The following is a 72089-nucleotide window of genomic DNA, read 5'->3' on the forward strand; positions in this document are numbered from 1 at the left end:
GCGCACAGAGTTTTGGAAAAGTTTTTTTCTGTATCTCGCAGAATTAACTTATTGAAAAATAGTAAATGAATATCAAATTTTGGCCTAATAAAATGTTTTTTCTTACTCGAAAGAAGAGTTTCTTGTTTTAATTAACTTTATGGCCTAACATATGAACCAAAGTTTGAACAATATATGGTACATACATATATGTACCTGTGTGTGTGAATAACTGATATTCCCATATAACACATACTATAATGTTATAACCTAGGTTATAACATTATAGTATACCTATTTGGCGCCCTCATGGCGCGTAAACAGTGATGTTTACGGAAAAAATGCTTCAAACAAAAGTTGTTTATATTTTTATAAGGAAAATTTTAACATATTTACATTTACAAACTTTTGTTCTATCTCAAACGATTTACCAATGTGTATCTCTAACGGCTTATCAATACACAAGACCCAAATAACCTGCGTTGCTCATTTACCAACTCAATTTCACTTTTTACGTCCTGAACACGGTATACAAATTTCAGCTTGATATTTCTTTTCGTTTTTAAGACAAACGAGAACGTTTTCAGTTATCCGTCTGCTCGTCTGTTCGAAAATTCAATACTACATGTTTTATTTCTGTCGCTCAAATTACCAAATTTGTTTTGATAATTTACGTTACCGATACGTAATTTAATGAGCTTCTTATGACATCAACTATTATGATTAAGAATGGACCAACGATTTTCTGGGAATTCGCCCAGTTTTGGATACAGAAAATTTTTTAGAAAAAAATTCTGATTACGAATACTTGTTTACTTGAAATTATAGGAGGATGCAGATTGACTAAAAGGCATGTGTAAGATATAATCCACATAAGGAATTATATTGTCTATGATTTTATACAAAATAGAATGGACACTAAAACGTTACATCATTTTTTCAACGTGAATTCTTACACGAGCAACTTCATAAATCTCTTCTATTTATTGCTGGATAAACTCTTTTATTATTTTTAGAAATGGTGGCATGACTATGTCACAATTTTTTGCCCACTTCCATTAATTGTAATTGTTGATTTTATCTCTGAGATTCCCTTTTCCACTAAAAATACATCGCCTTTGTCTAATTTTTCTATTATAAACCAAATTAAATTATTTAATTATGAGTTACTTTTCCACCCACCAGCTACTTTAGCTTTAAAACATACGAATCCACTGGGGATGATTACAATCAGTACGTTCGCTGTAAAAGCTTTTTTTTATAATGCGAATAACAATAAACGCGATTGTCTACAGAAGCCGGAACTTCGATTATAAATTCGGTTCAATCCTATAATCTCTAGCCTGGCTAACAATATTTGGACATTGTTGCATGAACAACATCTCTCCCTGACCCAAAATATTAAATTTGCTATTGCTATTTGCTTTGTCTAATTCTTCTAAAATAAAATAAAAAAAACTCGTGACATAGTTATTCTGTGAACACTAAATTTCACACTTTTACTTTAGAACAATGAAAATTGAAAATTATTGAAAGTTGCACCAGCTAAATCAATCATCTTTGTCTTCGGTTTCAGTTGAATGATTGAAAAAAATTTTGTTAGGAATGCCACATTCCTTGTCGCTATATTTCTTTCTACGTTTTATAATTTTGCTGTTTTTAATTTATGAATGGAAAAATGTGTAATCACAAACATCGAAACTCGGTTGACGAATTTTTTCCTGTAATCATGTCAGCAAATGCTACGGGTCACGCTTATTGAGATTTCGGGTCCATTGCAAAAATTCTTTAAGTTAGATAAGGTAAGGCACTCAATGTTCGATGGGAAAACGTAATTTCGCTTCAAATTGCGATTTCGAAAATCGGACCCATTACAATAACTTCCTACATTGGGCAATTAATAAATACGGCTATTCAAATACTACATTAAAATAGCAAAACGCCATGTAAAGCTGCCTTTTTGGTATATTATTTGGACCCCTTAGGGTAGTGTGAAACTATATTTACCAAAGAACAAAAAGTTTTGCTCCAAACTTTTTTTCGCCTGTAAAACGTAGTTCAAACTCCCGCAAGGGGTTCTGATAAGTAACATACCAAAACAGCAGCTTTACATCCCGTTTTGCGATCTTAGTATTTTTTTACAAAACTTTACTGGCGTAAGAAATATTTAAATTAATAAAGATTTAAAAACGATTATCAATTCTTGAAAGTAATATAAAACTACCTCATATATTTTTATATTTTCAATTTACATTTGATTCAAACTAGTTTTTCTTTATTAATGAAATTATACTATATTTTTCTATTTAAGGTCATCTTATTCAGATATTAAAATATAAATCGTTGGCTACATCGGTTCAGTGATCAGAAAAAAATTTTTACTTCAAAATGACTTGGTAGATAGGTATCTGCTAAGCTATTTAGATAATAAATGTAAAAGTATATAAAAATTGTACATTGCATAACCTTCTTGCATACATATGCATGCATCAAATAACAAAATTTCTAGTTTTTAATAATTATAGAAAAAAATTGATGTGATTATTGAAAGGGAAATTACTTTATTATTATTTATATTTAAAAAAAAACATAAATTATTAGTTGTAGTCCGATATTACTTTATACGCATACGAGTATTGTAAGTAAAACAGTAAATTTTTATAAATTCCAAGGTAAACCTGACCACGCTTCGCTGTGGAACAATCTCATAATGTAAAAATTAGGGAAATAATCTTATATATTTAAACGAGCAATTCTTGTATATATATTTTTACGATCTTGGAAATGGCTCCAACGATTTTCATGAAAATGAGTATGTAGGGGTTTTTTGGGGCGATAAGTCGATCCAACAAGGTTTCATTTTAAAAAAACGTCGTTTTATTCGTTTTTTCATGAAAAACTGAAACCGGCAATGCAAATTATAACTCTTCTTGACATCTATTGGTGTATATCGTAGTTAATGAAATACAATGCAAATTATAACTCTTCCTGACATCTATTGGTGTATCGTAGTTAATGATTCAAATTGGTATTTGTGTGGAGACATTTAAAACGGTCTTCTATTAGTGATAAAATTTGTGTCTTTTTAAGAATACCGAGCTCGGTCATCCAGATATTGTGAATATAAAATAGGGAAAAAGTGTATTAATATTTTTTTTCTCGATAATTTATACTACGTCGGCGAACATAATATACTCCAATCATTTTAGAGTTTCATCTCGGAATCTAATGAAATAAGATGAATTTTTGTAAAAACCATTATTTTAATAGTGAAAATGTTGTCTCAAAAGTCACATATGGCCATGTGTTGAACCGTTGAACCGTTTTTTTAAATAGAGGGCAAAAGATGATGCTCTCAGCTTAACGTACTTCAGTGCTGGGTCACTATTTATATATATATATAATGTATTAAATAATTATTAGTATTTACTATTTAGTGAATAATTCAGTAAAAATACTGCAAAATAGACAAGGTCAATCGTGAATCCGATTATGCTATTTTTTTACTTAATTATTCATTAAATACTACTTCAATAATTATTTATTACCTTATATTTATAAATATTGACGCTGCACTAAGGTACGTATAGCTAAATACTCTTTCTTCTGCGCCATTTATTTCAAAAACGGTCAAACGTATAAAAAAAACTAAAAATTTGTAGAGAATTTTATCCTCTACAACTTTTATAATAAATGTTAATACGATTGAAGGCAAAGAAAATGAAGTAATTATTCTAAAAAAAACTAATTTTCGCGCCTTTGACCCTGAATATCAACGGGCGTGACCATACGTGACTTTGGAGACAACATTTGTGCTATCAAAATAAACGTTTGTACAAAAATTCAGCTTATTTCGTTAGATTCCGAGGTTGACCATTTTCTTTTTGGCTAAGATGATCGGGTCAGTTTTTGGAATGAAGGGAAACCCGGTATTAGGCCCGTTATTAGCTGGAAATTATTAAATTCGATGATATTATTATTTATGACTTTTATCCAAATCTCAGAAAACGCATGCAATTTTGCGTTTCCGTGGGAACTTCGAAATAAAAAGTATATAAAAACACTTAAATAAAAAGAAAACGTCTAAGAAGTTCAACTCAAATCATCGAGTAGTTTCCGAGTTTTGTGGATACAAACATACGGATGCTCAACTTTTATATAAAGATTATGTGTCCCAAGAGAAGGTTATAACACGGTAATATTTGTTTTTAAAGTTGAAATTGCCCAGCGAGGCGGGTGGATAACTACTAGTATTTATATATTTTTTTTAAAAGTAGTTAGAGGAGATACATATTTCACACCCTTCCTACACAAAGTTTTACTACATCTCGTTTAACTTTTACAGATATCGATAGGTTTGTTTACAAGTGTGGATCAATTTTTGATATTTCACGAAGCTGGTTCTTGTTTTATAAGTGACCATATTCCAATTTTGCCTCAATGTGTTGATTACGGTAACGATTGTACCGCAGTCGAACAGCAGAGCTGCTATTAACATCACTTTGCTCATGTTTGACTTTATTTGCAGTTGGCGGCATGGTTCAACTTAATCCGACAGGAGATAGATTTTCTACTTCATTTTAGTGATATGAGCCCACCTTTCAACAATGTTGATGTGATTGATTAAATCCTCAAACTTGCCATTCTCTTTCACAAATGATAGACAATAATTCAGACGTTCTACTTTATTTTTCTCTTTTACAAGTGGTTTCAAGAAATGGAAATGTCTCCTAATTTTACCAATTTTTAGCAACCTCCATATCGAGGTACGCGGAATTTCAATTGCAAATGATAAGGACCTCAGTGTAACCCTTTTCTTTTATAATCAACTACTTGAACATTGTCACAATTAGACTCAAAACTACTGAACCAATTTTGATGAAATTTTTACAACTTCAAATAATAACAACAAATTAAACAAGCTTTTGTTTTTCTTCGCGAAAGCGTTGATAGTGTCATCGATATTCAGATGAGTAGAAGAGCTAGCCCGAGTAATCTTTCTTGTACCATTGAGGCACACAACCAAGATTTTCCCCCGCGAAGTGTGGAAAACAATCTCTCTGCGGTAGCTATGCTGGTGGGAAGAGTTTGTAAGGATATTTTTATATTAAGGTACAAATTTTGGTCGCATACTTCAAGGAGATGAGCTACCGACTCTGGTATGGCGGAATTGTTTTCACATTCAGTTTTCCATTTGGCCATCCAGAGTCGGTATTCATTTATAACAGTTGGTTCACTATCATTAATGAATCTCCGGTACCTCTGAACCACTTTTTTACTGCCCGGATATCGATATCCAAGTCCTCGACAACAACATTTGGTGCAGGTAGTAAATTTTTCAACTGAATTTGGTCAAATACCCTCAGAGACAGTCTTTGTCCTAAATCATTGATAATGGAATCTAATAGGGACTTCGCTAGGATTTTTTCGATTTTTGGAATTTACATGTCTTGAAACGAATTTTCAAACCTAAAATAGTTCCCCTAAAAATTATCAGATGGTATTTTAGTATGAAATAAGGAACAAAAGACTAACTATTTGCGGCGATTCTTTGTTTGTTTGTTTGTTTTTTTTTTTTTTAATTTTATTAAATCATAAGTCTATTAAGGTCATACTCGTATGGGTGGATCCACCACTGGTTTTGGCAAAAAAAGTTACATTACGAAAAATTTAAATAAATTGAATAATTATTCGTTGCTTACAGGCATATTTTTTTCTTTTGGTATGTATGTGATGGTATTACGCAAAAAGTACAAAAAAATCATATTGATTTGGTATTTGATTAATAGCGTGATGACAAAAATCTTGTCATAATAATTTTCATATGTTGTTTGTGATTCTGTGAAATTTGATTTCATATAATTAATTATATTATACTAAATTTTTTTATGGATATAATCACCATTATATGTTTTATTTGAAATAAAATTTTTTTATAGCTATCTTGTTTTTTGAACATGTTTTTTTTTCTAATTCTTAATGATCATATAATAAATATAATATTTTAAAAAAAGGGCCAAAGCGCAATTTGTATGAGGCCTGCGTTGACGGATATGCAACCAGTAACATTAACGAAAAGTAGAATTTCGGCTTACACATGAGAAAAATAGCAGCCAGTTAGCTGTTAGGATAACATGGAGACTACAATGTTGCAAGGGTATGTATCATAGAGAAGAAAATAATTTATTATTATCGTCAGATTACAATTAGATAACAAAATTAATATACTAAAACATCTTGAAAAGTACAGTGCTTAACATAAACTTGACCAATACATACCATGATCTTATAATTAAATCTTCGAAAATATACAAATTAGAATTGGCAACAGAGTGAAATCCACCTCTCATAGATGATTGAGAAGGATAATAAATGACGAAGCATGATTATTAATGCGCATGTTTTAATATATAATATAATATTCTGGCGCGTATTTAAAAAATAATAATTGCCATTTAATAAATATTATTTAATAATTAAACTTTACTAACCTGTGATATATGTCTACTTTAAAATATTCCTTGCAAATAAAACAATATCTAACCAGTTTTTAGAACTTTTATACAGAATTAATTAAACAAACAGTAACTATTGAAGCAGCTGACTTCTGTCAATACGATCATGCGCATTGAATACCATGCTCTGTTATTGCGTTTCTCTGTCAGATGTTTGAATATTGTGTTGTTGTCTTTGTTAATCTTCTCTGTGAAGCAAAAATGTACATACTTGATACACGATAGGCCTATCTAGTAATAGATGATCTAAGAATGAAATACATCGAAATTTATTAACATAATTACATTGTTTAAGAAATGGGAAAAGAAAATAAAAAAACACTAGCTGTTAAACCCGCTTCGCTGGGTTGTTTTTGCACATTTAAATATCAAAATTGTTAAATGAAAGACTTTTTTTTTAATTCTCTGTGTGTGTACGGAACAGTAAGATTTTTTTGGCCGATCCCAATATTATGTCTACACTCTCTGTGTGTACGGAAAAGTAAGGGAAAGATCGATAGAAACCCATGGAACATTCCAGATTATTCGAGAAAGTTCTAAAAAATTCGATAGAAATCCATAGAACATTCCAGAATGTTCGAGAAAATTCTAGAAAATTCGATAGAAATCCATAGAACATTCCAGAATGTTTGAGAAAATTCTAGAAAATTCGACAGAAACCCATGGAACATTCCAGATTGTTCGAGAAAGTTTGATAAAATTCAATAAAAATCCATACAACATTCGAGAATATTCGAGAAAGTTCTAGAAAATTCGATAGAAATCCATAGAACATTCCAGAATGTTCGAGAAAATTCTAGAAAATTCGATAGAAATCCATGGAACATTCCAGAATTTTCGAGAAAAATCGAAAGACATTTGCGCCAGTAGCGCCACCTAGTGAAAATTGTACTATTGACAGTGGCGCCATCTATTGAAAATTATTAGAACTAAAAAATCGAAAGACATTTGCGTCAGTAGCGCCATCTAGTGAAAATTGTACTATTGACAGTGGCGCCATCTATTGAAAATTATTAGAACTATTTTTAATCTATTTTCTATGAATTCCTAGATCATTTTTAATTCCACCCCCACCAAACTCCCTTATTCACAATGCACCCCCACCAAACTCCCTTATTCACAATGGGAGCCTAAGGGCTACCCAATGACATAATCCCCTACCGAAGGTCAATGGTTAGTTTTAGGGAAAATCGGGGACATACAAACAAACACTCTCTTTTTATATATATATATAGATTGATCTCAAAAACTAAGCTTAAATTGAATTAAAAAGCCATCTCTAAAAATAAGTCAGATCACACCGAGTCAGTTGTATTTCGAGCAATGTTGTATTGATTCCTGCGAAGAGTTATTGCAAAATTATTGAAAGAACGATTTTGAAGAGATTTGGAAAAAGGTTTGGATAGTAGAAGACAATATTTTTGAAATTTTCTCATTTTCGCAAGTTTATTAATTAATTCTGTATTTGTTTTAAAAGAAGATTGATAGAAAAAGTAGATAGATGAATAAAAAGTAATTAGTTATTTGTTAAAGGTTATTTGTATCAGTTATTTATCAATTAACGCATGGAATTTTGATAGAAAATTCAGATTTTTAATTAATCCGTCAGCACTTGGGTTATGAGCATTTTTCACACGCTCGATTTAAAACGTACTTTTTATTTTTCTAATGGTATATGTGGTTTTCAAATGGTAGGAATGTGTTAGTTTTGAGTTATTCGATTGAAAATATTTCTCTTAACTGTTTGAGCAAAATAATGAGCGTAAAGACAGCACTAACATTTAAATTGATTCAAATTTTGGCGTATTTCAATTTTCACTTTATTTATTCGAACGTTACAGTCAAATTGATCGCATGCTTTGATTATGTTATTAGTGTTAGCCTTAAGCGCATTCGTGAAGAAAGGCATATTTATTAGAATTGAACACAAACAAACTAGGGTTATTAAAATATTATCATGGTAGGTGGATGATGCAGTGTCAATGAAAATGAATATATTAGAGCTATGAACAAAATATCAACACAACTTACATTGCTTTTACCTAAAAATTTTTCTCACATTATATATTTTTACAATATACATGCAGAGCTAAGGCAGTTGTCTGTCTGTAAAACGGTTAATTAAAATAAATGTACATATGTAAATATGACACTGGTACATGCAATATAGGAATTCATTATAAGAATCGCTATTAAACAATTTGGATGAAATTCATTAGCACTGTGTCTAGGTATAGTTCAGTTATATTAACGTTTATGAAAAATAAATTGTTAGCACCAGTTTAATGATTGGAAATGTTGAAGGAAGTTATAAGGAATAAAAAATAAACCTCTTTACGAGCAGGAAACTTGGATGGTGAAAAAGGGGTGGTAATTTGTATAATTGCGTTTTCTGCTAAAGATGCGGTCAAGATGAATGTCAATAACGTCAATGTGTTCAATAGAAAAGTTCTTGATCACGTCAAAATCTAGAACTTTTAAATAAGTCATTTTTAACATAACTTTTAAATTTCCGAAAAACTTTTTTTCTTTTGATATTATACAAGATCAATGGGATCTATGGTTACTATCTCGCATATATTACTTTAGTTACGCTAATAACCAATAGGGAATATTCATGAAATTTAAATTTGCTTCAAATATTTTTTTTTCCGTAACTTTATTGGCTGGACATTTGAACTAAACCATTATTTTAGTAATTAACATCTTTTTAATTACTTCAAATTAATTAATAAAAGTACAAATTCAGTGAGAGAAATTCCAATTTCTAAAACGGAAATTATAATTTTAAAACGGGCTTGACGTCATAGTATGTGGCTTGTCATACGGTATGGTTGACATACGGTATGGTATTAATTACTTTTATTTTGTATGGTATTACCATGGATATATACTATAATTACTACATACGTGAGTATTACACCTGTAGTAAACAGTATATTGAACTGTCACCAACTGACAGGTCACATATTAATACGTCATCAACAGAGAGCGTCAAAAGGATTGCGTTTAAACATCTCCAAATTATTCTCTATTCTAAGTATTTTTTTACATTTAATTACAGCATTTTTAAACAGTATTTATATTTTTACTTTGTTATAACGGTGTAAGCAATGAATTTAAAATATAAAAAAAAAACATGAATATTCCCTATTTCTCTGAGCAAGTAGACTTCAAAACATCAATCAAGTGGTTTCTATCCACGATTCATCATCATATGTAGGAGCAAGATCCTACAGATGTTATTCATAACGCACAAACTGTTAAACATTGAAATATTGTATTCATTGTATTGTATTCATGGGAAACTCTTTATTATGGACGTGTTAACAATATAATAAATTTATTGACTACTTTCGATTGAGTCAAAATTCTTGCTTATGTGTCAAAACTTTTAAATTTAAACGCAACACTTAAAGGTTACGGGCTCTCTATTTATAAAATTTATTTTATTTGGTACACACAGTTTTTATATTTTATATTAGAGTACACGTTATGATAGATAATAAATATTTAATTTTATTCATAATATAATATTATTAAATATATATTCAACGGTTAGTAATTCTCAAATGTGATTTAAAAAATTAACTTAAGGTTGGAAGTTGTAAGTATACTTAACTTGGTAACTTACTTACTTAAACTCATACTTGCTTACTATCATTATTTGTTGACCAAACATCAACAAAACAACATATTATAAAAAATACCTGAGTGCTTAGTTTACCTGATCTCTATATTATTGTTTTGGTTTTGTTTTTATTTAATTTACTTTCATTAATTAAGTGTATTATATTTTATTTATTGTTCAAATATTTAAAATAAATATTAGTTACCGTGTTGTATTTTGCTATTTGTTTTATTCTGCATTGTAATTTAATTTTAAAAAAAAATGACTAAAGAGAATAACATGAAAATTACAGAATTAGATTCGGAATATAAACAAAAACAATTGGAAGAATTACGAAAACGTGTTTTAGGTGAGTTTTTTATTTGTAATAATTTAATTTTATCTTTTATCAATTTAATAATTTTTTGAATGAAGAATTATGTATGCTTTTTGAAAAATTTTATACTTTTATTTAACATCACCTGTTATTTGGGTAGTTAGTTCCCAACTTATACCACTTAAAGGTTGGTTATATGTATTTTTTATGTCAATGTGGATCAAATTTCGTATTCCTAAACGCAGTGATGAGCTAAACTCGCGCCCGGGCCACAATACTTTTTTAAAATATACTCGCAAATTAATTTAAAAAAAAATATCATAGGCTCAAGCTAGGCTTTAAATTTGAGACAAAAATATAGTTGAGAAAACAAGACTAGATTGTGAAATGTATATGATAATCTAGAATTAGTTCAAAAGATACGCATTATTTATCTCTAGCCAATTCTCCGGGCAATTTGCGGCGTCTTCTTACACGTATTGTTGTATCAATATTTCACAAAGAAACTTCGCTTTTTCTGTTGTCTTTTCACAGAGCTTGTCTCGAATTTCGGCTAGTACAGGCGCTAATGATTCAAGATCATATCTAACATATTATTTTTTCAAACAAATCAAGAGAGGAGATAATTTATGTAATGATAATGCCCTGCCAGTAGAAAAGACGTGCCATTTCTAATAAATAAATAGTTTAAAATATATTTCTGGCGCTCTTTGTGAGTATCGCCCGGGCATAATGAGCCCCCTTGCCCCCTTGCTATGCCACTGCCTAAACGTGTATCAATATTCCATGGATCAAATTATTACTTTTTGTTGATTTACAAAGATGAAAAGTTGAGGTGATGTATAAATCAGATGACAAAACGATATTTTGATGAGAAAATATGATATAAATATGGTGTAAGTGGTCAAAATCTAAATTGATTGTGAAGCTTAAAGCTTAAGTTAAATTTCACTAAAAAGAAGAAATAACAGTACACTTTCATAAGGTCTTTCACTTATTCCATTAGTTTTTGCAACAATATCTAATTATCTTTTATGATCAATTACTTTTAACAAGTGAAAAATAGTTGCAGAAATAAGTACAATTGTTTCTTTTTTTACGTCATGTAAGTAAAGAAAGATAGTTACTCCTAGGTAGTCACATGACTGATATTCCCATATAACACATACTATAATGTTCTAATATAATTTGCGCCATCACGGGTAAACAGTGGCGGTGGTTTCAACTTTTGTTCTATCTCTTATGGCTCACAAGATTATACGGAAGGGTCCAAAGTCTAATTGACCTATGTTTCTCATTTACGAACTTAACCTTACTTTTTATGAAGCACGCTCTATAGATTTCAGCTTGATATCACTTTTCGTTTGTGAGTTATCGTGTTAACGAATGGGCAGGCTGGTAAAACACCGGAAATAGACTAATTAGGTGAATTTATGAACGCCTATATCAACATTTTGTTCCTAGCATCAATATTTTTACAAGCTTGGGACTATCTCTAATGGGACTAAACTATGTATACCTTGATATATTTCATATATACATGGTATAACAATCTTACAAATCTTATTAAAACAATGGACAAGTAATTAAATATGAAATGGCTTCACATTCACATATCAAAGACATTTTTAAAAAAAATTCTTTTGTGCGAAGTTTTGACGCATACACTTCCGAAATTGGTTGTTTCCGGACACATTTTCCTTAAGACATACAATTCTTACATTTATTGACCTTTTGTTGAAATATACTTTGTTAATTTAGTTAAAATCATTTGTGTCCATCAAGTATTCTAAATATTATGAAAATATACACAAAGTTTTGTAAAGTTTGTAAAAATATTGCTCGTATTTTTGAATTATTGGTCATTAGTTTTAAAGTTGGTTAATTTGCTATACCTTCCGCACTAGATTTGTTCTTTAAAAAATAACGAAAATATGAGGGTGTCTTCATCTTAAATGCGCCACACTGTATTACCTAAATAGCGAAAAAGTATTTTTAAGTAAAGACCATTTTCGTGACTTTCTATCTACTAGATGTAAAATTTTTCAAGATTCACTTAAGTGAGTAAAATAATTTTGTAGTAAATACAGGAATCTTTTTTTATGAAAATATTCAAATTAATTGATTATTGATTTTAATTTAAATATTTAGATAAAAATATAATATTAAAGTAATGAAGCAATTATATTGTAATTAGTAATAATCGTAAATGTCACACTAGAATATTTTTAAATTTATGAGCAACTGTGGAATCAAGTATTTAAATTTTATGCTTATATCATCTAATGTTTATAAACAAGAACAAGTTGAAAAAAAAGAATTATATTTTTTTTAAAAGTTATTAATTGGTGACCCTTGAATTTTTATAAACAAAATAATTTATTAATTACCTTGCAATGCACAAAATTGAAAAAAAAACTGGTTGACCCAGTTGCGTGGTTTTATAATCAAAAATACTTTTATTTAATTTATAAATTTAAAAATAAATTTTACAATCCTTTGAATACTAAAGGTTAGCGATTATGTCAGGCGAATATGATAAGTATTTCCGATTAGATTGTAAGTGATATTTGAATTTTCCGGAAATGTATAAATAATGTCCCTTTTTTTCATTTTCGATGCCGAAAATTTTTATGCCAAATAATTATTTAATAAATTAAATAGAATAAGCGGTATTAGTTTGTCTCTAAGCGGTATTCGTTTTATTCAAAATTATAATAAAAAAAATGTATACCATTTATTTTTATACCAATAAAAAAACGGATTTTATTTTCTGTTGTTCAATTTTTATACCATGTATATGAAATATATCAAGTTATAGTAAGTTTAGTCGCAAGTTTTTAACGCTTAAAAATATTGACGCTACGAACAAAATTTTGGTATAGGTGTTCATAAAATCACCTAATTAGTCCATTTTCGATTACTAGTCTGTCTGTATGTCTGTCAACACGATAGCTCAAAAACGAAAAAAGATATCAGACTGAAATCATAGCGTGCTCAGGACATAAAAAGTGTGGTCGAGTTCGTAAATGAGCAACATAGAGCTGGAAGCAGTTAGAGCTGGAACGAAAGTAATCATGTAAAAAAGGGTTCTTAGAAAAAAATAAACAACTTCTGTTAGACACATTTTTTCGTTAACATCACTGTTTACCTGTGAAAGCGCAAATTATATAGTTTGTATTATAATGGAATATCATTTAAGTATGTAAGTATGTATCTTTCGTTACTTATATGATGTAAAAAAAAAACGATTGCGTGATCAAAACTGTCTTTACATGGTATTTTAACAATTAACTCAGTCAATTGTTTGTTTTCACTTATTAATTAAGAATTTAGTAATTCATTTTTGATGAAAATAATTTGTATACATAATACGAGTGATTTTTTCTAGATAGGAATGTTCTATAAATTATGGTGTCAATATTCAACTTTAGTAATTCCTTACATACGGAGGTGTAATAGTAATAGACATACGGAGGTGTGGGCTAGCTTCAATTGTTTCAAATTTAATATACTTTCAAAATGATAGTAGCAACTAATGTCAAAAGCTCATAGTTTGTGGATGGACCGTAAAAACTGATGAAAGTCCGAAAATTTTGCAGTTTTTATTATTATTCACGAATCTCAAGATAACAGCTGTAATTCAGTAGCCATCTCTCATATATAGCACAACTCCCTGTGCTTAAGAAAGTCTTTCTCAGACTCATTCATAGTAAAACAAAAAAATTTTGTTCATTGTTTCTCGCTAATTTCAATTATTTTATTTAGAAGGGACCTAAAATGTTTCAACCTTTAACCGCTCCAATTATTATTCTTTACCAATGCTTATTTGAGTTAAGGATTAGAATCGCTTGCTCGCTAACAATAATAAACCGCTATTGGAAGAGTTTTAGGTCTCTTTTGAGTAAAATGATTAGAATTACTAAAAGCCTTGATATTTGAATTATATATCTAAATTATTGTTTTTAACAAACACTTTAAATTTTTGCGTTTTGATATTGTATTTACACTTTCAACAATAATTTGCATTTTAATGACAGGTACTACCTACTAAAAGAGCGTAAATATTCCTGTAAATTATTCTTAATACCCATAGTTAAATAATCAATTTTAGTATTTATTATACCATGTATATATGAAATATACATAGTATATTAAGTTTAGTCCCAAGTTTTTATACCATGTATATATGAAATATACATAGTATATTAAGTTTAGTCCCAAGTTTGTAACGCTTAAAAATAATGATACTAGGAAAAAAATTTTGTCATAGGTGTTCATAAAATCACCTAATTAGTCCATTTCCGGTTGTCCGTCCGTCCGTCCGTCTGTGGACACGATAACTCAAAAACGAAAAAAGATATCGAGCTGAAATTTTTACAGCGTACTCAGGACGTAAAAAGTGAGGTCAAGTTCGTAAATGAGCATCATAGGTCAATTGGGTCTTGGGTCCGTAGGACCCATCTTGTAAACTGTTAGAGATAGAACAAAAGTTTAAATGTAAAAAATGTTCCTTAACAAAAATTAAACAACTTTTGTTTGAAACATTTTTTCGTAAACATCACTGTTTACCCGTGAGGGCGCCAATTAGGCGAAAATTTTATAATATGTACTATACTTGATTATCAGTTATGTATGTGTCACATGTTTGTATGTGTATTGTGATAAAGAAATCAACACTGACTATGCATGGTATTTCAACAATTAACTCAGTCAATTGTTTGTTTTCACTTGTTTTTTTACAACTCTGCTCGCTTTAAATTTCAATTTACATTAACTGAGAAACTCCAAATTTCCATTCCGATTCCTTCTTTTTTAATATTAAATTAACAATTAACTGAGTTAATTGTTGTTATACCCTGTCTAGACAGCGGTGAATATCAGTGTTTAAATAATTTTTAATAAATTTAGAGCAGATATATTTTAGAAAATGAAGACAATTGCCAATCACACTAGTCAGAAGATTAAGAAACAAGAATAAGTTGAGTGATTTTGAATATGTAAAAATAATCCACACAAGTTTCACTCACTATTTTTGCGGGATTATTTCTCTCTTTTTTCGGGTTTCGAAGCATTGCACGAATTTCTGTGCAATGACAAATAAGTCGTTACCCATTTAATTATTAAATAATTAAAAGACATTGATTTGTTTTGATCCAAAGACCATGCCAACGATTTATAACAAGTGACGCTAAAGAACACTAAATCATTCTTACTACAGTAATCTAAATGAATAGAAGCTATATAAATAGTTGCTAATTATTCATTGTTCTCATTGTTCTGTTATTTACTATGCTTCTATACAAATTCATAAACTACTCTATTGACTTAACCCAAATTATATCAATCATATCAAAAGTACGTTTTCACTTTCAAGATAAAAAAAAAACGATTCGAGAAATGCACGGAAAAAATCCGTGTGAGATGGCTGTTTTGATAATTTTAATACCAGCAAAAGAAAGAAATAGAAGACTTGGTTAAGTCTTCTTGGTTAAGTTGGTTAAGTAGGCCTTATTAAGGAGATAAAGGTAACACTTTTTTCACATGACTGTATCATGCTACATGTCTAAATAAGTAATGATGTACCAATATGACACCTGAACGAAATTTTCCTTACTTACCTTTAATAAAAGGCGAGATATAGGCTCCCAAAGTTTTGATAAAAGTCATTAATTTTATAAAAATAGGACGATGAAATTTGAGTGCCTTAGTTCCTGATTGCACTAGACGAAATCTTTGACTGGTAATCAAATCTTGATGCAGCCATCTCACACGGATTTTTCCAACATCTTCTGAAATATAAGTAAAAATAAAAACTCCACACTATAATTTTTTGAATACTTGAACCTTAACCAACGTATATCTCGATAACGAAAAGCCTTTGATCCAAGATTTACATTCACTTTGTTGACTTCCGACCTTCTTCGTTGACCTTCGATGCCAAAGTCCATATTTTCGGATCAAATTTGACTTTGAAGAATACATTTTATTTTTTCACAACAGATAATTCTTACAGGTCTGCTCTCGACGAAATAAGAATAAAAGTTCGTATAACATATACCCGAAGACGTTTCATTTTTATATCATGTATATGAAATATACATAGTATATTAAGTCTAGTCCCAAGTTTGTAAAGCTTAAAAATATTGATGCTACGAAAAAAAATTGGTTTAGGTGTTCATAGAATCACCCAATTAGTCCATTTCCGGCTGTCCGTCCGTCCGTCCGTCTGTGGACACGATAACTCAAAAACGAAAAAAGATATCGACCTGAAATTTTTACAGCGCACTCAGGACGTAAAAAGTGAGGTCGAGTTCGTAAATGAGCAACATAGGTCAATTGGATTTTGGGCCCATCTTTTAAACCGTTAGAGATAGAACAAAAGTTTAAATATATAAAATGTTCCTTATAAAAAAATAAACAATTTTTGTTTGAAACATTTTTTTGTAAACATCACATAATTAATTTACGTGACGTCAAAAAACAAACGATTGCGTCATCAAAACTATCTATACATGGTATTTCAACAATTAACTCAGTCAATTGTTTGTTTTCACTTGTTTACATAAACTTCGATAAGGTTTTGAAATAACACTAGTTGAATAATTTTTTTTATTTTTTGCCACATTATGCAAAATAACATTTGTTAAAGTTTTTGGGGTGCTGAATTCAATTTCGGGTTTCCTGATACATAAAATTTATGAAAAATTTTTACCTTAAAAAGGAGAAAATCCGTTTTTCGGCTGAAACATCAAAGTAAAATAATTTTATCCAATATGGATATTGAAAGCCTCCTTCTTTTCCACTTTTTCCAATATTTTTTCCTTATCAATAAATTGTATGGTATTTATTATAATTACAATATATAATTATATATTATACATACATATTGGAATTATATTATTTGAACTCATAATAAATAATATCCGTATATTATTTATTCATTGGACTTTTTTTTAAAAAAAAAACAAGTGAAAAGAAACAATTGACTGAGTTAATTGTTGAAATACCATGCATAGTCAGTGTTGATTTCTTTATCACATTACACATACAAAAATGTATAGACAGTGTTGATGCGCAATCGTTTGTTTTTTTGACGTCACGTAAATAACAAAAGATATATACCTATATTAATACATACTATAAAATTTGCACCTAATTAACGCCCTCGTGGGTAAACAGTGATGTTTACAAAAAAATGATTCAAACAAAAGTTTTTTATTTTTTTATAAGGAACATTTTTTACATTTAAACTTTTGTTCTATCTCTAACGGTTTACAAGATGGGTCCTACGGACCCAAGACCCAATTGACCTATGATGCTCATTTACGAACTTGACCTCACTTTTTACGTCCTGAGTACGCTGTAAAAATTTCAGCTCGATATATTTTCGTTTTTGAGTTATCGTGTCCACAGACGGACGGACGGACGGACGGACAGCCGGAAATGGACTAATTAGGTGATTTTATGAACAGCTATGACAAAATTTTTTTCCTAGCATCATTATTTTTAAGCGTTACAAACTTGGGACTTAACTTAATATACTATGTATATTTCATATATGCATGGTATAAAAACAAGGATATAGGAAAATTTTGAATGACTTTTGAAAGAGAATGAATGGTACTGTCTGATGACGTAAATTGTTTTGTGGGAAAAAATTACTTTCCGGTGTAGCCGGGAAAAGACTGTCTGGGAAAAGCCGAATTCCTCCAATATTTGGGGTAGAATTTCTTGTATTCAACCCCTAAAAAAAAAAAAACTTTAGAAACGTAGTATCATATTTCTGTGACAAAATTTATGCCAGCTACTGTAATTTTCACTTTCGGGATAGATTTTGAGTTATTGTTTATATTAACGTTTTTAATATTTATGTAAAGAATCTCAGATGCAATTCCAAAAAAAGCATACTTAATAGTACAAGAATTAGGGTCGACCTTCACCCATCTGTTTACCGAATGAAAGTTTATGAAATGTAAATATTAACAAATATTCCTGTAACGGGTTGCCTTAAAAAATATGGTCAAGACTATTTTTAATATAAATATCAAAACTTGGAAAGCTTGTAAACATTATTTTTGACCAATATTTTGTGGCCAATCATATGCCACCGTATTTGTAACAAAATTATCTTTATTTAGATATGCGAGTCAATGAATTAACAGATGCACGTAATTACTATTTTCAACTTGTATATATGGGATAATAGAGAATGAAAAGATCGACAATTCAGTCGCTGCATATTTCTTATGGCTTTTACTATTGAGCTGCTACATACTTTTATGACCAAAATTCGTTAGATATGCAAGTAAGAGAAAAATTTCAAAAGATTTTACTCTTGATATTTTCACTAAAAGTAGTCTTGACCGCTTTTCTTTAGGCAACCCATTACAGGGATATTTGTTAACATTTTATACTTCATAAAAAATAACATTCATTCGGTAAACAGATGGGTGAAGGTCGACCCTAATTCGGATCTTAGACTATAATCTCATTTTTGCTATTTTATATCTCCTGTATATATCAAAAACAAAAAGGCATTTTTATTTTTGAACAGAGAATTTCACCTTAATTTTTTTTTGCTATATTAATAATACCCCCAATAGATTTATTTATTTATCTACTTTGTGTAAAGTAGATAAGTGTATAAAGTGATCTCTATCTCTGTCTCTATATATTATAAATGCGAAAGTAAGCATGTTTGTTTGTTTGTTTCTTTGTTCGTAGGTTTGTTACGCTTTCACGCTAAAACTAGCGAATGGTTTTTAATGAAACTGTACAGCAATATAGCTCATACTTCAGAATAACACATGAGCTATAATTTATAAAGATGTATTAAAAAACTTTTTTTTTTTAAATTAAAAAATATAAGATTTAATCTGTTATTTACTATTTTAAATAATAGTAGTTTAAGGTTTAAAATGATTATAGATGAAGAAGATCTATAATCATCATTTGGAAATATAATTTAAAGAATTCTATAAAAATTTAAAATAGTAAATGTCAAACCATTCATGGGCAACTTTTCTGATATACTCAATGAATTATGACTATTTTACATTTAATAAAATTGAAAACTGTGCACATCAAAAGAGGTGGAGGCTATTAAGCGGTGTTTTTTACTTTTAAGCCCAGTGAAACGGGCGGGTATCAAGCTAGTTGTTTAATATTTATAAATAATTTTTGTGTACCAATCTTAATAAAGAAGGTAAAAAGTTAAGCGGAATAAGGTTGACATATGCTTGAAACTCGAAAAATAACTTTAAAAAAATGCTTCAAGAGAAAAAAGTGTAGGCGCATATACGCAGGCGCTAAAGCTGACCTAGATTTTCAATGTTCACTCTACTCCATAACTGGTAATCGATAGATGAAAACTTTAAATTAGAAAGTTGTTATTAATGAAAAAAGTAACATTTTTCCGCAAGCCGTACAGTTTAGGCAGAAACAGACTGAAAAGTTTTACCCAAAATTGTTTTTTCGTATCAAAATTCTTATTTCGTATAATTTTTAAAAAATTTTCCATTAAATCCAATAAAAATGAATTGTTTTTCTATAATGACCATTTTTGTTGGATGAACAAACGCACAAAGCTAGATTTTTGTTATCAATTACTGTCTACACTATTTGGTTTACAAAAAAATGTTTTAAACAAAAAATATTTACGTATTTACAAAGAACAACTTTTCTAATTTAAAGCGTTCATCTAATGTTTGTCAGTTATGAATCAGGGTGAGGTTTTAATTGAACTTGTAAACTTGGATCGAATTCGATGCCGGTATAAGATGTGTGCCTTTGAAACTAACATTTTCCATTTGAAACATTTTCCGCGATTAAATTTATTAATCGAGGTTCAAACATATGTCAATTTAAAAAAGACTGTATAAGATTTTCATTTAACTTTGAGATACTTTTCAGTAATTTGGTAGTATTCAGAGAACTCCACTCTTTGATTTAAGATCTTTTGTAATAGAGGTTTATATAGAAACTCTTCAATTATGTTTTACTATATTTCTGTGAAAAATACAAAAATTTAGGTAACCTTCCTTTTTAACCCCCGGCCCCGGTGTTATAACCTCTATGTGTGTGTCTGCCTGTCTGTGTAATTTAAAAAATTAGCGATTATCTTCAAAATTGGATCAGCTTGGAAAAGGGTTTAAGGAAAAAAGTAATTTAATGGAGAATGTTCTTAGATATTTCATTTGCGAGTTTAGGGTTTGTACCCGAAAAATTTATCGGAGGTTTTTTTAATCTTGTAAATTTCACATTTTTAGAGAATTTTACATATTTTAAATTTGATGAAAAAGTTTTGACTTTTTTTTAATCTCCAAACTCTTCAATATTTACGGAGATGTTAAAAATCATTTTTTAAAAGAAAATGCAACCCCGCCTATATTATTTTGTTATGATTAGCTGTATGCCAGACGTTTTGATTCTTTTGACTTTTTTCTGTATTTCATGACAGTGATGAATTTCGATAAGAATTAACTAAGTAACCCAAAACATAAGGCTAAGACAAAGGTACGATAAAATATGAGAAAAAATGGACAAACAAAGATTTATTTATCTTGGCTGAGGTTTTGGGTAAGAATTACAAACCAGGACATATTTGCATTTCTGTTTAGAGATTTGCAGAATATTTCAAAACATGAATTTAGATATCATTAATAAAACCAATTACAATAATTGAGTATATCATTGCATAAAAGAAAGTAAAATTATTCAAAAGTAAACTTTCTTGAAAATTTATGTTGTTATGTGGGTAAATACTATGATTACATAACAAATAAAATGCAAAAAAAAAAAATGTCATCCAGATTTACGGATGGTTGGTTTGAAGAAAATTCAAAAGAATTGCATATAAATAACGATAAAAATCTGATGAAAATAACGAAATTGATTTATAAGTATTTTTTTATTTCATAAATAATATTAATAATAATAATATTTTTGACATACTTAATAATACAACATTAAGCAATTTAGTAGTTTTTTTTTTAATATAATAATAAATTAACTCTTTCGTAAAAATAGCTGACTCGTAATAAAATTAAAAAACAAGTAATATATAGATTGAATGCCTTAAGGTGTATTATTTTAAAAACCACTACATAGTTATGTCTTTCAAGCTACCATGTCAAAACGAAAAAATGAAACATAGCTAATAATTTTTTAGCTATTTTATTATTGATTATTAATTTTTTTAAATGTATCGGTTCAGTCGTTTCCTATGGAAAGTTATTTAACAATTTAATATTGATTTGTTAAATATGAGATAAGAAGTACTTTTTTCACTCAGTATGCCTGGGAAAAATAATTCATTACTGCACTATGGTAGTAATGAATTCATTAACGCACTAATACCGTAATCAAGTCATTATCACAGTCCAAATAATAAAAAATTCGTAACGTAGGAGCTGCGTTAGTTAAGCGAATTCCCCCAGAGATTGAAAAAATAAACATTTTTCTTAAAATCGAATATTCCATTTTTAGTTTTCCAAGAATTTTTATTTCGAAAACTAAGCGCCTAGAGAAAAGTGTGGCACTACCTTGCCACACACAGACACACAGACAGACAGACAGAAACACATAGCAGTCAAACTTATAGCACCAATTTATTTGGTTCGGGGGGGGGGGGTTTAAAACAGCCAAAAAATAAGATTAAAAAGAGGTCTCGCCTCATCTATGCGTTTGGCATTGCTGGGGTAACTTCATAGACATTATAGAGTTGGTCTTAAGCGATTTATGCGTTTTATTAGTTGATTTAGAAATATTATATTCACATGAAAAGTTTTGATATATTCACATGGTTTTTAAAACAATAGGATATTTATAAATTATTTATTTAATGTTTATTTTATTTAATGTTAATTCTCGTAATTCACATTAAAAAAATAGGTGTTTTAAAATGGTTAAAAATATGTCAAGGTCGGTTAATACCATACTAAATAATGCATGTTTAGACTTAAGAATGCGTTTATCGGAAATAACAAGCAAAAAATGCAAGACTACAAGAACTGTACACATATCTATATAAATTAATTGAACTTGCAATTATGACTAAACTAATAAAATTGTATTACCTTCAATTAGAGCTGTTTTCATGTAAATAAAAGAAGTTAAGAATAAGGGGTCATTAATTAATTACATAAGCATTTTGGAAGGGTTTTAAAAATCTATTCATGTGCTTATATGGGGGGAGATGTTAAACCCTATCTTACATAAGATTTTATGAGTTTATTTTATTTTATTTCCGTATTTTGGTCATTTATTTGTATTCTTTACAGTTTTAAGTAATGCTACTGAAGAGGATTTCCAAAGCAATCAAAACCGGTCTAGCTGATAATTCTAAATAATAATTTTATAAATCTAACTTATAAATATTTTATTGTAGGTCCTGTTAGTGCTTGCAATATTTTTAAAACAATCAAAAAGTTTTGTTTTAGTTTTCGAAAATTTCGAAAATTTTCAAAAGTATTTTTCCGAAATTTGTTATTGTTTCGAAGTTTTGCTCTGAACCTATGAACTGACGAAGTTTTGCTCTGAACGTGGAACACCAAATTTTCCGGAATATCGGAAAACGAAATCCGGTACATTGGCGTTTTCTTTTCTTTAAGATTTACCGACAAGTGATCTTTTTTGTTTGCTAAGTTACTTCGCAAATCGTATTATGGAAAGATTTATGTTAAATTATTTTTTATATTTAATTTGGTAACAATTTTTTCACTTACTTGACTTTTCAGTTGAATTGATAATAAATAGTCGATTGGACGAGTCAAACCTTATGGAAACTGGATTTCGGAGCTTTTAGTATATTGTATATTTCGTCACTTTGAAAAAAGTTTCCATGGCTACAAAACTCGAAGTTTCCTAACTCCAGCATAAGTTCATACTTTTATCACATAATAGTTTTTATAGGAGTATCAAACTTTGGCATTTCGAGGTCCCCAAAGTTAAATCTAATATCAAATAATATTACGGTTGGTAGCTCAAGATATTGACAGTTAGCAGCTTTAAATCAGCTGCTAACTGTCAAGGTTTCTGAATTCAAATATGTTTTCAAAAAAATGATGTTGGTAGTAGGCGAAAGAACAAAATAATTATATTGGTTTTATTTCTGTAAATGCAAATAGTTTTGTTTGACTTCTGTAATTTAACGGTTTATGCTTTTTATGGCTTTCCATTAGGATTGCACTAAGGTATAGTTCCTAGCAATGTTAGTCATAGCTGCATACCCCGCTCCTTCCCTTTTTTTGCCTTATCCGATTATTATGATATATTTTGTATAATGTGAATTGATAAATTAACTAAGTTCTGACAATAACTTCCTAAGTCATTCGGAACAATTCTATCTATCATTTGCGTTTTCTACTTTAAATGTTGCGGGTAGACAAATTTCTAAGTCATCCGCAAGACGACAATTAATGATTAATTGTTAATCTATTGAATTTAAAAACGTACAAATATATTTGTTATACGTAACGGTATACCGTTAGGTTTAAAGTTTTAAAAGGTTAGGTCAAAAGGTTTAAGGAGAGATTAATTACCAATTAAGGACGGATAGATTATTTAAAATTTACTGTCCTGTGTTTATGAATTGTATGTATATCCGTCAACAAATATTTATTTTTAGAGGCCGTCATCTTACAACCAAGTTTATAAAAAAAATGATTTAACCTACAATATGAATATTAAATTTAACATTAAAAAACTCTGCTAATTATTTCACTAGAACTTTTATTCACATTCTCATTTATTCTTAAAATATATTTTTGTTCTGTCTAAAAATTTAAGAACCAAAATGTACAAATTCGCTTCAACAACTTTTTGACAAATTTCATATTTATCCGGTTAAAATTTAAAAAAATATGAGTGAATGTTTCTGACGTTTCTGACATATAACGATTTAAAAAGTTGGAAGAGTTGTAATCGTTATAACATGTTTAATTACGCCACGTACATCACTGAAGCTGTAATACAAGTAAAAATACTTTTCCATCGGTCCCTGTAACCTACATAAATGCAATTTTTACTTACATATATCCGTTGGGTGCCTAGTCATGGTAGGGATAATATGATCGACGCCAGCGCTTGCAGTGGATAATTTTGGCGTAAAGGTGTCCGTTATGACAATTTTCAATTCTTAACATGTAAATTTTCATTGTAAGTCACAAAATTATATGCCCATCCATAAAATCATTTGACCATTACAACTCTTCCAACTTTTTGAATTGTTTTCTACTGATCTACAATTTTAATCTGAACTAATTTTATGATAAAATTTACCATCGTAAATTTTTGTTCACATCTCGGAGCGATGAGGACATTTTAGCTTTCATTTATGATGATGATTTGATCTATCCTCCTAAATTTCACCCGGGTGCGAATTTTTGTACCTTCGGATGTTTAAATTGACCGGATAATATCTAGAAACGATATCCTTTTTTTTTTCCTTAGAACATTTCACCATGTATAATATATTGAATGATTTGGTATGAAATTAGGATCAATGGATCCATTATTCAAAACTGTCTATTCGATATAATATCTATTGTATCGATATATATAAGTTAACCTTTTTTTAACTTCCCGCTAAGAAAATAGGGAAGTTATTGTTTTCACCCCGTTTTGCCAAAATCGAGTTTTCATCAGATCTCGACGTTTTAAGGTGTCAGAAGCTTCCCTGACTACTTCCGCGAGGGTGTCTGTATGGCTGTATGTATGTATGTGTGTGTGTGTGTGTGTGTGTGTGTGTGTGGATGTATGTAAACCTCTCATAACTTTTGAACGGCTTGTCCAATTTGATCGCGGTTGGTGCCATTCGAAAGGGCTTGACCAAACTTAGATTTTGAGGCTTATTCGAACCGATAGATTTCGAGAAATTTCAAAAACTAATCAGCTCTCAACATAAAAAAACCACGTCGATCATCACCAGTCCGGTCAAAATCGGTTGATTTGTTCGTGAGTTATCGTTGACGAAAGAAAACCCAAAAAAGCGTTTTTTCGGAATAACCTCAAAATTTTTTGTTCTATCAATTGAAACTTAAAGATTCTTCATGAAGCTTCAAAAACTGCGTCGAATGTCACCAACCGCGTGAAAATCGGTTTATTCATTCTAAAGTTATCGCGATACTTAGCGGGAAGTTACAGGGATGACCTGCAGGGTCAACCGTTTTCCAATTTTTTTTTTTGTTTACAGTAAAATTTTTTTTTTTTTTCTCCACTCTTTGCATAATTAAAAAAACAGAAACAGTTTATTTTTATAAATAATGTATTTTACTATAAAAAATGTATATTTAATATCTAAGAAAAATATAACAACTTATTACAATTACATTATTATTATCATTTTTACAATTACAAATAACTTATTATTAATTAACACAATTTAAATTTATACTTCATACGTAGAATTAATTATTAACCCTTCGGTCATCACGTGCGGTTTTTATCGACTAAAATATAAACAATTATTTCTATTGATTTCTTTGAAACTTTGCAAACAGCAAATTACAAAAGCTTCTATTTTATCCTTTTTTTTTACAATTATTTAAATAAAAGCTAATCGATAATAATTATTTTTAAAATTTGCATATTTTATAATAAATCATTTATATACCAATATCATTATTTCGAGGTTTTTATCTATATATATATATTAATGTTATGTTCGTTTGTGTATTGCTTACGGACTCAAAAAGTTCTGCATCGTTTGAGATCAATTTTTTACGATATACAACCTGCTTCGAGGATAGTCTTTATCTATTTTTAATCTCCAGGGAGTGGAAGAGTGGGATGGTTATGAGAATGAAATTTTTTATATGGAAAACTCATGTAAATAATTTTTATACAAATATGGATCAATTTCAATTCAACTTTGCCTAAATATCGTGTTACTAGTTATACCATGTATATATGAAATATACATAGTATATTAAGTTTAGTCCAAAGTTTGTAACGCCTAAAAATATTCATACAAAAAAAAATTTGGTATAGGTGTTCATAGAATCACCTAATTAGTCCATTTCCGGTTGTCCGTCCGTCCGTCCGTCTGTGGACACGATAACTCAAAAACGAAAAGAGATATCAAGATGAAATTTTTATAGCGTACTCAGAACCTAAAAACTGAGGTCAAGTTCGTAAATGAGCAATATGGGTCAATTGGGTCTTGGGTCCGTAGGACCCATCTTGTAAACCGTTAGAGATAGAACAAAAGTTTAAATGTAAAAAATGTTCTTTATAAAAAAATAAACAACTTTTGTTTGAAACATTTTTTTGTAAACATCACTGTTTACCCACGAGGGCGCTTATTAGGTGCAAATTTTATAGTATGCATTAATATGGGAATATCAGTGTGTGTGTAGCTATTTAAAAGTGGATATCTTTTTTTATTAACGTGACGTCAAAAAACAAACGATTGCTTCATCAACACTGTCTATACATGGTATTTCAACAATTAACACAGTCAATTGTTTGTTTTCACTTGTTTTTATTTTAATTTTATGTGTTAAATAATATTTACAAATTTCTAATTGGCATTCTCACAAGCAGTATGTTAAGGCGCAATTCCACTGAGGCAACATGTAGCATGCAGCACTGAAGTATGCTATACATACTCTTTCAATAGAGATAGAGGGAACACAAAGCGACAAAAAATATGTCTACTTGCCGCATGCTACAAGTTGAACAATGTCGTCGTCTATCCAACAGTGAACGAATCGGTGCGGCTTGTAGCATGCAACATGGAATCTGGACTAATTTAATTTAATTGTTTGCTACGTTGTCGCGCGCCTATAATAAGCAACACTTGACAACAAATATCGAGCGACATGTCGCCCAGTGTTGCCTCAGTGGAATTGCGCCTTTAGTAATGTCTTTTTATTAATCGAAAATCGTAAACTATATTTTATCGTTGTACGAAAAATTTGAAACAATGGTTGTTAAGTTCGAATCAGCAGAAATTGGCAAATCATTGAAGATAGAAACTTGAATTCTTTAACAGATTTCTAAAGGAATGAATATTTGATACAGAACTACTAATAGTTACGGCTCTATAAAATATCTACTAAATTTTTTCTTTTTTGTCATAAGCACGCATGTTCTTCCTATTCATAAACAATCGAATATTTTCAAATATACCCAAGCGGTGGGGGTATTAAAAAACATGACGTGTACATTACGAAACTGTTATCTCGACGAAAGGGGATATGGGGAGAGGGGTGAAAGTGGGGATGAATGATCGAATGTCTTCAAATATATCCAAGTTTGGTACCAAATAAAAGGGTATGATATGTATTTACATAAGAAAACTGTAAGTTATATGAAAATCAGTTCAACCGGCGGTTTAACAAAATTTACTAGATACTTCTCATCTATTTCCATGCAACCATAATAACCACCAGCAAAATGTGGCGGGGTACAGCTAGTAGTACATAGATATGAATATTTTTTGTTCAGTATCCACCTAAAAATTAGGTACTTATTACATCATTAATCTTATCTAAATATCTGAACATTAATACCTAATTGAAAAATAATATTGAAGTCAAATAAATATTCATTAAAATATCTCCTTGGAATCTTGAACTCACGAATGTTCCAAAAAAATTTTGGGTACTATATAAATCTTAGAAACAAATCTGAATACACAAATATGATAATTTTAAACTAATTTTAAGTTTAAAGAGAATACATTTGAAATATTTATGCCTTCTTTACAATAATATTTTAAGTTTAAGTTTTCTTTTGTATTATGAAATCATTAAGCGAGAAATTTCATACAGTGGAATTTTTCATATAACAAGTGAAAACATTGACTAAAATAGTTGTTCAAATACCATGCATAGACAGTGTTGATTACTCTATCACATTATACACACATACATGTCACACATACGTAACTGATATCCCTATATAATACATACGATACAATTTACGCCTAATTTGCGCCCTCACGGGTAAACTGTGATGTTTAGGAAAAAATGTTTCAAACAAAAGTTGTTTATTTTTTGATAAGGAACATTTTTTACATTTAAACTTTTGTTCTATCTCTAACGGTTTACAAGATGGGTCCTACGGACACATAGGTCAAGACCAAATTGACCTATGTTGCCCATTTACGAACTTGACCTCACTTTTTACGTCCTGAGTACGCTGTAATAATTTCAGCTTGATATCTTTTTTCGTTTTTGAGTTATCGTGTTGGAGGACAGACGGACAGAACGGACAGACTCCGAAAATGGACTAATTAGGTGATTTTATAAGCACCTATACCAACCAAACTTGGGACTAAACTTAGTATACCTTGCATATTACATATATGTATGGTATAAAAATATCTCTTAGTCCAGGATACCAGGCAAAGATATTGCCTTATGGGGCTCATATTAATTCGTCAGAACTTGCGTTATGAGCATTTATCTCACGCTGAACTTAAAACATAAATACCTTTTATTTTTCAAATGGTATATGTGATCTATCTTCATATAATTTTATCTATTTTCGAATTATTTTTCAGTTTTTTTCAACCTATCTATGATTTTTTTTAAGTATAACTCCTTCTGAAATTGTGAGAGTTTCTCTCATCAAGAGATATATTAACTAAGAAAGTCTCTGTTTGTTAGTTTAATTTGAGGTCGTACTCAATAAATTATTAAAACTTGTGATAGTAATATGTTGAAATTAGTTAAAAATGAATGTATATATAATATTGTAGATTATTTCTCTGCTGAATATTTTCACTCTCAAACATCATTTGATAATCACATAGTCAAATTAATTTGAATTAACGAGTGCATCAAAAAATAAATTATTATAAAATTATGTAGAGGTTATGATTTACTAAGTTAAAGAATATTTATAACGCGAAATATTTGACGCATTCTTGAACAGTTGACGAGTGAGCAAATCTCTCATCATGCGACTTAAGGTGACCACAATTAACGCGCGAAGACAGTTCACGCGAACAATTGACGCGAATGCTGACGAGTTAAAGAGAATGAATATTAAATAATTACGTATTCGTTATTATAATATTTTTTAGAAGTTTTAGTTTTCTTTTGTATTATGGAATTACTTATGCGTGAAATTTATACAGTGGAATTTTTACATTTAACAAGTGAAAACACACAATTGACTGAGTTAATTGTTGAAATACCATGCATAGTCAGTGTTGATTTATTTATCACATTACACATACAAACATGTGACACATACATAACTGATAATCAAGTATAGTACATATTATAAAATTTCCGCCTAATGTTTATCCTCACGGGTAAACAGTGATGTTTACGAAAAAATGTTTCAAACAAAAGTTGTTTAATTTTTGATAAGGAACATTTTTTACATTTAAACTTTTGTTCTATCTCTAACGGTTTACAAGATGGGTCCTACGTACCCAAGACCCAATTGACCTATGATGCTCATTTACGAACTTGACCTCATTTTTTACGTCCTGAGTACGCTGTAAGAATTTCAGCTCGATATCTTTTTTCGTTTTTAAGTTATCGTGTCCACAGACGGACGGACAACCGGAAATGGACTAATTAGGTGATTTAGTGAACACCTATGACAAAATTTTTTTCCTAGCATCATTATTTTTAAGCATTACAAACTTGGGAGTAAACTTAATATACTATGTATATTTCATATATACATGGTATAAAAATATCTTTTGGTTCGGGATACCAGGCAAAGATATCTTGAGTCTTATGAGGCTCATATTAATGGTAAACAAGTGAAAACAAAAAATTGACTGAGTTAATGGTTGAAAAACCATATATAGACAATGTTGATTATGCAATCGTTGGTTTTTTTAAGTCATTTAAGTAAAGACAAATAGTCACTCTTAGATAGCCATATATAAATACATGTCACACTATTAACTATATAATTTGCGGCCTCACGAGTAAACAGTTATGTCTACGAAGAAATATTTCCAACAAAAGTTGTTTATTTTTTTATAAGGAAGATTTTTTACATTTAAACGTTTGTCCTACTCTTACTCTAACGACTTACAAGATGGGTTCTACGGACCTATGACCCAATTGACTTATTGTGCTCTTTTACGAACTGAACCTCACTTTTTACGGACTAAACTTAGTATGCCTTGATATATTTCATACATACATGATATAAAAAGTGAACTTGAAGATACAAATATTGATGCTACGAACAAAATTTTGGTATAGGTATTAAATAAAATTGTCTAAGTAGTCCATATCCGGTCGTCTGTTCGTCCGTCTGCCTGTGTGTCCGTTCGTCACCACGATAACTCAAAAACGAAAAAATATATCAAGCTGAAATTTTTGTAGCGTGCTCAGAAAGTAAAAAATGAGCTTGAATTCATAAATGAGCAACATAAGTCAATTGGGTCTTGAGTCCGTAGGACCCATCTTGTAAACGGAAGCAGGTAGCTTCAACTAGAAAATTTGAAGGTAGTTTCAAACGAAAAAAAAAAAGAACAATAGAATACTTTCGCAAATTATCGTAAACCAAAACAAATTAATTTTGTTTGTTTTTTAAAATTTTTCTAATTTATTAAAAATAATGCAAGCACTGACATTCAACACTTTCTTTACAGTGTGTTTCAATAATTAACTCAGTCAAATATTTGTTTTCATTTGTATTTTAATTATTTTTTGTAGTTTTTTTTGATAAACTTCGGAAGGAATGCTTATGATAAAAATGATTCCCCTTGATATAATAAAAATAAAAACATAGACATTAAACAAAAGAGTAATTAAATTAATTCTTTCAATGTAGATATAGGAGGTATGTTGCATTGACAAATAAAATTTATAATTTATATATTAGCCACAAGGTCAAGTTCAAGTGCTTACTTACAATTAGTTAAAATATTTATTATTTAAAAAGTATTCATAGAATTTCAAGTAGTTAACCTTATGATGTTTAAAAAATTCTGAGGTATATATGTATAACAAAACAATAATCATTACATTAGATACCATTAGATTGAAAAGCATGCAATTCATTATGTTCACGCACTCACAATCATTTTAAATGATTTAAAATGAATTCAAGGGAATCAGTAGTCAACATCAGTATCTACGCGAGTATCTACTTTCGCTAGGATATATTAAAGTAATATTATTGTCATTGATGGAATAAGCTGTACAATATGACCTAGAAAGTTCTGAGCTATTCTTAAAAGGTGTTTTATGAGAACTTCTCTATCCTTCTCAAACAACTTGTTTAGATTTTTATCTTTCTCATACTATTTTGAGCACTTTTGTTCTAAGCCAAATATTTGTCAGTCGAAAGTTAGTTTGACTGAAGTTTTCTGCAGTCAATATCGATTTTGACTGATTATTAATGAAGTTTAATATTAATTGAAGCCTCCAGACTTGCAGGCAATATCGATTCTGACTCATTTTTTAATCCACCTAAAGCATGTTGTCCATAACGTTTTTTCAGTCAGAATTAAATCCAGTCAGATTTTGGCTGAAATACAGTTTTGAGCTCAATATTTTTATAGCAACTCGCAGAAAATTTGATTATAGATATTTGAAAGAATATAAACTAACTAATAAATAATATAAATAAAAATTTTAACAAACATTTTTCCCCCACCATCTCGAAAGCTTTACATTAACGGAAACGAAGTTAAATACAAAGGTTCATCACAATTTCATGTTTCATCGACTTTCTATCATCAAAGTAGGCATTGAAATATGCTACCTTTTACGATATGCAGTTTCTATCATGTTATTGTATTGCAAATACGTACTTAACCCCGAATTTTAACATTTTTTCGCAAATGATTCGAAAACGGTTCATAATATATCAGATCAAAATAAGAAATACGAACTTTCGTTCTTGGAAAATTAATACTTTCTAAGCTGTCCAATTCATTGAATGTATAGTGAAGAGCTGTAAGATTTTTACCTCGGAATCCTGCAGGGCCAATCAATGAATCTTTGAGGGAGCCACTCTTTCTCGGGGGTTGAAAAATTTATGCTGATAGGCAATATTTTGCTAATATTAGTTAATTTCGACAGCTCTTTAATTAACCAACGTTTTTTTCTTTTAATTAAACTCTTGTAGTTTTCGATGCAAATTTTATTAAATAGGAATAATACTAATAAATTAATTAATTTTTATGATTTTTCAGAGGACACAAGTTTGACTGCTCGCACTGATGATATATTTTTAACAAGATTCTTAAGAGCAAAAGCATATCATATTAATTCAGCATATTACATGGTCAGTATTCAATTTTGTTTACTTTTAAATTATTAATTAATTTTTATTATGAATTTAAGTTGTACATAGTGTGAGAAGGAATAGAAAATATTTTATTTACATATTTAGATCAAAATTTAAAAAACCCCCGACAAATTTTGCGGATACGGAACTCTGAAATCGCACTTGAAACATAACTAAGAACACTTAGTTATATATAGTCTCCATCATATTACCTTTAAACGAAACCAAAAAACTCAAAATCATTCGGTTCATCCGTCCAGGCGCTACGATGGCACAGACAGACAGACACATACACATAGCGGTCAAACTTATAACACCCCCTTTTTTATGTTAATTGTCATAATTATGGGTCCTATTCTCAAGCGTTAATAGAAATAAAAATAGTAAATTATGCATCTTATTATGCAATTATTTTGCATCTCTAAATACGTACCTAAAATGGTATAGGTACTAGCCTTCCTGAAACACCCTGAATATCAATATACACGGTGTACTGTTATTGACTGCAGATCGTCGGCCTACAGAATAAGCTCATAAAGACGAAGGAAAAAGTCATTTACCAATTTTTGGATCTGGGCCCTAATTTAGGCGCTACGGGTATGACAAAAATTGATAAATTGGTAAATTCACTGACTATCATTCGATAACCAGTAGCCAATGATAATCAGTAGATGTCATTTAATAACATTTAACTCAAGAAGGGATATGAACTGATTTCAATTGGATTATATTATTTTGAAAAAAAAAAAAAAAAACATTTAAAAAAAACTATTTGTATATTTGTATAAGTTAATGGCTTTTACGTAAACACCTTTTTTTCACAAGTCTTGCGACTATTCGTATATCCACTGCCACGTCTTGTGACTATTTAACATAATGTTGGAAGTCGAAGAACTTAATTAAGCTCAACACACACTGGCCTTGTAAGAAAAAAGCTTTTTCATAAAAGTGCTTAAGGTATTTACATACCGTAAAAATGAAAATGATACCAAAAATTTGAAATTTTATTTATCAATTAAGGAATTATATTTTTATTTGCCTTTTGTGAAAAATTCATATTGATTCCCTGAACGGTTTATGAGAAATATACTCTCGAAGTCAGTGTTTTTACCAAAAATAGTTTTTCATTTTTGTGCCCTGTTCTTAATTTTGGTATGATTATAAAGCTTAAAATTGAGGATTATTATTTTGATTGAAGTTTTTTTGTGTAAATGGTAACGATCGGGTCGTATCTTTCGCAACCCTTCGTTTTCTCATGCCCAGTGCTATCGAATAATTCATTCGGCGAACATGGCAAAGTCAAGAAGGCAACACTATCGTAGCGATTTTTTTAAATGGAAAACTAGCTTTTCTATAAATTATGCATGCAATTCCCTAGTTAATTTCTTGTTTCAATCAACCGTGAAAAACTTTTAAACTCTCTTCTATACAGAAGCGAAAAAATAAGAAACCCAAATATGTCACCATTTTATGGTGTTACTCTGCTCCATTTTGGGGTAAAAAAAAAAGACAATCACTTTCGCTTACAATATTAGTATACAAAACAAAGGATATGATGGTGAACTGTGGATACCTTAATCTTATATATTATTACTCTAGCAATGTTTTTCTGTCCTTCCCTTCTTCTTTATTCCTTTATCAAATTCCATGATTCACCTCGTATTTTCATCCTTATTATGTCTTGGTTTGACGAAAAATATACTCACGGTCTAAAAATGTACATCAGGAAAAAAAAACCAAATAATTTGAACGAAAAAATGTCTCAAATTTAAATAATAAGTTTTATTGAGCATACCTGTTACTTTTCTCCTAATATTAATTTGAGGAATTTTGTTTTTTTTACCACTTTTCTACGAAATTTGTTGTTTGTTGATTTTAGCCACAAGTTTCGGTAACTACGGCAGCGGACTTACTAGTATACCAATATTTTACCAACAGGTCTGTACAATCAAGTACATAACTCAATACAAACAATTAAGGTCATTAAACAGCGAACTCAACAAGGTCTTGTTTTATAAACAAGTAAACATTAAATAAATATTTACACTAATTTATTATTGTTTATTAAATGCAGTGAGTGATTGCTATGAAAATAAATTCGTTTAAGACACTCAAAACTTCACTTATTTTATTACCCGACTGCGTGCCGCAAAGGAGTGGTAATGTGTTTATCAGTCTATACACCGTGTTCTGTTATTGAATGCAGAAACCCGGCTTACCAAAATAAGCTCATTAAGTGCAACAAAAAAACTCTTTTCCAAATTTGGATCTAATTTGGAAGATACGGGTATGGCAAAAATGGATAAATTTGTTCATTCACTGACTATCATTCGATAACCAGTAGCCAATGATAATCAGTAGATATATTTTAAATTTCACTGTATAATGCAAGGGATTTTTAAAAAAGTGCAAAATTATTTAATTGGATCTGGCCAAATATCCCACTATTTATATTTTCATTATATTTTTGTGAGAAAACAATAAAAACTCAAGACTGCAGGACTGCACTTGTGAAGTCCGCCAAATTTTGCACTAAATTTCCTGATAAAATAGTATTGTTTTGATTTAGTCAACACCTTTAAAACATTACAAAAGAATTTTACTACATATATTATAGCTGCTATTGTTATCCATGAATTGCTACTCGCTATATTCAGGGGTATTTCATTTCATTAAAAAAGTGTATTTCGGACAGGCCCATGCACACAAGAAGGGTTTTAGGGGTCAAAATCCCTCCAATTGAGAATCTGTCTACATAAATTTTGAATTAACTATATAGTCCTCTAAATGCACCCATTTATGAGACGCACTTCCACTGATGAATCAGTTATTCGTGCATTTTTTGAGCTCGGTACCTTATTTTGCCTTGTTTTTGAATCGACCTAGAATTTTGGAATATACAGATTGATTCAATTGAAGATCATATCGATTTTTAAATCTTCGCAACATTTTCTCAAACTTTGCTTGTATCTTTCTCAACAAACAAATTTTTGGAAAACTTTTGATGAAAATACTTGCTCGACTTTTTTTAACATTGCCGGAAGTTCACTCGAAGCACTCGATATTTGCAACAAAGATGCGTTTCCGAATGTGTACCAAATACTTCGCTTTCTGGCTGTTTGCCTGTGCGACGAATGAACGCTCCTTTTTAACCATGCGTCTCTTTAAATTTTAGATCGTTTTAGCCTCGCTCAATATACATCGCGGTGTAGAGATCGATGCCCACAGAGTTTTGAAAAAGTTTTTTTCTGTAGCGCGCAGAATTAAGTTATTGAAAAATAGTGACTAAGTATCACATTTTGATTTAATTAAATGTTCCCTATTTCTCGAAAAAAAACCATTTCTTCTCTGCCTTGGATAATGCCTGAGCATGATCCTGATTCCGGGAATAAATTCCAACGAATTGTCGACATCAAAGTTAAATAAATTAATGTGAATAATGTAGTTCCATTATTTTATTTTATGTTTTAAATCTACTAATTTAAAAGTCCCCGAAGCAAATTTACCACCTTGGTAATTTTGCACCTTATAATAATTATTACAAGCTTTGATATTCAATTCAGTACATGTTGATTTTCGGTTCGGTTATAGTTTATTTAATGAAAAAATTGGAGGAATTAAATATCAGTGATCTTTTCTGTGGGCATTGGACGGCTTTGTGCAAACTTTTCTTTGAAGCAAAGTGAATATGATGAATGCATCAAGGTAAACATGATATGAATAATCTATAAACAATTGAAGAGAGAAGAGATGGAAAAGAAAAGAGAAATTTAGAAAGAGTTGTGGTTGGCATCTGAACAATATTATGTCTATAAAAAGCATATTTCCTTATTATCACTTACTTAATAGTTCAGAATACAAAGAATTTTTTTCTGCGTTAAATTACACAAGTAATTTTTTTAAAAAATAAATTCAGTATCACGTACTGAATGTAAATGCACAAAATCCTTACAAAAATAGGCGGAGGAAATATCGTAATGACCTTTATTCCGTATAATTAAATTTTCTATCTTTTATGAACAAAATTTTTAACGGTTAGTCGCTATTTTTGCAGGAAAGAAGGCAAATTATTTTTTGATAATTATGTCACTAATTAATTAATTTTTTTTATATATTTATGGAATTTCCATCATCATAACAATATGCATACCTCTTTTTTATTAACATTACACCTGATGGTTAAAGCACTTAACGCTTTTTAACTTTTGGAGTACAAGTTTTAAGCAATTTGTAGATGTAAAAGTTATTAACATTTGCTTGTTTTAACAAATATTAGAAAAGATATCGGTCAAACAGTCAATATGTAAATTGTTATAGCCATATAAGTCATAAACGGAGAGTCATACAAAAAAAAAGAAAAAAATTGCTACAAAAAAAGACAGGGAATTTTTGGTCTAAAGTGCACGGTTACGGAGATATAAGACGTAACTTTTTTTTCAAGGATTGTTCCTTTTGTAAGGATTTTGTACATTTACATTCAGTACGTGAGACTGAACCGATTTTAATAAAAAAATAATTCCTGGAATAATTTAATTCATTATGGACAAGAGTAACTGGCTTCGAAATTACCTGTATTATAAGCCAGATTTTTTTTTAAATAGCCCTTCGTGTTATTTTATAAGAAAATGCAAATTATAAGAAAATAAAAATTCTTACGACATTTATCTTTATTTCATAACATATAATCTTATAATTATTACATTTTACAAGTTTATCGTATAATATCAAAACAACTATAACCATTTATTATAAGGAAAAACTACTTTTTTTTTTATAATAAATTCCGACACAATGAAAAATAAGTTTTTCATATTCATTTATTGCACGTGGGATTAATTTTTTGTTCTTTAACGTGATGTACAAACTGAACTAAAAGAGATCTCTCAATTCGTCAATTTTATAAGAGCACTAGTAGGTATTTTAGTTAATTTAAGGGGTCAATCGATCTCAAAATAGAAAAAAAAAAGTGAAAACAAACAATTAGTTAATTGTTGATATACCCTGCGTAGAAAGTGTTGAATATCAGTGTTTAGATTTTTTTTTTATAAATTAGAAGAGCTTAAAAAACCAACACAATTATTGCGGAATTTCGGTCGCTATTTATTTGGTTTTCCAAAATTTTTGAAAGTATGTTCTACTGCCTATCTTTTATAGTTCTGGAGAAAATGTGTTTCTGAAATCTAAAAAAAAATTAAAAGTGATATTTACGAAAAAAATTTTCAAACAAATTTTTTTATAAGGAGCATTTTTTATATTTAAACTTTTGTTCTATCTCTAACGGTTTACAAGATGAGTCCTACGGACCAAAGAGCCAATTGGCCTATTTTGCTGAAAAAATAGGATTCATTTGTGAAAAATTTCTTGATCACTTTTTAATTTTTGGGACAATAGAGGGCTTTTTTAATTCTTTGCGGCAATAAATGTTCTTAATGTTCAAGATATAATAATTTTCAAAAAACATTTATCAAAAAATACATTTCAAAAAATAATCCTGTAACAAGTGAAAACAAATAATTGACTGAGTTAATTTTTGACAAACCATGTATAGACAGTGTTGATTACACTGTCATATTACACATACATATATGTCACACATACATAAGTGATATTCTCATATAATACATACTATATAATTTGCGCTCTCACGAAAGAGTCCAGGTACTGAACTTATTGTTTATGCTGCATGAATGTATAATGCGTGGCTTAAAATTCGAATTATTAATTTCCCATTAATGCCAACCAACTCTGCTCCCATTTAAAAAAAAAAATAGACAACAGACTTTATAAATGTAAATTCTGAACTATTTTCTTAAAATCCCGATTATATACTGGCCATGCTTGCCTTAATACAAAATTTAACGTATTCTAATCAATTGAAACCAATTACAGGGGTCACCATTTAATAGGCTTTAATTTTTGAGGCGGAACCCTATTTCTTTTTAAATAAAATACAATCAATGTTACTTGCTGACAATTTAGCATGCAATAGGTGAAATAATTTTTAAAATCGGTTCAGTAGTGTACGTATACATCTTCTATTTCACCCTTCAAGGGGTTGAATTTCAGAAAATGTTTTATTATCGGATGCCTACGTCATACAAAGAACACATCCTCCAAGTTTCAGATCACTACGATCAGCGGTTTAGGCTGTGCGATGATCCGTCATTCAGTCATTCAGAACAAAGCATTTTATGCGTATAGAAGATACATTTCAGGCTTCACACAATGGTTGTGTTATTAATAATTTTGCTTGTATTTTGAAATAGTTATTCCAAGATACAATAAAACGATATAGAATCTAAAAGTATTGTCGCAAGCGGGGTTAAAACAGCTATGTGCGCAAAAAATATAATGCACTTCCAAGAAAATTTTACGTTATATAATAAAGTTCAAAAACTAAAACCACGACTCTCTTACACAATCTTGCACTTAAAAGTATGAAAACAAGAAAATATTTTCATCTGAAATTGTTATGATCGATAACTGTTAAATCGTCATTACAATCGGGGGACTTCTTTTCCGTCCTTTGCAAAACTGCTTAATCTTAGAGGTCCTTCGACTGTAATGACGATTTTACTGATCATAACAATTTCAGATGAAAATATTTTCTTATTTCCATACTTTAAAGAGCAAGATTTTGTAAGAGAGTCGGAGTTTTAGTTTTTGAACTTTATTTTATTTAGACTATTTTGGGGTTATAGTTTTGTGATAAAGTATTACAATATATATTCGAAAAGTGCTAATTAAGCCCTTTTCTTTGGGCGCCATATTCAATTTAATGTGACTGCACATAGCCTATAACCATTGGACGATCAAGACGCTTTTAACGATACCTCAATTTATTTGTCAACTTATAACAAGTAGTTTAGAAGCTTAAAGTTAACAGAAGAAAATACATACATTTTAAACTATTTTGCGGTTATAATTTCGTTATTATTTATAATAATATATATATTTTTGAAAAGTGTTAATTAGCCCTTTAATTTGATACCAAACACGCTACCATTAAATAGAAAATTCGGACTAACCAGCGGATGATCAAGACGCTTTTAACGATACCTCATTTGTCAAATTATGATAGGTCAAACACATAATACTCGCCATTGTATAGTCGGGGTAAAAATGAATAAAATTCTAATTGTGAAGTATGCCAAGGCAGTATGCAAGAAGGTAGACTATAAATACTACACAACATTTCTTGTAAATAGGTGTACAATAAAGCACATCACGGAACAGTCATCGTCAGAAATACTATAGAAAATGATACAAAATTAATATATGATAGATAAGTCCCGAACAGCTATTTTTTTTTTAGTTCACTATTCGCTCCGTGCGTGAGTTTCGTTTCCATGGTAACGATACACTATTTTAATTATAGAATTGTATGGATGCATATATAATTGTATGGATTGCATTTAAGACTTACATTGAAAATTAAATATTACTGTCTCACAAATTTAAATAAATAATTATGATAATTTACATTTGAAAAATAATATTTGTGCAATTTGATTTCTTATTTTCACAATTTTTAATGCATTAAGTTTAATTAATTCGTGTTTTTCAATCATTTTAATTTGACATTTCTATAACATTAACATTTAAAGAACTGCAAATTAGTCATAACAGCCTCCTTTAACGCCAAAATTTTTCACTGGAAGCGCTGGCATCGATTTTATTGTCCCTACCATGACTACGCACACAACGAATAGGAAAAGAAAATGAAAGTATGTATTCTATTCTCCGCCACAAAATAGACTAATAGACTAAGCAGGTGCAAAGGGATTAAACATTGGGACTAAACTTAGTATACCTTGATATATTTCATATTCATAATGGTATAAAAGTTTCTTCGTATATAGAGGTAAAAATAAAAAATGTATTAAATAAGAATTATTATTTAGTAATTAGATAATATAAATGGAAGAGACGTATCATCTTGTATTCACGTTTAATTAATTGATTCACTTATTTTTGTCCTTGTCCTCGATCTAACTTTTCCTCCAAGCTAAAACTACTTTCCATGTTATTCAAAAAAATAAAGATAATTATTTTGGTTTAGGCGTGTAAACCATTTTCTGCAAATAAATTCAGTATGCAAATATAAAGATACTGTTTGTCCAAGAGCCATTTGTTGTCTTTGACAATCGTTTCAGAACGACTGATTTCTAAGTTACTGAATTTGAGAGACAATTGGGTAGTATCACGTCTTTTATCGCCAGGCTTGTCAAAGAGAAAGCGCTTCTCTTAAGTTTATTTTATTTTATTTTATTATATAGTATAAGGTCAATCTTCACCCATTTGATAACCAGTTGAGACATATTTTTTATGATATTTTATTGATTTTTAAACATGCCTATCATATTTTTTCTATCGAAAAGTGTTTATGGCTATTTTAAATTTAATTAATTTTAATTAATTTCTTCCATGAACGATTTTTTTTCAGGCAAGCCTAGTCCAACAGATCGGTGCAGTTACTAATATTAATTGACTTGTTCATACTTGATGAGGTAACTTTATCAATCTGTTAACTAATCGCAATTAGTATCAGAAGAAAGATAATTTAATTACGAAATTAATGGTATAGGCTTACCTGGAAAAAACCGTTCATGGAAAAAATGAATTAAAATTAATTAAATTAAAAATAATAGCCATGAACATTTTTCGATAGAAAAACTATGATAGGCATGTCAAAAAATCAATAAAATTTCATTAAAAATATGTCTCATCTGGTTATCAGATGGGTAGAAATTGACCTTATGCCGTCTCTTAGACCATTAACGATGAGTGAGAAATACAAGTATTCATAATAATAATTTTTAGCCATCACATAATGCAAATTTCTTTACCTTTATTTTATTAATAAAATTCAGCATGCTGTATGTGAGAGGAAGCAACTAATTCAGTCGAACATTGTATGAAATATTCAGTCGAATGTTGAAATAAATATTGATTGTATGAAATGTGTGTCTTTATAATAATTTCTGTTCTTAAAGACTTTCTGACTCCCTCACCGCGGTAAAGTTTAAATTTCTTTTAAACTACCTCCTCTCACGATTTTGCCTAAAATTTGCATAATATATGTAATTGTGTATGTATAACACTTTTTATGACAACGGCACACACCTCTGCGTTGTTTATTGTTGGTAATATAATTCAGTATATACAGAGTAGATCCTTTTAATTTATTATTGGTAATTTCTCATTTTGTAGTCAACCAATCAAAAAAAACTTACAGAGTTTGATGGGGGATATCATGTTCGACATTAGATTAAACTTGGTTCTCTAGGTTGCTTTACTAGTCAATTTAGATCGTAAACGGTAAGAGATAGAATAACACTTTTAAATTATAAAGTTTATCCTCGTAATAATTTTTTCGAAAATCATAAGCTTTCGGAGGAAACGCAACATAAAAATAGGACATTATTGCATTTATTCGAAAGAAAATACGCTAGCTTTAGAGAAATTTTTTAGACAATAAAAGCCATTCGTCTGTTTTTTAAGCCCAAGTAAATTTTCGAGATCATTTGAAGATCAAGGTCAAAGGAATTTCAGATCAAAGTCATGGACAAATCAGGCGAATGTCCTCTATTCCCCTTGACAAATTTTGGGTAAAACAATTTTCTGTAGCTAGCGTATATATTTTTTAGTCATATTTCCTCCGAAAGCTAACAATTTTCGAAAAAATGTTTTAAATGTAAAATGTTAGTTTTTTTATGAGAATCAACTTTCTAATTTAAATTTTAAAGTGCAATTCTATCTCACTTTTAGAATCTAAAAGTGTCTTCTAAGATTTTTGTGTAAGTTATTTCTAACAATTTTAAAATAATATTATACTTTTATGTTTCAGTTAAAAGGCTATGTAAATTATAATGAAAAATATACAAATTCATGGCTAACTATTCAAAGGCCATTAATGAAACAAGTACTGGGCTCAGAAGTGATTGATATAATACCTAACTGTGATTCAGAAGGTCGAAGAGTATTTTGGTTTCGATTTGGTAAATGGAATCCAAGAGATTTTCCACCGGAAGCTGGTTTACACGTAGCCGCTTTGATTGCACAATTGGCGCTATTGGAGTCAATACCTTTAGAAAGTATTATATCTGTTTATGATTTAAAAGATACGTCATTTGCACACGCTAAAAATGTGACACCCAGTTTTGCAAAACGTATGGTTGCATTTTTAACGGTATGTATCATATCTAAAATTACAAGCTGACCACTTTAAATAGCGATTAATGAATAGCATTGAGAGATCAGTGGCGTATTTAAAGAAGCCAAATAGAGAATATTTGTCTGATGTGTCTGAATGCCCTTGACAATGTTTGGCTCTAGTGAGAGAGTTTTATTATCAAACAATGTCGATTGCCGTCAAGCTTAGGCTATTTTTAAAAACAATATTGTCCCATTTGTTTTCTTTGTATGCTTTAACACGAAATTAAAAAGAAAATTTATTTTAAATATCAGTCGGCTGATTGTAAATTTGTTACATACGATTTTGGCAGTAAACCCCCCGCGATAGAGAAACGTTTTAAATACGATGGAGAGTTATTTTATTTTCTCGAATTGTAATTTTCTCAAATAATAAAGCAAAAAATCTACAAAAAAAATTAAGTTTTATTTCATTCAATGCATTTTCCAAATTATTTAAGTATATATTTCGAAGATTTTCAATTATGAGTCAACTTAGACAACAAGGGCCAACCCTAATCTTGTATTAAATTTTTTCATTTTCAATCCAAACAACCTTCCTTATATAGTAAATTATCGTTTATCCCAGATCTTTGTAGCCACGCACTTATATCCCACAATAACCCAAATTCAAAGAGAAGCACAAATTAAGTTTTTAAATGACTCCTTTATAGACTACAAGACCTTGCTTAAATTTTTCCGGTGAAATGACCACCCAGGAATCATGTTGAACAATATGTTCCTATATGTAAAAAGAAGTTTAAGCACACCATGGTGTCAGTATTGCGCGGTACAGGAGAGTACAGGTGAGAATTAATGGCACACCCCTTGGTGTCTCACCCCTGCAGCAGCAAATTTGTACGGTATTGCTAGATACTAGCTCTGTATAAGTATTCGAACCGAATTACATAAATGTCGTTTTTTTAACTTCCGGTATTGAAGTCTTGCCGAATTTATTTCTACACGGCATTTGTGTAACTCGCTTGGAATAAATATGCAGGGAGTATTCAACAACGTCTCACCTGTCAAGCAAAACTGACGCCAGGGTGCTTAAACTTACTTTTAGATATAGGAGCATCTTTTTCAACATAATTCCTGCTGGAACATTGCACTCGAAATTGATAGATTGAACCCTGAAATAAAATATATTCAAAAACTGCAAGTCAGATTACATCAGATTCGAAAACTACAAAGGAACTTTCTTCTTAGATGCTCAATTAATCACTCTGGTGTTCTTCTAATGCAATTGTTTTGAAACAGACAGTTCAGAATGTCAATAAATTTAAAAGCCCGACTGCGTTAGATACAAACTGAAAAAATAAATAAATCCAGTAGTTTACACAGCGACTTTAACAATAGCGACAATTATTGAAAAGATTTGAGTCGGCTTAGATTTTAATGACTGTTAAAGATGCAATGTTAACTACTGGACTTTTCAGTTTTTATTTAACGCAGTCGTGTTTTTCGATTTTTAAGTGGAATAACCCACTTAACATAGTTCGTCCACTTTCTTTTTCAGCCTATGTATGTAAGTTTGGTCCTTTGTGGCGCTCTAGAGACCAAGCACCTGATATCAAACCAATTTTAATGATTCTTACGTCAATCGATTTGTCTATTTAATATCTATTCAATGAGATCCTGCTTAACATAGTTCTTCGACTTTCATTTTCATATTATGACATCTGGTTGTCACTGTATTGAATTATTGCCACATCTTTAGTAAAACTCGCAAAGTTAAGACAAATCGATTAACGTAAGAATTACCAAAATCGGCCGACGTGCTCAATCTCTAGAGCGCCACAAAGAAACAATATTTATGTTTGTTGTGGCTAATAAACACACTACCACTTTTTTGCGACTCGCTGTCGGGTAATAATAATAATAATAAACATATTTAATATTTTAGAATTGTGCTCCTGTACACATTTTACAAATTCACATTGTTCGAGAATCTACAGTATTTGGAATGTTATTTTCAATTTTCAAAGCATTTTTAGATGAAAGAATTAAAAAAAGGGTAAGAAATAACATTGTTATTTTTTTGGGGTAATATTGTTAATGTACGTTAAAATAATTACTGTTTTTTAGATTTCTATTCATGGAAATAATTTTGAATCACTACACAAAGCAATAGATAAGAAAATTTTACCACCGGAATTAGGAGGTGAGGCAGAACCACTAGATCCATTACGATGGAACGATGAATTGCAAAAAGAATCCGTTATAAAGGGTATAATGTTATAATTTATAGTTTAAGAGCGTTATTGGTGGATAAGCAAAGTTTTGATTCAGCAGTTGTTTTTCATTTTATTTGTTTATAATATCCAGTGGCGTAGCAAGGGGTGTGCAAGGCCATCTAGAAGATCTTATTTTAATCTTCAGAGGAAAAAGGCTAATTGTAAAAACTCAGTAACTGACTTAAAGAATTTAATATTCAACAATCTTTATGATAATTATATCAGAGACTTTTGAAATTATAAACGAAAAAAACCAAAATATGTGAAATATTCACTGTTTTTTTCAATTAAGTCAGAAACTTCAGAATTTCTCCAATTAGAACACTATAAAATCCGACAATTTAAATTTTTTCCTTGGGAAGTGCTTTTAATATTATAACGCGTTGTAATGTGTTTTAGATAATTACGTGTACAAGAAACTGGCATCGAATCAGCATTTTTCACATCCACCAAAACTGCTGTTAGTCCAGAATAAAAACTGAAGGGTTTTAATAATAAAAATTTATGTTTTTCAGAAATTGGAAAAGAAGGATATGTGATTGTCGATTAACATCGATATACTGGAAAATTCCTTTAGAAAATTTTGTAATTTATAGCATCATTTTAATTTTTTTGCACAGTATAAAATACATTTATTAATATTATTACTTGTACCTTAAATAAAATATTTTATAAAAATTATAAACTAAATAAATACATTTTAAATTGATAGTGTTTAGATTTTTTAAATGAGTATCGCAAGGATTTTTTGTAATAATAAACATTTTGGGAGACGTAAGACGTAAACATTTTGTAAAGCGTATCAAAGAATGGCTGCGATAACCCTTACTTGATTAGTAGGACTTTCCGCAGGGCATGCGTATAGACAAACTGTTTATAACCACAGCTAGACCATTCAACTGTGCTCGTCTGAAACTCACTAGAGCACAGGTAAGAAGGGTGGTGGGACTCTTGACAGGACATGTTGATTTGTCTCCCACCTTCATAACATGAGGATCTCTGATGATCTCCTTTGTAGAGTTGTAAGGCCTGTATAAGTTACGATAAAACTTCTATACATGTTATTTGCATCTGCATAAATCTGCGGATCGTCAGGTTTAAAAAGTTCCTCTTAATCCTGTGACAAATTACGGCGGAGAAGCTGTAAACTTCCTGCGTGGCGTCGGGTCTCGACCGATTCACATTGCTTCATCTGCTTAAAATATTATCTCTTACCCGGATACGTCTCGACTTTGGATAACAGATTGTTCTTAAGGAGGGCACTAAGGAATCCTTGATCTAGGTACTAGGGGCCAATTTGCTATACCTACTCTTCTTCTGTATATTATTATTTTTATTAAGATGTAAAAGGTTTCTGTAAAAGATTCCATCACTTAAAAATTATCAATAGTGTATCCATTTTCGGGATAAAACTTATGACAGGTTTTGTACGCTGAACATATTTTTGAATGTGCTGGTATTCAATTGGAAATTTTTACAGATTCTATTGCTTTACTTCATTAAGAACAAAATTTCCATAGCGGTTAAGAGTGTACCGTAATAACCTCTTAAAATCTCCAAAATAATAAATACAACTTCAAAGTAATATTTAAATAATCGCAATTTTCATTATTTGAATTTCATAGACGAGTATATAATCGATATGAAGATAGGGAAAATTTATTCACATAATATTAAACCTTATTTAACTTCTTTATCTTGTAAGTCTGGTGATAGAGATTGTTTAAGTTTTTCTGCCTTTTCTTTGTCGGTAATTACAAGGGTGTATACAAATCTAGAACAGCGCATCTCGAATTAAAATTTTCTGAGTTCTTCTTTATTTATACAGATTTTGCGTCTTTCCTTCTCGCTTTAAGCGATATAAACCATCCCATATTTTATAAACCCTCTATTTTCCCTCCTTACAAACCCTACCCATAAACAAGAGGACTTACTTAAAACTCTCAATGTCACTACAATAGCATACATATTAGCAGGAAAATGTACCACGTGTATGAAATGAAATATATAATAACCCATGTCAACTTAGCCTCCTCACCATCGCAAACCAAATCGGCTCTCCCGAAAATATTTAGTGCTATTTATGTGCTAATTAGTTGCTCTATTCCCGATTTTGTTGTTCAACCCGTTTAGCAGGAATCTACGATTAAAGGCGAAGGGGGACTAGTTTAACGTTACGCCAGCCTCCTTCTAATCGTAATGACTATGGCCCAAATCCAAAAACTGAATATATGAGAATTAGTTGCAGTTTATGTTCTCTAAGAATCCGCTAAAACATTTACGATCAATACAAAATTAAACAAGTGAAAACAAACAATTGACTGAGTTAATTGTTGAAATACCATGCATACATGTGATACATACATAACTGACAATCAAGTATAGTACATATTATAAAATTTCCGCCTAATTGGCGCCCTCACGGGTAAACAGTGATGTTTACGAAAAAATGTTTCAAACAAAAGTTGTTTAATTTTTGATAGGGACATTTTTTACATTTAAACTTTTGTTCTATCTCTAACAGTTTACAAGATGGGTCCTACGGACCCAAGACCCAATTGACCTATGATGGTCATTTACGAACTCGACCTCACTTTTTACGTCCTGAGTTCGCTGTAACAATTTCAGCTCGATATCTTTTTTCGTTTTTGAGTTATCGTGTCCACAGACGGACGGACAACCGGAAATGGACTAATTAGGTGATTTTATGAACACCTATAACCAAATTTTTCTCCTAGCATCATTATTTTTAAGCGTTACAAACTTGGGACTCAACTTAATATACTATGTATATTTCATATATACATGGTATAAAAACACACCTGTTATATTTTTGTATGCATTATATTCTATGCCAACATAGGCAACATTATTTATAGGTATGTATAATAAGTTACCTATCTAAATCTTTAAAAAAATTTTTGTTGCCAACAAAACGGTTTCAGCAACAAAATCGGGAATGGAGAAAGTTAACACATACATAGCAATTAATTCTGGTAGGTATATTTGTTTTTCTGATAGCGCAAATTTTTACACAACTCCCCAAAAATAAGAAGAAGTATGTCGTCATGAACGCAGGTATATTTACTTATTGTAAATGATGATGTATGGAACTAATTTCCAACTTCCATTCGGATTATTAGATCCGCGGGGCTAAAAATATACTCCGGTTCGAAACTTTTAAGACATAAAGAAAATTTTAAATAGCAAATAAGTTTTGTTCAAAACAATTAATTTTAAACAGGTAATTCATAATCTTATTGCAATTTTTACAAGTTTAATATTTATTTTGATTTATAGAACAGAAAATTCGATATTTCATACTCAATATTTGTCAAATGGGAATAATTATCTTAAGCAAAGCATTCAAAATAAATGTTTCTGTAATAGGGAATATTCATGTATTTTTTTTATATTCTTAATTCATTGTTTACACCGTTATAACAAAGTAAAAAATATAAATACTGCTTAAAAATGCTGTATTTAAGTATAAAAAAATATTTAAAATACATTATAATTTTGAGATATTTAAACGCAGTTTTTTGGCGGTCTCTGTTGATGACGTATAAGTACGTGATCTGTCAATTGGTGACAGTTCAATGTATAATTTACACTTTAAAAAAATGAATTTACAACACAGAATTTACACTCGTTATCATTAAGTTTACTAGTAAAAAACAGTAGAATAGTATAATTTAATGAAATACCATATAAAATGTAAGTAATTAATATCAAACAGTATGTCAACAAATTTGACAAGCCAGTACTATGATGTCACGTCCGTATAAAGATTTGAATTTACGTTTTAGAAATTTTTAAATGCCCTCACTAAATTTGTACTTTTATTAATTAATTTTAAGTAATTAAAAAGATATTAAATACAAAAATAATGGTTTAGTTGAAATGTCCAGTCATTAAAGTTAAGGAAGAAAAATATTAGAACCAAATTTAAATTTCATGAATATTCCCTATTTGTCAAAGGATGTTGTAATTTACTTAATCAGAAAGTTACAGTGACCGCTAATGGTTATATGCACTGCGATTGATTAAACAACTTGTTATTGGTTATCACCATGAAGGTTATAAAGAAGGAGAACCATCGCTATGTACTAAAGCATTAGCGCACCTGTCCCTGAAAATTTGTAGAATTTATAGTTCATTTTCAGCCACCAGCCGCGCTGTCGTCGGTAAGTAGTATATTAGCGCTCTACAGCCCGCATTTAATGATACAACTTAGCGATCCCAGCGCCTCACTTATTTTTCAAAATATTGGGGACAATATTTTCTATTGCTATCGTTCTCCTTCTTTATAACCTTCATGGTTACCACGAAGTATAGATACATGATTACATTAAAGCTATTAACAGATTAATAATCACTTGCCAAATATCGGATATTATAACCTCTAAATTATAGAAAATAAAAAACCAATGGGATGTACAAAATTTGCAATAATAATTTTAGCGATTTACTTCCATATGAAAATAAGATTTCTAATAATAAATAATTAGGGAAATTAATTTAATCTATATACTTAATTAATTCTTACTTAATCTAGATACTTACTTACTTTTAATCTTTTCAACCTTCGTATTTTCCTATTAAAAACTATAAATATAATATAATTATAAGGTATAAGGTGATATAAATAATAAGCGAATCATATTATAACCTGAAATTTATGATAAATTGTTCATTGAAAAGAAAAACTTAACTTTTATAATAAATAAAGTTATAGAAAATAAAGTTTACTATAATTTTCTATAACGTCATTTTTTCGATAAGTTTACTAATAACAGAGAAAACGTTCTAAAATCAGAGGGTTCTAAAATATTTATAATTTTTTATCTTAGAACATTAATTTCTCTGTAAATAAAACGAAAAAGGCGGTTAAACTTAACGAAAAAACGGTTTGATGATAAATTGTTGTAAACTTTAATTTTTGCCACTTTGCTAATTATAAAATTTAAGCTTTCCTATTTTTAAAATTAAGAAAGATAATTAATGAAGTCGAACCCCCAACCGTCTGATCGAAAATGCCAACTCACTATTTTGCTGTAATTTCGTGAACATTTCAAAGTGTCGTTTTGGTTCTTCGACCAAAAATTAAAAATACAAAATGATCAATTTAGTTTACTTTTGAAAATTTTCCACATTGACAGAGAAATTAATTTTTAGCAAAAACTGTTCTTTTCGTTTTATCTGAATCGATCATAACTTTCGAGTTTCGTTTTATCCGAAACGATCATAACTTTCGAGTTTCGTTTTATCCGAAACGATCATAACTTTCGAGTTATTCAAGATTGAAAAGTCTTTTCATATAATTCATGTCTTTGAAATTTTGAATGATAATGAACAATGGCAAGTGGCACAATTTCAAGGGTGGCACAAAAAACAGGTACATTTCTCATAAGCCGTACAGAGAATCGATATGGATTTTTCACAAAAGATATATAAATAGATGATTAATTGATAATAAATATTACAAATTTTTATTATTTTCATTTCAACTCTTTAAGGTATTTCGATACCGTAAATTGAAAATGATACCCATCACCTTTTTTGAGAGCTGGATCCGCGTTGTCGAGGCCAACATTTAAAAGAAAAAAAAAAACAAAGTACATTTTTAAAGCACACAGTAGTTCGACCTTTTAATTCTGATTTAAAATAACTTATATTTAGCAAAAATATCAATTCGAATCAATTAACTTGTACTATTTGGTTTGAAAACACACTTTAAAGTTCAAAAAGTTAGCCTCGATAAAATAACTCAAGTAAAGGTATTAACATTTTTGTTCTATTTAATTATTTAGAAAAATTTTAGAATTTCATGTTTCATATCTCATTTCATGACCATAAAGTTATTATTAGATTAAATTATTTTCCACTTAAGAAGTTGAGCTTAAGGCAATGATTATAATATCTTCGATATTTAATTACATAACTGGTTTGAAAATAAAATGAAACTTTAAGACGCTGATGTTCACAATGAAGGGAATTTAATAGTTTTTCACAAATGTGTCGAAGTTATGCTACATTTAATTTGAAGAGTGCTTACAATGAGAATAATGAATTAATATTTCTCTAATTTGGTAGAATCGAAGATGATGTACATAATGACTTAATAATCCAATAAAATAACTAATGTGAAAATGTTATACCAAAAAATTTGATTATTAATCTACCCTTTTATTTATATTATACCTTACATTAAATTTATTATTTAATTAAAATTAATTTTATGCTTTATCATCAGAATCAGTAGGCATAAAAATTTTTGGAATGGACCTATTTTTCAAAAAAATTTACTGATGAAATGAATTTGCTGTTTGCATTTCTTAATAAAAGTCGGAAAAAAATTGCAAAATTTTCTATTATAGTTTTTATACACATATCTAGTATGGTAGCTGATTTACTTTGGCTCTTAAGCACCCATTTCCAAATAACTAACCCCACGACTCTGAAATGCGCTTAGGTGGATTTAAACATGGACAAAATTATGTTGCCGGGGTATCACATTAACGATATTTTAGATGGAATGGACCTATTTTTCAAAAATTTACTGATGAAAATAATTTTCTGTTTGCATTTCTTAATAAAATTATATACATATCTAGTATGGTAGCTGATTTACCTTGACTCTTAAGCATCCATTTCCAAATAACTAACCCAACGACTCTGAAATGCGCTTAGGTGAATTTAAACGATATTATGGACAAAATTATGTTGCTGAGGTATCACATTAACGATATTTTAAATCTAAACAATATCTGTTAAAATTGAACAAAAGTTTTCTTAATTCAATTTTTCATATTGAAATTATTACCAATGATTAATAGAGTTTTTAGATTATGATTTTGGTATAGGTTTTTTGTCCGATAATAAAATCAAATTTTAGCATATTTAATTCCATTTTAAATATTTTCAAAATTCAAACTTTAGGAACATCTATTTTACAAGCGAAACAACTTTACGCTGAGGTAATTTAGCTATATCGTCTTATTTTGAATTATCGCATTCCAAAATTTGTTCTGCTTAAGACTTAAGATAAGCAACTATAATTGTTATTATTATAACTATAATTGTTATAATTACCTACGTATAAAAATTTCTAAATCGAACTTTCGTCTGAAGTTTTGTACAATCATCACCCTAAATAAAAGTGGTGCGGGTTATCGGAGTACTTTTCCAATTGGCAACATGGGTTTTAATATATCTATTAGGTTGAAAAAGTTCAAGTCTCCGGGTCCCAATAATATATCCGCTGAATTGCTTAAAATTCGCGATGAAGATTTACTGAATGACATGTATATCACCGGAAACTTACCTAACGATTTTCTAAAATCGACAATAATAGCGATACATAAAAAAATAAATGCTAATAAATGTGAAAATTATAGAACGATTAACCTTATAAACAATTTTTTGAAAATATTAACCAGAATACTGTTGGAGAGAAACAAAATTAAATTATCGTCTATAATTGACTTACTAGGATTGTCTATAATTGACAAGTTGGATTCAGAAAAGGAATGGGAACTAGAAATGCGCTATTCTCATGAGAAAGAATAATGAACAGAGGTTTAGAGGTACAGAAGAACATATATAATGCTTTCTGGATTATTCAAAGGCATTTGATGTAGTGAATCACAGAAAATTAATAGAAATGTTGGAAAAAATGGACATAGATTCAAAGAATATTACGTTAATTGTCAATATGTACTGGAAACAAACTGCGGTAACAAATGCAGGAAATAATTCATCAAAAGAAATACCTATAAAAAAATGTGTAAGACAGGGATGCATACTGTCACCTTTGCTTTTTAACATGTATACGGGAATTATATTTAGTGAGCTGAATAGCCTTGAAGGGATACAAGTAGGTGGAAAAAACGTCACTAATCTGAGATATGCAGATGATAATATTTTAATAGCTGATAGTGAACCTAAACTTCAGGCATTAATAAATAAGCTAAATGAATGAAGCAAAGCAGTATATATGATTTTGAATCCAAAGAAAACCATGGAATGCTTATATCAATAGCAAAGGTGACAACACAGCCTTGTAATATTTTAATTGATAATAAATATCCCCTTAGGTCGCCCTATTAGCTCAGTTGGTTAAGACGTAACCAATTCCGTCCGCGGTATTCTTAGGGTAGCGGGTTCGATTACCGCCGTCACAACAAAATTAATTTAATTAATAGTTGTGATGGACTGGTGTAGGGCAGGTTATATGCATGAAGGAGGTGTACTTAGCCTCTGAAATTGAGGTGCTGATAAATGTAATTATCAGCGGAAAGGTGGTAAAACACATATATGGCATCACAATGGGCTCTATAGCCTAAGTGTGTCCTTCGTGGACTTCCGGTATAACCTAACCTAACCTGAATACTCCCTTTAAATTCTATCTATCTAGGTGTCCTGATATCGAATGGCGATAAGATTCAATAACGAAATTAAGAGACGAACTACAAGAGCCAAAGTTAATTTCAACCAACTAAAGAAAATCTTGTTCAACAAAAATATTAAAATGCAAACAAAACAGTTAGTGTTGAAAACATGTGTGTGGTCAACTTTGACAAACGGTAGTAAAAGCTGAACTATGATTAAAAACTAAAAAAAATCTATTGAATTTAAAATAAAGTGGAATGATTATGTGAAAAATGAAAAAGTACTAAAAAAGGCGAAAGTTAAAAAGGAACTATTAAATCATATTCTTCGTAGGCAATTATCGATCTTAGGTCAAATAAGTAGAAAACGGATTCGAGATGATATGTCTGACGGGAAAGTTTGAAGGAAAAAAGAGAAGAGGGATAAAACGTCTAAGCTATTTATACGGCTTAGAATTAACTAACTTAAACGCTAGTGAGGTAGTTCATATGACTAGAGACATAGCAATTAAGAGAGATAGGCTGATCAACGTCTGCGGAAAGCAGACATGATACTCTTATCATCATCATAATTAGCTTGACCAATTTAGCACAATCGTGCGCCACTACATGATGCATTAAAATCTGTTTTGAAAATTTATTTATTGCAATATTTTTTTATTTTATAAACTAACAAAATAAGTTCTATTTTTAACTTGGAGATAACTGTAATAAATTATGAACTCTGGGTCAAATTAAAATTATTTTTTAACACTACATAAGGTTTTATTTTAAATTGACATTTGCTTTAAACCCAACAAATAAGAGACTGAATTAGAAAGTTGTTCTTATTAAAAGGCAACATTTTTGCTTGAAACACTTTTTTAAACCTTGGTAATAAAATATACTTTTTTGTGTATTTTTCAGTCTTTTTGTTTATAAGCTCTTAGACTTATAAATAAAAAGATCATTTTCGACAGACACAGTGCTAATGTTTCGTAGCAAAAATATAGTTTTTTGGGTAATTTAACGTCAAAAAATTGTGATTTTTTCCTAAAGTTCACCGTTTTTGAGTTATTAATATTTTAATAATCGCAAAAACTCCAGAAAGGTGATTTTCAAAGCTGAAAATTGAGAGAAATAAATTAAACTATTGAGCTTTTCAAAATATAAAAATCATCTTAGAACATCTTTTATATAAAGTTCTGAAAAGCAATTATAGATTGTTTGATTATAAAGCCTCAATTTTCAATTGTTAAAAATTTTTTTAATTGTTAAAAAGTTAAAAACTTGTAAAATTTCCTATTTTGGAGGATTACGAGGTGTTGGAGCCCCTACCTTTGTATTTTGAAGGCTTAAAGCATTCTTAAATTCTTAATCAGTGAAACAATAATCTTTCAGGGTATGATTTTTAAAGCCATAATATTAATTTTGACTGCGTTATTTTGAGTGGTAAATTTGGAAGCTCTTCCTTCTTTACTTTTTTGGAGATTTGGTCATAAATAATCCTGAAGGTTCAAGTTACTTCGATTTTGTTAATTACAGCTGTACAATTTGTTTTATTTTCCTGTTCATTTCTGAGACTAATCAAATTATATATGTCGGAAATATAAAGTCTTTATATTTAATTTATATTTTATTATAAAAATTTAATTTATTTGTTTTTATTTTCAGCTTTGAAAATAACCATTCTGGAGTTTTCCAAACACTAAACTGTTAATAACTCAAAAACGGTGAACTTAAGGAAAGAATCACAAATAGCCTTTTTGAGGTAAAAATACCCAAAAAACCATCGGAAGCATTATTTGGTACTATAAATTGACATTTTACTGTTTCTCTGGAGGTAGAGATATACAAAAATTAGACCAAAAAGGTTTCTGACAACATCCGGAATATTAATCTACAAGATTTTCTGAACAGGAATCAATTGACGAAATGCGATTCTCGATTTTTGCACACTGAATTATATCTAGCCCCTGCTCTATAAGTCTTAGACCATATATTAAAAATTTAATTCTTTTTCGCTTCTTTTGATGTAAGGAATCCATACCTAAAGTTTGTAAATGAATTATTTGATCTGTCTGTATACCTATGGCTCTAGGCTACTTTTGAACCGTGCTGACAGTCCAGATTACATAGAAGGTGACGACAAAATAAATAACGATACTTCGTCGGCCTTAAAACTACCGAGACTACAAAAAATTGTCTTGGTCTTTCGTCATTAAATGGTTATCAAAACCAAAATTCTTTTTACTGAGATTCCAAAAACATATAGGCCAGTCACCTGGTAAGTTTTGTTAATTTGATCAAAGATTCGTGATCAGCGCACAAAATTACCCCTTAGAAAATTACTTTCAGCCATTCGCAATTTTCTTTGAAACGGACTCGATTTTGAGTACCAGGAAACTGGCTTAATAAATTTCTCCTGAAAACGAAATTTTCTACGAAAATGGAAATATTAACTTCATATATTTCCATTTTCGTAGTTACAGAGCCCAAACACATGAAATAATTTACTTTCCAAGAAACAAATGTTGTGGACCAATCTCCGTCTGTAGCCACCCGTCTTACCGAGAAGTCCATTGAATTTATATACTAAATTTCGTTAAGAAATGCAAACTAGGGCTTATATATATGTTTACTTACTATCTGTACTCAAATATACCTTGATAATATCCGGAGAATTAATATTATCCTTTTTTTATTAAAATTTTAATGTGGATGCAGCTTTTTATACACCTGCGTGTGTTAGCTTTTAATAAATAGACATACATAAATTAAAATATAAAAATTATGGTAATCAATTTTATCTATGAATAATTTTTTATTTCCAATAACATTTCTCAAGCAAGAAAAATATTATTCTGACCATGAAAATCCAACTTTTTTATTATTCTAGTCGATGCTTACGACTTATTCAAGCGCCTATCCGCGCCTATTTTCGTTTTTGAGTTATCGTGTCCACAGATGGACGGACGGACGGACAACCGGAAATGGACTAATTAGGTGATTTTATGAACACCTATGACAAAATTTTTTTCCTAGCATCATTATTTTTAAGCGTTACAAACTTGGGACTAAACTTAATATACTATGTTTATTTCATATGTACATGGTATAAATATGGGTGGACTACCCTTAACATTTAGGCGGATGAAAACAGATATTGTCCGATTCTCAGACCTACCAAATATGCACACAAAATTTCATGAGAATCGGTCAAGCAGTTTCGGAGGAGTTTAACCACAAACACCATGACATGAGAATTTTATATATAAAATATAAATTTTAACGATGGTCATTTTTGATCGATTAGGTAGGATCGATGAACATTTGAAGAAATTTTTTTTAATTCCATCATCAGTACAAAAGCATAGCTCCATTTCCTTCGGCAAGTCGCTAAAAACGTGTCTAAATATTTTACTCAGGTATTAAAACAAATAATGATTAGGTAGGTATACACGTAATTCATATAATAATTAAAAGGTAAACAATCTAAATTTAGCATAAAAAATTTTATCATTCGACAGCGTTTATTTTTAATAAACTTTATTTATAATATTACTATTTAGTTTAGAAGTCATAAGGAGTTCAGTAAGCAAAGTTTGAGGACCGTCAGTAACGCGGTTAGACAAGTTTTTATATTATAAAATGTAATATTAATATTTATAGACAAAATTTCGGTTATAAAATACCTGTATGTATTATATCAGCAACAGGGTACACCATTTTAATATATAATGGCTAATAGTTCGTTTTGTGGTTAACCAATAAAAAAATAACTTTAAAAAAAGTTGCAGAGTTTGATGGGGAACATCATGTTCTGACATCAGATTGGATCTAGCTCGTCGGGATTCTTTAATACCCAAATTATATCGTAAACGGTAAGAGATGGAATATCTTCAATATTTAAACGAGCAATTCTTGTATATATTAACAATCTCGGAAATGGCTCCCACGATTTTCATGAAATTTATTATATAGGAGATTTCAATATAGCTAGGTTTCAATATAGCTAGGTCTTTTAATCCGTATTTTTAAGCAAAACTGAAACAAACTGCAAAATATGACACTTCCTGACATCTGTTGGCGTATATCGTAGTTTACGAAATAAAGTACATTACCGGGACATTCAAATCGATATTTGTTGGAGACATTTTAAGAGGTTCTTATATTAGTGATAAAATTTGTGTCTTTTTAACTCAAAAAATACCGGGCAAACCTCGATCATCCAGGTATTAACACTGTTAATTAGAAAATTGATCCTCATTAAAAAAATAACATATTTTGTTTAAAACATTTTTTCGAAAATCGTTAACTTTCGGAGGAAATGCGACTTAAAAATATGTCATTATTCATTTAATCTTAAAAAAACACGCTATATACAGGGAAATGCTTAGGCAAAAGTTACCAAGAGTCATAAAGGATATTCGCCTGTGTCTTTCACTTTGACCTACAATTATCGATAAACTTTAAGCGTAATCCGATAGCTAACGATTTTCGAAAAAAATGTTTTAAACAAAAAATGTTCGTTTTATAAGAGGATCAACTTTCAAAAAAGTGTTCTTTCTATTCTATTTCCTACCGTTTAAGATCTAAATTGGCTACTAAAGAAACCCGAAGAACTAGATCCAATCTGATCTCAGAATATGATATCCCACATCAAACTCTGCAACTTTTATTAAAGTTATTTTTTGTTTGGTTAACTACAAAACGAGCTATTAATCATTATTAAATGGTAAATTAAAATCGTCCACCCTGTATATTTATTTAAAAAAAGTATCTAATCGGGTTATTGACAGATCTCAGGTTTTGCTTACTGAACTCCTTCTGGCGCCTCCACTAAATACATAGTAATATTAGAGATCAAGGTTATTAAAATAATAACAAAAACATTTGATTATTTTATTATATACAACATCTTAAATATACAGTGTCGTCCAAGATATACGGAACACTTAATTACTAACTAATTTATTAATTGAAAGCTGTTGTAAACTTATTAATTTGTTTGAGTACTTAATTTCTGAATATGATTAATGAAAGGCGTACATTGTACAGATATTTATCATATACAAATAATAAGTTCTAAAAATTTGTTGATTGTTAGCAGAAAATGAAAGCCATTGAATTGAAAAAACAGCCATACATCCAACAGCCAACATCCATAGCTGATAGACTAATTAAAACGTTGGACTTAAATCCACGAATTTTTACCTGCATAAATCTATCAAAAATACTATTTGAGATGTCTACAAAAGCATGTTTTTATACCTGTTTAAGTTTCCATTAAATTTGCAGTCAGATTAGAGCAATGATATCAAAGAATAGTTTTGAGGAAAAGTAAACGAAAAATTGAATTGAATTTTCCATAGCTGATAGACTAATTAAAACGTTGGAATTAAATCCACGAATTTTTACCTGAATAAATCTATCAAAAATACTATTTGAGATGTCTACAAAAGCATGTTTTTACATCTGTTTATGTTTCCATTAAATTTGCAGTCAGATTAGAGCAATGATATCAAAAAATAGTTTTGAGGAAAAGTAAACGAAAAATTGAATTGAATTTTTGTGGGGATGTATGGATGTATCAACAAACTATAACTGCTTACCCACAGATATATATTTTAAACATATCCGAACATGTCACATTTGAGAGTTACAATATTTCTATTATTTTTTTCTTTAAATTCTGAACCATTTTTTTTTTTGAATTCCGTCTGTAGGAATTTGTTATATTATGGCGTTTGAAAACCAAACAATTTTTTGGGAAGAGTATAAAAACATTGCATCAATGAGAGGGTCGTATATTATCCTTCGATTGTTTTTTTTTATTAAATTTAACAATTTTTAGGGTATCATAGTCCATTCTACAATAATTTTTAAAATCAACGTGTTCAATTAGCTATGTTTTAGTCATCTTAAATGTGAAAATTCTTCCCTTTCTTGTAGTCAATTTTTTGAATCGAACACGTTTTTTTAAGGAAAATAATCCCTGCTCCAACTACTAGAGCAGTTATTTTTGCTTTGTTGAGCACAGAAACCATTATCAAAATTAAAAGGCTAAGAAAATGAAATAAAATCTTATTGAAATTATGTTCAGTAATTTAACTTATATGCCGTGTTTTAAAGACATTTATTTTCTTACAAGTATTATTGACACCATATTATGTCATACACTCATGAAAATAAGTCAAAGATGGAAAAAATTTTACCTCGACCAGTCAAAATTTTGCTTCGACAAGGCGAGGTGATACCAAAACTTCGACACACCTCGTACCTCGTGAAACACTAGTATACAGAATTTCATGCTTGTAAACCCAGCGGTTTTAGCTGAGAGTTGATAGGTCAGTCAGTAAGCAAAGACGTACACTATGAAAGCAAATAATACCCGTCAAGTACAAGACACACGTCACGCATTAATGTAATATATATATATATTACCGGGTTTTTGCAAAATCGTTAGTTTGTAATAAATCTAGTCAGATTGTCATATATTGAAGCCGATAGATTCTGAACGAACTATAATTGTCAACTTTCAATTGTAATCAAATTTAAGTTGTCAATTTAGGTATAAACAATCACGCATGCTATCGTTAAATCACTGCACAGTCTTCTTCGAAGAGTATCAGATAGAGGAGACGACGCTCTTCACCTCCTTAATTTTGTTTTTAAATAAATCTGTTAGCAGAACGTTGTTTCGATCTACAGGTTATGGGCCCAGCGCACTTCCATTGCGCCACTCTGCTCTGTGTAATAATATCGCAATAACGTGTACTATTTCTGTTAATTATGGTAGTATTTACAGCACACAAATACCAGATGGCATTCGTGTCTCTGTATGCGACCCTTCTCCTCTATCTTATAACTCTTTGGTCTTATTAATATACAGATAGCGCGTGTTTGTATTCATAGAGCTACAAATCAAAACCCTTAATTTTATTTTAATAAAAAAAAAAGAAACAAAGTAATTGTTTATAGTATGTTGTTTATTATAGAAAATAAATAAATTATTAAAAAAATAAACGATTAAAAACATAAGCTATCACTCATTCATTATATCTTGTTTCACACAACAAAATAAATTATAATAAAAAAAAAATATATATATTATTTAAAAAAATTTATCAACATATTCTAGTATCACATCTTGCATTATTTATTGCATCACATGACGTTGATAGGTAATGGGAAAGAATGGAAATTTTCTTCTATTTTATAATTGGAAAAATTTATCTTACAATGGGGAAGGTCAATCTGAATATTTATGGACAGCTATACGGAAAGCGAAGGGTAAGAAAACGTGATAAAAAGCGATAGGTAGGCTGTGAAGAATAGAAGAAAATTATTATAAAAATTCAAAAATAAATAAATAATAATATTCTGGTATTACTTTTTTGTCCTGATATCACTTATTGATACAAGTTAAAGATTTATGGCAGCTAGAATAACACAATACATTGACTTTTTTTCAATTGCAGTTATTGGATAAGCATTGCACGCTTAACCATTATTACAATTGCATTTCTTCAGTTCTCTTATCAAATATTAATACAAATAATATAATAATAATCATAATAAAGTATCACCCTTCTATACGCTATTTTAAATTTAATAAGACTTGCAATAGTTTTTATGCTTTCGAGCAAATTTTTGTACAGCTTAGACGCATTGTATATTGGACCACGTTCAAACAAGGTTGAATTATGCTTAGAAGTTCTAAATTGGGATGCATGTCTCGTATCATAGTCATGATTATAGTTATTTCTATACATTGAGTTAAATTTTGTTTTGCATAGATTAGACATGTAAATTCCTGTCAAGGTCAAAAACCCGAACTCTTTAGAAAAGATAATTCTATATATGATGTCTGCTGATCATTGTTTACTATAACTCTGACTATGCATCTTCTTGTAGAATAAAAATCTGAACAAATTTATATCTTGGCCATAACCTTACAATTTCTCTTAACACAGAGGCTTAAAACTTACGCTCGTTCGTAAAGTTCGACGTCTAAGAAAATTTAGAGTTCTCCGTTACCATTTCCTTAATATGTTTGTGTCATAATAGTCGTAAAAAACAAAATTTAGTTGAATGATCTTGATATTAAAGTAGCCATTTATTCTCTTCGTCTGGAGAAGATTAGAAGTCGACAAGACCTATTTTTCCCCTTCTATTAAAATCGTCTGAAATAAGTTTCTTTACGACTATTTCATTTTTGGCAAATTTTTTTTGAAAAGTATGTTTTACATAGCTAGAGATGGTACTGGCAAATAATGGTACCACATGTTCCTCTCCTAAGAACTATTGGAACTAAATACGACTTCCTTCTCATTATAGGCACTTTTTCGCTACCAAGAGTCATGATATTTTTTGGAAAGATTAAATAAAGATAGTATTGTCTATTGCTATTCGATAGTTAAATTAAATTCTTTTATAAGTTTAATCACATTTTTTTTCCTTTTTCAATTGCCCATTAAGATTTCTTGTTATTTTTCTTATGTGCACTATAGTAGTTAAATAAGTCTATGATAAACTGTTGTTTATCAACGTAATTATCGGTTTCACTACCCACATTGTCAGAAGTTTTTTTTTTTTTTTAATTAAATTAAATTAAATAATTATTTATAAATTTATTATATTTTATCCACACACTAAAACTAAACACCAGCGTACATAAGAACAGTTTATTAATTTATGATTGCCATTATAGAATAAAGACTTATTCCACCACTCAGCGTGTACTTAGCAATTACAATTTGACTAGTAAACATTCCTTATAACCTAACGAAAATAAAAGCGTAGATTTGAATCTGATTTTGCGTTCACAATTTGTTGACAGTTTACAATCTGACTAGATTGATTACAAACTAACGATTGTTACAATAAAACGGTGGCATATACATACAATCCACAGTGGGGTATTTACATCAAATTTCTGACCAAAACCAAACTCTTCTGTTTTGCATTGAATGTTATTTTTTGGTGTAGTTAGATAACCACTTCATCACAAACAGGCCACTTGAGTTACCTCAACCTCGCCGCGGCCCACAAACTACCGGTTCTTACGGGTGCATGTTATTATTGTTGCCGCTCTCTATTTACCGTGTCATTCAATTTATATTTACTATGTTTGTTAGTGCAATTAAGTAAAGATTTATATTGGATATTGAAGACGAAGGTTTGTGCTTTATTAATTAGTAATTAATTTTAATGTTTCTATTAAAGTAATTAAATAAATATATGTTATTCATATTTGCTGTTAAAACAGGTAATTTTTTTCATTAAATTTATCATATTCAAATTTTGTTTGTTTATATGCCAAGTTTTGTCGGACAAAATTTTTTATACCAAGGCGAAGTTTAAGTATTCTATATTATATTTATGGAAAGATTAAGATAGTTTAAGGCAAAAGTAAAAAAAAAAAAAAAAGTAGCAAGCAGTTTTCCAATGAAACTTTGCAACATATAATTTCAGAATAACGCTACGTGCAATAAAAAATTAAGTATAGATAAGATAAAAAGTGGCTCAGAAGCAGAAGTAATTAAGAAAATTAAAAAAGAAAATGAAACAATTAGGTTTGAAGACCAATATGATGGAGACAAATATGAGTAAAAAAAAATTTTTTAATTCTTGCCAAATAAAAGGTACTTTTGCATCTAAATAGTGTTTTGAATCAATTTTGAGCATAAAAATCCATTCATTATATTTTGACCAGAAATTTGATATAAATACTCCACTGTACAATCGCCAATTGGATACAACAATTCACTTTTTGTACAACATGCTAGAGTTATTCAAAAAAACATAGTGATTAGCATCAGTAACTAGTGTTGAACGCAACAACCAAGCAACAAGCAATAATACAAAAAGCGAATACATATTAATAATATATTCTTGATTACATTGTATTCTATATTATTATTTTATTAAAAATTTTAATAATTATTCATTGAATACCGCGAATACTCATGAAACGTGGTGTGATCTTTTTGTTTGTTTAATTATAAATTTATTCAACAACAATGCTATATTAAAGTTTATATTTATTTATATGCATATAACTTATTAAACTTCAGTGATTGTTTTACAATTATTAAAATTTTTGTTTTGTTTGTTCAACTAAATAATATAAACATGCCAGAAAATAAAAATTTAGTTTTTGATAAAAATGGAAAGGAATTAACAGAAGAAGAAATACAAGAACGAATTGAAATTTTAAGAAAGTTAATTCAAGGTGAATTATTTGTTTATTTGTTTTAATTTATATTTATTTATTTACACACTGTTATCTTATATTCTCAACGTCAAATTAAATTTAATACGATATTTAGTCCTTTCGCAGGAAGTAAAACCGGGATGAGTAGAAGCAGTGTTTTCTGTAGGTTTCTGAAGGTTTCTTATTACGAATATATGCATATATCTATTTAAGTTAAAGTAGTGCAAACAAAAGTTATTAACAATTTAATTGTACAAATCGCTCGGAAACTATCGATTGTTGGGACAAAAGTTGTTGACAAGACTGTTGCACTGTCAAAATTTCCATTTTTTTTCTTTCGGTTCTGAGTATAAAATAAAGCTATTCAGTATATTTTATTACATATAGCACTTATATTATATACGCGGGATAGCCGGTTTCGTAGGAAGTAAAACCGGGATGAGTAGACGCAGTGTTTTCTGGAGGTTTGTGGGTCGCTGATTACGAATATGTCCGTCGATTTTACGTAAAGTAATGCAAACAAAAGTTATTTACAATTTAATTTTTTAGTTTAAACAGCTGTAACTCGGAAGTATTAATTGCAGGGACAAAAGTTGTTGACAAAACATGCGCAACATAAAAATTTCTTTTTCGTTTTTTTCTATTTTTTTTTTTTTTTTTTTTTATTTACAAAAAGCATTTCTAGCCAAAAGACAGAGCAATTCAACTTACCGCGTGACGCTGCGCAAGTATGACCTCTCGCTAATAAGCGATAATTATATCCAAAATTTTCAGAAATAGAGCAAAGATTCATGAGACATTTTTTATGGAAATTTTGATTCTGCACAAGTTTTGTTTACAATTTTTATCGCTACAATCCTCGCTATCGCTAGATTTCTAAGTTACAGCGATTTAAACAAATAAATAACTTTTATTTGCACCACTTAACTAAAAATCGGCGCACATATTCATAATCGGCGACCTAACAAACTTCAGAAAACACTCAGAAAACTCGAAAAGTATTAATTTCAGCGATTAAAGTTGTTTAAAATTTTGTACATACTCAAAATTTCCTTAAACAAATGTCTCATGAATTTTTGCTCTGTTTCTGATAACTATGGAAATAATTACCTATAATTAACGCGAGGCCATATTTTTTTATTTGAAAATAGTCTCTATTTTTTTTATTTGAAATTAGTTATTTTCTTAGAAAATTTATTTGTATAAAGAATAGCCGTGATCCGCCCATATCGTTAACATATCCATTGAAAATTTTTAACCCTCTTGCCATTTTAATTTTAAACATAAGGAAAATATAAGAGAATTAATTCTCTTATGTTTTACTGTAGCATGAAGTTAAAATCGTAAAAATTTTCTATGAATACGGAGACTTTCCCATACAGTAAGTTACCCCTATTAATGGCAATTTCAAATTGAAGTTCGATATATTATTTTGCATATAACGTATTATGCGCGCGTTTACCAAGTTTAAACCGTCAGCACTCGCGTTTTGAGCATTTTGTCCACGATTTAAAACATAATTAACTTTTATTTGTCAAATGTTTTCGAATTATGAATTTTTAAGATTTTTAAATGTATTTTTTTTCAAGTTCTTTAGAAATTGTGAGAATTTTTCTCATCCCGAGAGTAAAGGTATAAACAGCACCGGTTCGTGTTATTGTAATAAATCTGCTTACGTAATTTTTGAACGGCCCCTAATCACATAATCAAATTATTTTTAATTAGCTAGTGCATTAAAAAAATGAAGAAATATTTAACGCATGTGCAGAACATGTGAGCAAATCTATCATCGGTTAATGCTGATGGGTTAAATTTGAAGACAATTCATTCACTAGAGTGGTCTTAAAAAAGAGAATATTTGTAGCACGACGTAACATAGAACCATATTCTATTGAACCTAATTTTATGTTGGGGGCTTCTTTAAAGTTTTAATCTAATACCTATACAACTGAAGAAATACCTACACCGATAGTATTTGAAAACCGACAAAATCAAGGCCATTAACTTCCAATGTTTTCAATCCATTTTGTTCATTATCTTTTTTTTTTATATAAATTAAACTTATATTTTTTATTTATTCAAGGTCCACATTTTCTGTATTAAATTATTTAAAACAAAGCAAAAAACTTTTTTGATTTTTTTTTTTAAATATGTGTTCACAATATTATTTTCTGTTTGCATATGATTATTTCGCAATTTTGGAATGTCTTTTTCATTCTTTATTTCCCAATAAATGTGTTATTAAATTATTAAATTCATAAAATCATAATAATATAATTATTGTCTAATTTCTAGACTAAACATTGCAGGCTTTAACTTAATGGTCTGCATCATAGTCAAAAATTAATTCTCGGACATATTTACTAAATTAACAAGTGAAAACAAACAATTGACTGAGTTAATTGTTGAAATACCATGCATAGCCAGTGTTGATTTCTTTATCACATTACACATACAAACATGTGACACATACATAACTGATAATTAAGTATAGTACATATTATAAAATTTCCGCCTAATTGGCGCCCTCACGGGTAAACAGTGATGTTTACGAAAAAATGTTTCAAACAAAAGTTGTTTAATTTTTGATAGGGAAAATTTTTTACATTTAAACTTTTGTTCTCTCTCTAACGGTTTACAAGATGGGTCCTACGGACCCAAGACCCAATTGACCTATGATGCTAATTTAGGAACTTGACCTCACTTTTTACGTCCTGAGTACGCTGTCAAAATTTCAGTTCGATATCTTTTTTCGTTTTTGAGTTATCGTGTCCACAGACTGACGGGCGGACGGACGGACAACCGGAAATGGACTAATTAGGTGATTTTATGAACAGCTATGACAAAATTTTTTTCCTAGCATCATTATTTTTAAGCGTTACAAACTTGGGACTAAACTTAATATACTATGTATATTTCATATATGCATGGTATAAAAATGTATTTAAAACTGAGCGTTTAAAACTATACTTATCATTTAGATCCCAAGGTGTACTCTTATTTATAGACGAAGTAACGAAGGAATAAAGTTCGAAAAATTTGAAAACTAAGTCGGCTTTGAATGCGATTTTCGGCATTCGATTCGCTAGAGTGTTAAGAAAATTTGTGAACTAATTAGATTTATAATAAATTAAAAATATGCAATTATTATAATTAATATGCATTTTATAATTGCTTCAGTTCTTCGTCTATTAATAAGAGCGAAGATTGTACATAAAGTTGTTTCGAAGTATCAGAATATTCGTTGATCTAATATATCCATATCCGCTCACAATAACTCATAGACGGGTTAAATTTTAATAAGAAGTTAATTCAGTGTGTGTTAATGTGTCATTTGATTCGAAATTATGTTTAGAAACATTTCAAGCTCAAATAAAGCGGTTGTGATAAACATTACAATAGTTATAAACAATTTAATAACAATACAGAGGAGGTTTAGTTTTTTTACAAATATTTAGGAAACTGATAAAGCTATCCAAAATTTTAAAAAAGATCTTTAAAAGCAGGATATGTATTTGTTTGAAAAAAATAAAACCTCCAGGACAACTCTATCACCACAAATATTTACACTTCTCTAGTGGAGTTCAAATTAGATTTTGGTACTATCCGTTATGTTTGTTACCTTATGTGTAATAATTATAAAAATTCTATAAACTGAGCCTAGATGCCTCAGGCATACATTTTTTATATATTAAATAACTGTAATATTCAAACACATTTTTTTTACATAAAATTCTAAAATATTTTGGTTTAGTAACAAAATTTTATTTACAGCGAATATACAGAGTGTCTCGTGACTCAATGTTCATAATATAAATATTATCGAAGATAATAAATGAGAACTCTAGGATATGTCGAAATAAATTTCGATTTTTGCCCCAATTCCTAGATCAGTTTTTTGTATTTTTAAAATACGGGCGGACTGCAGTCCGCCACCAAATTAGCAAAGAGTAACATTCACTAGCTAATTCTTACTGATGATGACTACTTGGTAGTCGAAAATACGTATTTTAAAAATACAAAAAACTGATCTAGGAATTGGGGCAAAAATCGAAATTTATTTCAATGTTCATAGTTTAAGAGCGCATTATTTTGACAATTTTAAGTTGTTGAAAGTTCCTTATATACTTTTGTTCAAAACTCAATAGTTAAGGAGGTATGGGCATTATTGAATTTAACCAATAAATTACAGCCATTGTAAAGTAGTTAAATGTTTTATTAGCTAAAAATTTTTATATTACACAAATTAAAATTTTGTGATCAAATTGTTATTATTGCTCTTCTAATTATTGAGGCATGGCTTTCTAAAGAGTATCTAGGTCATCTCGTATGGATGAAGGCATAAAATTTTGAATGAGAGAAATTTTTTTTATCTTATGAGTTTTTTTGAATAAAGATTTTAATAATTTGAACTTGAAATAAAGTTCAAATAAGCGTGGATTTTAAACAATGCTATAAGTATTAACAAATGCTCAAAATTTTATCCAAATCATATATGCTGACTCCACCAAAAACTACTGCATTATATTCAATAAATTTTTTTAATTTTTATTGATTTTTTGATGAGTTTATATATTACCTAATAAAAATAATTAAAATATGTACATTTTGTGAATACTATGTTTGCGAAACTTTGTTTTACAAAAACTACCGCGTACGTGATTGAACCACGTGAATTATATTAGTAAAATATTTGCATATGATTACTCTTTCCTATTTAATAGTCCAGTAAAGAAGAGTCTGAAATCATGTTTTTCTTTGATACGGATGAAATTATATGGAAATTATCAGAAAAATGCAAAGAAAACGATGGTCAAAGTAAAAAATTTCTCAACCCTCGGGAAAGGGATGAAAATAATGAAAAACTACCCCGAATTACGACTTTTGGGTTATATTTTGAAAACATCAAAAAAAGTTTCAAATAAAAGTTGTAGAGCATTAAATTTTAGGCCTAACTCTTTCAGACCAATTTTTCTTTAAAATGCACCCTTTCACCCCTAGAACGCTCAGAGTACTAAAAAAATGAAATTTCAGAAAAAAAATATTAAAATTTTACTTCTTTAATTTTTTTTCTTTTTAATTTCTTAAAAAAAATTACGGACAACAATGGTAGAGAAAAAAATTTTTTTTCATCCCTTCTCTTAAAAGTGAATCTGACTGACTAAAGTATACTAACTCTAGGGCACTTCTAGACATGATAGAAACACACCAAAATAAGTTTTTCACTTCTATACATGCAGGAAAGATGCAGTTTTGGTATTCGACGGGAAATTGCTTAAAACTTACAGAAAAAGTCGGAAAACTTCAATTTTTTCATTGCAACTCTCCGAAAAATTGCAAAAGCTTATATATTATTTTTATAGCCTGGTTTTTTGTCGGTACGCCAGATCTTTCTTATTCCTTTATCAAATTCCATGATTAACCTCTCGTTTTAAAGCTTATCGTACCAATGACAAAAAATAGACCCCGGGTGTAAAAATATAACGTTTCTCTTCAATTTATGATCATCTTAGAAGAAATCCGCGTGTTATGCGCGTCGTTAGATATTGAAGGTCAAAGGTCTCGAAAGTCAGTTTTTTGTGAATATCTCGTTTCTTGTGATGAAGTTGTAGGGGATAAAATTTTCTACAAATTTTGCCTAAAACTTTTTTGTACGTTAAACCGTTTTTGAAATAGAAGGCGCAAAAGATGAAGCGGTCAGCTAAACGTGTTTCAGTACTGGATCAATATTTATAAATATAAAGTATTAAATAATTATTTATGTATTATATCATGGATAATTAAGGAAAAAAAACCATGTAATAGAAAGGGTCAGTCGTGAATCCCAGTCTATTATGCGGTTTTTTTACTTAATTATTTATTAAATACTACTTAAATAATTATTTAATACATTATAATAATAATTATTGACCCTGCACTAAGATACGTACAGCTGACCGCTCCATCTTCTGCGCCCTCTATTTCAAAAACGGTCTAACGTATACAAAAAGGTTTCGGGTTAAATTTTTAGAGAATTTTATGCTCTACAACTTTTATAATAAATGTTAATACGACTGATTGAATATCTAAGGACAAGCACACGTTCCCATTTGTGACTTTTAGTTGTACTATCAATATAAACGTTTCTTGAAAAATTCAGCTTATTCAGATAGATTCGGAGGTTGATCACTTTTTTTGACTAAGATGATCGTTTTCATCAAATAGTAATCGCAAAACTTCCATTACTTACAGCACAAGGAAGTAAAAACTTTTCATAATTCACTCTCAATACACAAGCGAAGATAATTCTTGTTCTATTGTTTTCATTATTTAATTTTAATGGTCTAATTAACGGCAATCTGATGTATATTATATATATGTAAACAAATTACATGCATTATTATTGTTATTTGTCTTAAATACTTGTTTATAATGTAAACGCATGAAAAATTATAAAAATATATTTTTGCGATTAAAAAACTTTCTTTACAAGAAGTAATTAAGAACATTGATTGCATTTTCATTTTTACTTTTTAAATAGTGATAAATTGTATAATGCAATTTTATCTCTTTCTTTCAAAGAATTTATACAGCGCAGCGTGATTAATAGTACGGCAACCAAAAGGGATTCGCATCGTTTTTGGTGGACCTTTTTCTGCTTTACTATTTCCTTAGTTTTTTGACTCTGAGAAAACTAGCTGACCCAGCGAACTTTGTTCCGCCTTAATGGCAATAAATAAGCAGTTTTTTTTTTTTTTTAATTGGAAAAAATACAAAAAAAATTAAATACCTACATTAATCATTCATAATTATTTCTGTATTTTAGTACATAGGTTGCTCTTCATTTAAGTACCTTGTGATACACGACATTTTTTGTTATATTATCAGGCGCAAAAACAAACAACGCAGATGGTCTTCCGACCCGTGAACATGCCACGTATAATTGACCATGGGAAAGTATGTTATAGTTCACGAAATATACTATTGTATAAAACAAAAATTTGGGTATCTTACCGTTCAATTAAGAGAGTTTTTATTAATTAAAAAAATAACATACCATCCTCATAACAGGTTATGTTATTTAGTGTATTTTTAATTAATAAAAACTCTCTTAATTGAACGGTAAGATACCCAAATTTTAGTTTTATACAATAATATACATATTTCGTTAACTATAACATACTAAAAATTCGGATCATTATCTACTAATTTTTTTTTCTATTACTGGCGAGTCACCCTCCTTAATACGACCAATAGAACCAGAGATATGGTTAAACTAAAATGATATGCAGGTCGGCGCGCAGCGCTGGGTTTAAAACCTCCATAGATTGACCAATTAATACTATTTTTGTAATTTCAGGAACTCATTTTAAAGGTATGAGTCTATATTTTAATGTTATGCACATAAAAATAAGTTTTATGCAATAGCAACGAAGCTAGCACGATTACAAGTATTAAGTTTTATCATTTTTCCGGCCCGCTATTAGTTTATAAGTCGAAAGCGAGCCCTCAGCGAAAGAAAACCCCACATAATTATATATGAGAAAATTGAAAATTTTGTTCTAGTTTAAGAATCTTTTTGTAGGCACTCAGCGCCTACACTATTACGTCGAGTTGTCTCATGAAAAATTGAAAAAACCTCAGGCGGCAAAAATTCATTCATCAATAATGATTAATTCATTGTAAGGAACGATTTGTTCATTACTAAAATCAAGGATTGTTCACAAAAGTATTCACGTTTTTTACAGCATTGGAACATACCTTGTTTAATTCTACTATGGCTATAATAATTTATTAAATAATTATTATAAATTGATGTTCACTTGACAGCTAACAGAATTGTAATGAATTTTGACACTAATTATAGTACATTAATTTGGTCATTTTTGTACTATATACATCAAAAACTAGTTGCATATTATTAATGAATATGCTTACGCATAGTCACATAATTGGTTTTGGATGTAAACAGTACAAAAATGCAAAATAATGCACTATAATAAATAACAAGTGAAAACAAATTGATTGAGTTAATTGTTGAAATACCATGCATAGTCAATGTTGATTTCTTTATCACATTACACATACAAATATGTGACACATACATAACTGATAATCAAGTATAGTACATATTATAAAATTTCCGCCTAATTGGCGCCCTCACGGGTAAACAGTGATGTTTACGAAAAAATGTTTCAAACAAAAGTTGTTTAATTTTTGAAAAGGAACATTTTTTACATTTAAACTTTTGTTCTATCTCTAACGGTTTACAAGATGGGTCCTACGGACCCAAGACCCAATTGACCTATGATGCTCATTTACGAACTTGACCTCAGTTTTTACGTCCTGAGTACGCTGTAAAAATTTCAGCTCGATATCTTTTTTTCGTTTTTGAGTTATCGTGTCCACAGACGGAC

The 72089-nt window shown here is 29.5% G+C and overlaps 2 protein-coding genes and 1 pseudogene across 2 annotated transcripts in view; 2 read left to right on the plus strand and 1 right to left on the minus strand.

The window, feature by feature from the left end:
* The first annotated feature begins 10170 nt into the window (after positions 1-10170).
* LOC123305241 (alpha-tocopherol transfer protein-like) lies at positions 10171-45713 on the plus strand. The gene is made up of 6 exons (XM_044886905.1): positions 10171-10474; positions 32574-32665; positions 42519-42860; positions 44769-44879; positions 44951-45092; positions 45615-45713. The coding sequence occupies exons 1-6, from the start codon at positions 10387-10389 to the stop codon at positions 45647-45649; spliced, it is 810 nt and encodes a 269-aa protein (XP_044742840.1). The 5' UTR covers positions 10171-10386; the 3' UTR covers positions 45650-45713.
* A 1057-nt stretch (positions 45714-46770) lies between these two features.
* On the minus strand, positions 46771-55046 carry LOC123305242 (annotated as a pseudogene).
* An 8169-nt stretch (positions 55047-63215) lies between these two features.
* LOC123305240 (alpha-tocopherol transfer protein-like) overlaps positions 63216-72089 on the plus strand; it is a 15517-nt gene continuing 6643 nt past the window's right edge. Inside the window, exon 1 of the mRNA XM_044886904.1 lies at positions 63216-63711. Within this exon, the coding sequence (XP_044742839.1) occupies positions 63612-63711 (100 nt within the window). The 5' untranslated portion in view covers positions 63216-63611. The remainder of the gene's footprint in view (positions 63712-72089) is intronic.

Source organism: Chrysoperla carnea, chromosome 1, assembly GCF_905475395.1.
Source record: "Chrysoperla carnea chromosome 1, inChrCarn1.1, whole genome shotgun sequence".
In the NCBI taxonomy this organism is placed as follows: Eukaryota; Metazoa; Arthropoda; class Insecta; order Neuroptera; family Chrysopidae; genus Chrysoperla; species Chrysoperla carnea.

What these genes read in the sequence shown, in the direction of transcription:
- LOC123305241 (XM_044886905.1), top strand. Translation starts at nt 10,387, where the DNA reads ATGACTAAAGAGAATAACATGAAAATTACAGAATTAGATTCGGAATAT. An exon ending in ATTACGAAAACGTGTTTTAG is followed by an intron (nt 10,475 to 32,573) that starts GTGAGTTTTTTA and finishes ATGATTTTTCAG; the next exon opens with AGGACACAAGTTTGACTGCT. An exon ending in TTAATTCAGCATATTACATG is followed by an intron (nt 32,666 to 42,518) that starts GTCAGTATTCAA and finishes TTTATGTTTCAG; the next exon opens with TTAAAAGGCTATGTAAATTA.